The 65,594-nt window shown below is 42.2% G+C and overlaps 2 protein-coding genes across 3 annotated transcripts in view; both read left to right on the top strand.

The window, feature by feature from the left end:
- Positions 1 to 5,243: 5,243 nt before the first annotated feature.
- On the top strand, positions 5,244 to 26,059 carry ptbp1a (polypyrimidine tract binding protein 1a). 2 transcript variants are annotated; one of them, XM_061896275.1, is made up of 16 exons: positions 5,244 to 5,318; positions 9,447 to 9,500; positions 10,587 to 10,617; positions 14,892 to 14,952; positions 15,152 to 15,324; positions 15,458 to 15,604; positions 15,711 to 15,884; positions 15,999 to 16,109; positions 17,403 to 17,583; positions 17,654 to 17,728; positions 17,852 to 18,009; positions 19,211 to 19,244; positions 20,185 to 20,277; positions 23,423 to 23,639; positions 23,726 to 23,806; positions 23,887 to 26,059. In XM_061896275.1, the coding sequence occupies exons 1-16, from the start codon at positions 5,254 to 5,256 to the stop codon at positions 24,017 to 24,019; spliced, it is 1,788 nt and encodes a 595-aa protein (XP_061752259.1). In that variant the 5' UTR covers positions 5,244 to 5,253; the 3' UTR covers positions 24,020 to 26,059. The 2 variants fall into 2 exon arrangements, with proteins under 2 accessions (XP_061752259.1, XP_061752258.1); XM_061896274.1 differs by having other exon boundaries at positions 17,654 to 17,746.
- A 28,075-nt stretch (positions 26,060 to 54,134) lies between these two features.
- The window catches only part of efna2a (ephrin-A2a), a 219,202-nt gene continuing 207,742 nt past the window's right edge, over positions 54,135 to 65,594 (top strand). The window contains exon 1 of the mRNA XM_061896281.1: positions 54,135 to 54,688. Within this exon, the coding sequence (XP_061752265.1) occupies positions 54,564 to 54,688 (125 nt within the window). The 5' untranslated portion in view covers positions 54,135 to 54,563. The remainder of the gene's footprint in view (positions 54,689 to 65,594) is intronic.

Raw genomic sequence — 65,594 nt, 5'->3', positions numbered from 1 at the left:
TACAATGTGTTCAAGTCATTCAGGTAGACGGGAGTCTCCCTCTGCTGGACGTTTTTGGACATTACTGTTACATTTTCATATGTCACTGTAGACAAATATGTACAGAGGCAATAAGTGTGTTGTGTCTCTTTGTTCTTTTCAGTTTTTCACCATCTTGTCTATGAAGAATTGTCAAAAGTAAACGGTCAAGCATACAACGACGTTCTCTTCATCGACTCCGCTTCTGCTTGGTGTTGAGTTGGTGTTTTTACACATCTCACGAGAACACTCAAGTAATGTAAAAAGTCAACGTTTTCAAATAAAATGTCAACATTTGGAGTTAAAAAAGTCATCGTTCTGAGATAAAATGTCGAAACTATAAGGTTAGAAGCTATAATATTATTAGATTTAACAAAACATTTAAAGGCCTACTGAAAGGAGATGTTCTTATTCAAACGGGGATAGCAGGTCCCCGTGTCTGCAACATGTTTCAAAGAACCTGGTAGAAGTGGCCAAAAAGACTGAGAAAGTTGAGGAATGCTCATCTAACGCTTATTTGGAACGTCCCACATGTGAACAGGCTAATTGAGAACAGGTGGATGTGGCAAGGATCACCGCTTTGTCAACAAATGGTTTAATACTAACATTTTTCAACGAGCTATTGCAAGGAATTGAGGTAATTCACCATCTACGGCTCATAATATCATCAAACGGGTCCTTGAACCTGGAGAAATCACCGAAAACCCACATCAAAAACCAAAAAGTGACCTCAGTGTGTAAAGGATATCACCACTTGGGCTCAGGAACACTTCAGAAAACCACTGTCAGTAACTACAGTTGGTCGCTACATCTGTAAGTGCAATTTAAAACTCTACTACGCAAAGCCAAAGCCGTTTATCAACAACACCCAATAACACAGCCGGCTTCGCAGGGCCCGCGCACCTGGGGATAGGCCCCTCCCACCTCCAAAGACATGCACCTGGGGATACGAACCTCCCACCTCCAAAGACATGCACCTGGGGATAGGCCCCTCCCACCTCCAAAGATATGCACCTGGGGATAGGTTGATTGGCAACACTAAATTGGCCCTAGTGTGTGAATGTTGTCTGTCTATCTGTGTTGGCCCTGCGATGAGGTGGCGACTTGTCCAGGGTGTACCCCGTCTTCCGCCCGATTGTAGCTGAGATAGGCGCCAGCTCCTCCCGCGACCCCAAAAGGGAATAAGCGGTAGAAAATGGATGGATGGATGGATGGATGGATAAATAAACATTGATTAATTGATGATTGATAAATACAAAAATAAAAACAATTTTGTTTTATTGCATGATTTTGACCAAAGTCTGCGGCCTATAGAGTGTTTTCCGTTCGGGCTCCAGTACTCTGGAATGCCCTCCCGGTAACAGTTCGAGATGCTACCTCAGTAGAAGCATTTAAGTCTCACCTTAAAACTCATCTGTATACTCTAGCCTTTAAATACACATCCTTTTTAGAGCAGTTGATCTGCCGCTTCTTTTCTTTTTCCCCCATGTGCCCCCCTCCGATGACCATGGATGAAGTACTAGCTGTCCAGAGTCGGGACCCAGGATGGACCGCTCGCCTGTGTATCGGTTGGGGACATCTCTACGCTGCTGATCCGCCTCCGCTTGGGATGGTTTCCTGTGGACGGGACTCTCCCTGCTGTCTTGGATCCGCTTTGAACTGAACTCTCGCGGCTGTGTTGGAGCCACTATGGATTAAACTTTCACAGTATCATGTTAGACCCGCTCGACATCCATTGCTTTCGGTCCCCTAGAGGGGGGGGGGGGTGCCCACATCTGAGGTCCTCTCCAAGGTTTCTCATAGTCAGCATTGTCACTGGCGTCCCACTGGATGTGAATTCTCCCTGCCCACTGGGTGTGAGTTTTCCTTGCCCTTTTGTGGGTTCTTCCCAGGATGTTGTAGTCGTAATGATTTGTGCAGTCCTTTGAGACATTTGTGACTTGGGGCTATATAAATAAACATTGATTGATTGATTGATTGACTTATGATCAAATAACTCCACCTCATAATTATGACTCTTTATCGCATAATTATGACCTCATTGGGGTATTTATTTATTTTTGTGTACCCCGTCTTCCGCCCGATTGTAGCTGAGATAGGCGCCAGCGCCTCCGGTGACCCCAAAAGGGAATAAGCGGTAGAAAATGGATGGATGGATAAATAAACATTGATTAGGGACGGCGTGGCGCAGTGGGAGAGTGGCCGTGCGCAACCCGATTGTCCCTGGTTCAAATCCCACCTAGTACCAACCTCGTCACGTCCGTTGTGTCCTTGAGCAAGACACTTCACCCTTGCTCCTGATGGGTGCTGGTTGGCGCCTTGCATGGCAGCTCCCTCCATCAGTGTGTGAATGTGTGTGTGAATGTGTAAATGTGGAAGTAGTGTCAAAGCGCTTTGAGTACCTTGAAGGTAGAAAAGCGCTATACAAGTACAACACATTTATCATTAGGGACGGAGTGGCAACCCGAGGGTCCCTGGTTCAATCCCCACCTAAAACCAACCTCATCAATTCCGTTGTGTCCTGACCAAAACACTTCACCCTTGCTCCTGATGGGTGCTGGTTAGCACCTTGCATGGCAGCTCCCTCCATCAGTGTGTGAATGTGTGTGTGAATGTGGAAGTAGTGTCAAAGGGCTTTGAGTACCTTGAAGGTAGAAAAGTGCTACACAAGTACAACCCATTTATCATTAGGGACGGAGTGGCAACCCGAGGGTCCCTGGTTCAAATCCCACCTAGTACCAAGCTCGTCACATCCGTTGTGTCCTGAGCAAGACACTTCACCCTTGCTCCTGATGGGTGCTGGTTAGCGCCTTGCATGGCAGCTCCCTCCGTCAGTGTGTGAATGTGTGTGTGAATGTGGAAGTAGTGTCAAAGCGCTTTGAGTACCTTGAAGGTAGAAAAGCGCTACACAAGTACAACCCATCTATCATTAGGGACGGCGTGGCGCAGTGGAAGAGTGGCCATGCGCAACCCGAGGGTCCCTGGTTCAAATCCCACCTAAAACCAACCTCATCAATTCCGTTGTGTCCTGAGCAAGACACTTCACCCTTGCTCCTGATGGGTGCTGGTTGGCGCCTTGCATGGCAGCTCCCTCCATCAGTGTGTGAATGTGTGTGTGAATGGGTAAATGTGGAAGTAGTGTCAAAGCGCTTTGAGTACCTTGAAGGTAGAAAAGCACTATACAAGTACAACCCATTTATCATTAGGGACGGCGTGGCGCAGTGGTAGAGTGGGGTTCAATCCCCACCTAAAACCAACCTCATCAAGTCTGTTTTGTCCTGACCAAGACACTTCACCCTTGCTCCTGATTGGTGCTAGTTAGCGCCTTGCATGGCAGCTCCCTCCATCAGTGTGTGAATGTGTGTGTGAATGGGTGAATGTGGAAGTAGTGTCAAAGCGCTTTGAGTACCTTGAAGGTAGAAAAGCGCTATACAAGTACAACCCATTTATCATTAGGGACGGAGTGGCAACCCGAGGGTCCCTGGTTCAATCCCCACCTAAAACCAACCTCATCAATTCCGTTGTGTCCTGACCAAAACACTTCACCCTTGCTCCTGATGGGTGCTGGTTAGCGCCTTGCATGGCAGCTCCCTCCATCAGTGTGTGAATATGTGTGAATGGGTAAATGTGGAAGTAGTGTCAAAGCGCTTTGAGTACCTTGAAGGTAGAAAAGTGCTATACAAGTACAACCCATTTATCATTCGTGGCGCAGTGGTAGAGTGGCCGTGCGCAACCCGAGGGTCCCTGGTTCAAATCCCACCTAAAACCAACCTCATCAATTCCGTTGTGTCCTGACCAAAACACTTCACCCTTGCTCCTGATGGGTGCTGGTTAGCACCTTGCATGGCAGCTCCCTCCATCAGTGTGTGAATGGGTAAATGTGGAAGTAGTGTCAACGCGCTTTGAGTACCTTGAAGGTAGAAAAGTGCTACACAAGTACAACCCATTTATCATTAGGGACGGAGTGGCAACCCGAGGGTCCCTGGTTCAATCCCCACCTAAAACCAACCTCATCAATTCCGTTGTGTCCTGAGCAAGACACTTCACCCTTGCTCCTGATGGGTGCTGGTTGGCGCCTTGCATGGCAGCTCCCTCCATCAATGTGTGAATGTGTGTGTGAATGGGTAAATGTGGAAGTATTGTCAAAGCGCTCTGAGTACCTTGAAGGTAGAAAAGCGCTATACAAGTACAACCCATTTATCATTCGTGGCGCAGTGGTAGAGTGGCCGTGCGCAACCCGAGGGTCCCTGGTTCAAATCCCACCTAAAACCAACCTCATCAATTCCGTTGTGTCCTGACCAAAACACTTCACCCTTGCTCCTGATGGGTGCTGGTTAGCACCTTGCATGGCAGCTCCCTCCATCAGTGTGTGAATGGGTAAATGTGGAAGTAGTGTCAACGCGCTTTGAGTACCTTGAAGGTAGAAAAGTGCTACACAAGTACAACCCATTTATCATTAGGGACGGAGTGGCAACCCGAGGGTCCCTGGTTCAATCCCCACCTAGTACCAACCTCGTCACATCCGTTGTGTCCTGAGCAAGACACTTCACCCTTGCTCCTGATGGGTGCTGGTTGGCGCCTTGCATGGCAGCTCCCTCCATCAGTGTGTGAATGTGTGTGTGAATGGGTAAATGTGGATGAAGTGTCAACGCGCTTTGAGTACCTTGAAGGTAGAAAAGCGCTATACAAGTTCAACCCATCCATCCATCCATTTCCTACCGCTTATTCCCTTTCGGGGTCACGGGGGGTGCTGGCGCCTATCTCAGCTACAATCGGGCGGAAGGCGGGGTACACCCTGGACAAGTCGCCACCTCATCGCAGGGCCAACACAGATAGACAGACAACATTCACACACTAGGGACCATTTAGTGTTGCCAATCAACCTATCCCCATTTATCATTAATTAATTGATGATTGATAAATACAAAAATAAAAACATTTTTGTTTTATTGCATGATTTTGACTTATGATCTAATAATTGTGACTCTTTATCGCATTTTCATGACCTCATTGGGGTATTTATTTATTTTTGTGTGGCTTCCATAACATTGTGCAGGTGTGCCTAATGTTTTGACCGGTGAGTGGCCTTGTTATTTTTTTATTAACCTCCCGCCTCCACTGCAAATTGACGGCCAGCTCGACCAATGGCGTACCGCTGAGCCCTCAAGCCCCGCCGACGCCAGTGAGCGGACCAATCAGCGGTCGCCTCCGCGCGTTCAGCCATTTTGTAAGAAAATGAAGCAAGTGTGCCGCCCCACCTCCGCCTCAGACCTGCAGTTGTTGTCTTGTGCAATGGACGGGTGAGTTCACTACCAGACTGCCTACACACTCCATTTACACCGCAAACTCACTTTTATGGCGGCCACTCGTTGCCATTTGTATGTCCGTCGCGCGTTTGACCGCAAAAGTTGGACTTGAATTACTTTTTTTTTTTTTTTTTGGCGCGTATGTGTTGGACATGCAACAGTTAGCACGGCGGGGCTAGCCTGTTAGCATCCGTCAAGTTTACGCCGAGGGACGCTTTTTTCTTTTTTGTTGGAAAGTACATTTATTTAAAAGACGCCGTTCAAAAGTCGGCGAATGCGGGTGAGAGGAGTTAAAGGAGGTTGTGGGGGAGTAAGAAGTGTTAGGTAGTAAGCGGAGCTAAAGCAACGTGTCTCATTTCCGCCTTGATGTTTGTCACCGAGGGCCATGTTGCACCAACCTGTCTTTAATCAGCGCGTTTTGAACTCCTTGCAATATCAAAGCAGACTTAAGATGACTTTATGACGAAGACGCGTTTTTTTAAAGGGGAACTGCACTTTTGGGGGAATTTTGCCTATCATTCGCAATCCTTTAGAGAGACCGGAAGACAAAAGGTTTTTTTTTTGTTGCTATTTTAACATGGTGGTACAGGGGTTAGTGCAGGGGTCAGCAACCTTTTTGAAACCAACGTCCCACTGGGTTTGAATTTTTCCTTGCCCTTATGTGGGCCTACCGAGGATGTCGTAGTGGTTTGTGGAGCCCTTTGAGACACAAGTGATTTAGGGCTATATAAGTAAACATTGATTGATTCTTGTGTACTAATTAATGCCAAGGGCTACCAGTTTGATACACACTTAAATTGGCTAGTAATAGCCAATTTGCTCAATTTACTAGGGCTGCGAATCTTTGGGTGTCCCACGATTCGATTCAATATCACTCTTGGATCGATTTTTTTCTATTCTCGATTCAATAACGATATTTTTCCGATTCAAAAGGATTCTGTATTCATTCAATACATAGATTTCAGCAGGATCTACCCCAGTCTGCTGACATGCTAGCAGAGTAGTTTTAAAATAAAAAAAAGCTTTGATAATTGTAAAGGACAATGTTTTATCAACTGATTGCAATAATGTAAATTAGTTTTAACTGTTAAACGAACCAAAATACGTCTTATTTTATCTTTGTGCCGCTAGGTGACATCATACGCAAATACGGTGTTAGCTTTCACTGTTATGCTGATGACACCCAACTCTACATGCCCCTAAAGCTGACCAACACGCCGGATTGTAGTCAGCTGGAGACGTGTCTTAATGAAATTAAAACAATGGATGTCCGCTAACGTTTTGCAACTCAACGCCAAAAAAACGGAAATGCTGATTATCGGTCCTGCTAGACACCGACCTCTATTTAATAATACAACTCTAACATTTGACAACCAAACAATTAAACAAGGCGACTCGGTAAAGAATCTGGGTGTTATCTTTGACCCAACTCTCTCCTTTGAGTCACACATTAAAAGCGTTACTAAAACGGCCTTCTTTCATCTCCGTAATATCGCTAAAATTCGCTCCATTCTGTCCACTAAAGACGCTGAGATCATTATCCATGCGTTTGTTACGTCTCGTCTCGATTACTGTAACGTATTATTTTCGGGTCTCCCCATGTCTAGCATTAAAAGATTACAGTTGGTACAAAATTATGGATTGAACTTTCACAGTATCATGTTAGACCCGCTCGACATCCATTGCTTTCCTCCTCTCCAAGGTTCTCATAGTCATCATTGTCACCGACGTCGCACTGGGTGTGAGTTTTCCTTGCCCTTATGTGGGCCTACCGAGGATGTCGTAGTGGTTTGTGCAGCCCTTTGAGACACTAGTGATTTAGGGCTATATAAGTAAACATTGATTGATTGATTTGTGAAAACATTAGGGCAGGGGTAAATAAATACAATTTAAAAAATAGAGGCAGCTCACTGGTAAGTGCTGCTATTTGAGTTATTTTTAGAACAGGCCAGCGGGCGACTCATCTGGTCCTTACGGGCTACCTGGTGCCCGCGGGCAACGCATTGGTGACCCCTGGGTTAGTGTGTCTGCCTCACAATACGAAGGTCCTGAGTAGTCAGGGTTCAATCCCAGGCTCGGGATCTTTCTGTGTTGAGTTTGCATGTTCTCCCCGTGATTGCTATATTATCTACTTTATTGGGTCCACTTTGGTCTGGATTCTCACGGTTATGTTAGATCCACTATGGATTGGACTTTCACAATATCATGTTAGATCCGCTCAACATCCATTGCGTTCGGTACCCTGGTGGGGGGGGGGCACATATGCGGTCTTCTCCAAGGTTTCTCATAGTCATCATTGTCGAGGTCCCACTGGGGTGAGTTTATCCTTGCCCTTATGTGGGCTCTACCAAGGATGTCGTTGTGATTTGTGCAGCCCCTTGGGACACTTGTGATTTATGGCTATATAAATAAACATTGATTGATTGATTGATTGAATGCGTGGGTTCCCACCGGGTACTCCGGCTTCCCCCACCTCCAGAGACATGCACCAGGGGATAGGTTGATTGGCAACACTAAATTGGCCCTAGTGTGTGAATGCTGTCTATCTGTGTTGGCCCTGCGATGAGGTAGCAACTTGTCCAGGGTGTACACCGCCTTCCGCCCGATTGTAGCTGAGATAGGCACCAGCGCCCCCCGCGACTCCGAAGGGAATAAGCGGTAAAAAATGAATGAATGAATTTTAAAATGTACAAATCGTCTCGTTGGTGGCTTACAATGCAGCGAATAGGCAACAATCAATTCTAAAAATGCCTTCCAAAACCGTCAACAATACTTTAATAACCAAACTGCAGCGACATTATTGTAAGAGCGAACCCTCTTTTTCTAGCCTTGTTACACATCGACGGTATTGGCCGTAAAACTACCTACGGAAAGCAATAAGCTAGCTTCTACCTCAACACAAAACGCGTTTGAGCGTTGTAAATCACAAACACCGCGATAGGACCCTGATCTGTACTGACTGAAATACATAAACAATCGTTACGGTATCTGTAAAGTCATGAGTGTTGCATGAATCATGATCAATATAAATTGTAACTCACTCGATGGACAGTCGTCTGTTTGGTCCAGCTAGCCGGGGACATGTTTTTTTTTGTATCTTGGTAAGCACTCCATTTATGTCGAAATATAAGGTAGCTTCTACGTCAACACAAAATGCGTTTGAATTTGTACTAACTGTAGTACATGAACAATATATATATCTGTAAAATCATGGAGTGTTGCATGAATCATAATCAATATAAATTGTAACTTACTCGATGGAATCTGTACTGACAGTAATACTTGAACAATCGTTACGGTATCTGTAAAGTCATGATGTGTTGCATGAATCATGATCAATATAAATTGTAACTCACTCGACCGGTGTTTGTTTGGTCCAGCAAGCCCGGTATGTTTTTTTTTCTCCTATCTGGGTAAGCACTCCATTTATGTGGAAATACCATGGCTTCAATTCCACATTTTGCAGTTTCGAGTCACTGTCTCAGCTTCTGTCTGCTCCAACGTCTCACTCTTCCTTCGTGCTGGCTTCCATAAACAGCAGTTCATCGTCCATATGGAATTCCAGAAGGTTTTGAAATATTTGTGTGTTGGCGAATCTGTCATGATTACAACACACACATGCCTTTGTACCCGGAAGTAGGAGACATATTTGTTGCCAGAGAAGTCAGAAGTGTGCTGCTTTGGAAATGGAAATAAATGTAAAGAGGAATTAGTTCCGGCAATGATTCAAATTAACAAAATATTGTAAACATTGCACATGTTACATATTGTTTTTCCCATGCCTTACTTCAAAATATATATATATACTTGCCGTGTGTGTACGAAGTGTTGGAGGCCTTTGAAGGCTACATCAAAGAATCTTTGACACCCCCCGCCCCCGTCTCCTCGAAAAATACATGTTTTTGTTTCTCATAATGATTGTGAACGATAGGCAAATTTCCCAAAGAATGCTCCTTGTTTTCACCTCATCTCCCCCTCTGTTTGGTCGACAGTGAATGATTTCTGTAGTTTGAAACGTTTTAATTTCCTCGCTGACCAATTTCTTTTTCGATGTGGATTTGATGTCAAAGTTTGCCCAAAGCCTCTCTCTAATCATTTTCTCTTAATTTTCCAACCTTACAGCCGCCTAGACGCTGACTTGTACCCTCTGGGATCCGGCTACGTCCCTGAAATTGAGTAAGGATTTGTTTTATTATCAAATATCATGTGAAAATGACTCAAGTTTCCCCCCAGTTGTAGGGCTGCACGATTTTGAGAAAAATACTTAATTGCAATTTTTCCAAAAATGCGATTTTTGTATTTAATACATTTAAAGGTATAAAACTGAAATTAACAAGTGAAGGAAGACTAGTCACTTTTAGACTGTCAACACATTCTTGTCCCAATGTGCCACACAGGATAATGTGGAATAATTTACTTTAAAATATTTGGCTTTACGCAGACAGACTCTGAGCTTTTGTCTGCTCTTAAACTGAATAAATAAATGATAAAAACTGTACAGTTATTTCTATTGTAATTATGATACACTACAAGTAACCATTTAAAAGGATTTGCACTTTTCCCTTATGACTGTAGAATTGTTTACCATTGTACTGGAATTGGAAGGTAAATACATATAGCTTGAACAAAAAAATGAAATGGGCTCTAATTACTGTTAGCAAAAAAAGTGACTTAAATATTAAAATGGATGGATCTTAAAGTGCAACTATTTTCCCAGTGGAAAATTCAGGTCGGCTGTTGTCTTTTGTTTGTTGCCATCACAGCATTCTTGCTTGTTCATTATTTTTTTTATGATCGTATATTACCCACTCGAGTTAAAGCTGACATATTCCCACAATGGGTAATGCTTGGTAATAATATATACTTTCGCCCAATATTTTATTACCGTACTTCGCAGCACCTCTCACTGGGGAGTAGGGGAGTTGTCCGTACGTGCTTCCTGTGTGTGTATAAAGTAGGCGGTCTCGTTCTCTGCCCACCAACAAAGTTTGTGAATGACTGACTGAAAAGCGGGCCCACTGCATTCAGTTGATTATGCTGTTAAATAAACATGCCTCAGCCTCTTACGGTTATTTATCGAAAAAATTAAAAACCCAGTCTCTTAGGGCTATTTATCACACTAATTAAAACCTCAATGTCGATTAATCGTGCAGCCCCCACACAGTTGTTTGTAAATACTTAAGCAGTCTGGAAAAAGGATGTACCTTTATACACTTTGATAGAATTGCCATTTTAACTGACACCATTGTGCTTCTTTCCCAGGAGTGTCCATGACATATCAGTTGGCACAAAGGTAAGCTTACAATTTTGAGTGTTTTTTGTCTTTGTACCTCTTCTCACACAACAGGGTGCGATTTCATTAAAATGCAGCCATGTGAAATTTCCATAAATGCGGAAATCTTCATTTTTAGACATTAATTTCCCGTTAAAATAGCACTTCCGCATCGAAATGTTCCTCTTTTTTCGTCATAGTCTTTGTATACTAGGGCTGGACAACACGGCCAAAAACTGTTATCACGATATCCGTGTCGGATTTCGGTGTCTTTTGATAATTATTGATGTATTATGTTGATGGAAAATAAGGATCTGGAGAAAAATACATTATTGTAAACATTTTTTATTTCCAATGTAACCTTTCTCTGGATATAAACTGTAAGAAAATGGTGCAAAGTGTGAAAATGTAAACAGAGAATCCGTGTTTAGTGCCAGGAAGTTACATTTGTGGTCTAAGGTGAGCACGCCAAGGTGGTGTGGGATTACCGGTCTTTGTGGGATGAGCGCTTTGCATAATTTACAGACCCCATTGATCTAACTACGATTGGTTGGAAAAAAATCCAAAATAGGGGACTTTTCCGGTTTCATTGATAATTTCTTAGCTCTCTGCAGCACTCGTTTTCAGTTTCTCTTCTCTCTCCATGCAAAGAATCAACCACAAGGCTAGAAAATGACACAACCAAACTCTTCGTTGCTCGGTTACCAGAGAGCGACTGCCTTTGTTCATGCAACCAACCTTGCGTTGACACTTTGTTTCTTCCGCCGAAAAAATGTATTTATAGATTCATATTGATATAGATTTATTATCAAATGTTTTGTGTGATATATTGTTTTATCGCCCAGACCTATCATATGTATCAAAAAAATATATTTTAGTCAGAATTTGTCTTAAAGATTTAAAAAAAAAAATTTGCTATCCTGACATTGTTGAAGATCTGCAAGCATGGAACAATTCACAACCCAAAGTGTCATTTTCAAACATTGACTTGTACAAGTGTAAACTTAGAATGTAGCTTTATTAGAAGCATGTTAGAAGTAACTATACTAACACCACGCTATATGCTGCCTTATGCTCCTCAAGATCTTCATAATTACTGACCTAAACCAAAGTTAAAACATGTCTTTAATGGGATAGTTTGGTTTGAAGAAAAAATGTTTGCCCTGGCATGTTGTAAATCCTGCTACCATAAATTAGAACATAATTATTATTGCTCTGACCCTTCAAAATAACTTTCTTAATTATATCCTAAAGGAAATGGTGCCTCGGGTTACAAGTTCTCCAGTTTGACTTTTTCATGATACAAGCTATCTCTTGGACAATTTTTTAGGCTTTAGGTTGCGAGCAAAACTTATGAGTTACGAGCCTTTCCACCACTAGTTGGCGTAGCGAATGCTACAGTGAACCCCGTAAGAGCCAACTAAAAAAAGCATCCAGTCTTACTTGCTAGTATTAGCTTATAGCTAGAGATTGACATAACTTTTTTTTTTCCAACCATGGGAATGATAGTGGATGATATTCATTGAATTGATCATAGAAGCACAGTAGAAGATACAGTAGAAGTTCACTCTAGTCACTAATACAACTGTAGTCGTATGTTACATGTTGAAATTGTTTAGGGTACTTGTCGTTTGTAGCTAAAGGGTAAGGTTTGCTTGATCTTTAACTAAGTACACCATTTTTGTAAAATTGATTATTAGGAAAACATGTTTTTAATTTGACTTGACCTGTTTAAAATCTGCATACATGATTTATGATGCTCAAATAAGTGTCTCATAAATATCTATTTAACCCTCATTGTCCAATATCCACTCATTACTGTGAACCATTTAGTCAGTGAAATATTTATATCATGGAATGTGCATTAACTCCAAAAATGCACTTATTTATCTATTTGCACTATTTTTTCGATCTATTTCCTTATTTTTTTCTGTTTTCCTTTGCATGTCTTTGCCAGAGAATGAGCTTTTTTAAATCTTTGTCTTTCTGTTTAGTGACCGTATATAAAGCATTCTATTCTATTGTATTCCATCCATACCAAAGTAAAGTTTCCCATTTGCAGCTCAACATTTAAACTTCGGAAATGTAAACAAAAAGGTGATTCATAATTCATGGCCTTGGTGGTCAGTACATGGCGGCTTCTTCTCCCAAGAAAGCAAGTAGTTGGTCTCGTGTCCATGAAGTGTGAGGTGTGGCTCGTCGGCCTTGTGGCTGTTTGGAAACATAGTTTGTAGTTAATTTTGGGTGCTCCTGTGCAGTGGAAAGTCCCACATGTAAGTGTTGTCAATTGTATCATTAAAAACTGACTTGTAGTATCCATTGTTGCTTGGAAGATCACTCGGGGTAGAAATGTGAGCGATTTCAGACAATTTCAGGTCCGACTATGGTTCCACAGCCATTCCTTGACTAAAGGTCTTTGTCTGTTTAAACAAGCTCCCAGGTACACACCCTTGCAGACACAAGCCGCACCCCCTTTCCTTTCAGCCTAACCTGTTTTTCAACAGGAATTGGTGCTCCAGGTTCAAACCATACTGTTTTTTTTAAAGCTACCTTTTTAAAGAGGTTTTAGTGTGCTTTAAATCTCACTACTGCAGCTCTCTGCTTTGCTGGAATCTTATAATTATTCGTCTGGGCAGAGCGTCTGGCATTCCGCGGTCACATTCCAGCACCCCCCCTATCTCCTCCCACCCCCAGTGAGACACCCTGCCCCCTATCCCATTCCCCTCAATGGCAGTTCATGGAAAAAAACATGCCTGTACCTGCGTGCTACTTCTAGATTATTATTTTAATTTTTTTTACTAACTGCCGCCAAATGCTAACCATTGTTTGCTAATCAGATGCAGATGGGTTTTTTTTTTGTATTTAAACATAAGCCAGGTGTCGTGTTTATGAAACAGTAAAAAAAAAAAAAACCTCGTGTACATTCCATTTTGAGTTACTTTTTGCTGCGAGAGGAAGCTGCACATGTTGGGGAAGTGATCATGCATCATGATTACTGAAGGTGGTCATTATTCTGTCAGCGCTCTGAGCTTTAAGAACGATCAAAAAAGTACATACAAATTTAGTACATGCAGTATATCTGTGTCTGAAAACCTACCCTCCATAATGCATTTACTCAAAGCGCCATTTTAAGTTTTTGTTTTATTTTTTAAACACGCCCTGTGGCTATTATTAGAATGAGGAAGTAGAAGAAGAAGAAAAAGAAGAGGAGGAGGAGGGGAAACTAACCATAAAGCAGTAATCATCAAGTCCCATGGAGGGAGTTAACAGAGCCCAGGAAGCAGGCTTGGTCTTGCTCTCTTCCTGTCTTCTGTTCCTGTTGAGCGATTGACTGCCAGGTCCTCAATTTCTCATGACCAGTTTTCAGTGTTTTGACCAACGCCTTTGTTGATATCGCCTTCAATGTACAATGTTCCAATGAGTCCCTGAGTGGTGGCCTCACAGCCTTTGGTTTGTTTGCAATTGTTTACACTGTAAGGGTGGACTGTTGTTTCTCTTGTTGTAGAGATAATGAATAATACAAGAGTTGCGTGGATCCAAAACTCCCAGTCAGCTTCACAAGTTTGGGGAGGAATGCTCATAAACCTGCATGACAGGTTCTTTTTAAAACTCTTGCATGGCTCTTCAAATCCCAGAGAGTCCTAAGGGGTTCCATATGCTTGCGCTCTGTCGTGCAACAATGACCCTAGTTTTATCCGGAACAGGACCTTCATTGTGGGCCCTCCCCCCCCCGCCCGTTGTAGAGCTTATAGTCCACTGAGCCACTTCTTGTGACTGCTGTACTTCATTAAAGCCCAGCCATGTGGACGCCATTGTATGGCGGGGGGGAATCTCCACTATCCTTCCAGTCCAGATGGTCCCACTGTTTATGTTATCTACCTGAGTGGGTGCTTTTGAGTGACTGATGGTGCTCCTTAAGCTAAGGCGTAACTGTTGACTTAAATGCTGTAGTTTATGTAAATATGCTCTGGACAAACCGCATTGGTGGTGGTTTTCAAAATTGTCATCTGTGGTATTCACCGGCATTCTTGTCTCCTGTCGCGGGTGTAGCTTCCTGTTAGAACACACAAACTGTAGTAACCTAGTATCTGATGACAAGCAGAAGTCTTCTCATTGTTACCGGTTTTTGGGGGGGGTCGTGTTTCTTTCTAAAGCATGTTTTCAAGACTTGTGTTACGCCCTGCTTCGCCACACAATGCTGGCCGTAACATGAGCACTGTGCTCCCCACCTGCCCTTCGCTGCATTCATTGGCTGATCCATTTAAAGTGAGCCTTTTTGTTTTCTTTCTCTGCAGAGGGGATCTGACGAACTCTTTTCTTCCTGCATGACCAACGGGCCCTATATCATGAACTCAGGTAGGGAGGTGCCATGGAAGGATGTTTTTTTTTCTTTTCTTTCCCCTCCCCTCTCTCTCTCTCTCTTCCCCCACTGCCTCATTTGAGCGCTCGTCTTGCCTGTGTTATGTGTTGCCATGGCGATCAATCCATTATTCAGGAACGGGTAAGCAATGCCTTTCACTCCCCTGATTGTATCTTCCTCTGTTTTCCCTCGCAGCCAATGGCAACGACAGCAAAAAATTCAAGGGTGAGATTCGCAGCCCCAGTGTTCCGTCACGCGTGGTGCACGTACGCAAGCTGCCCAGCGACATAAACGAGGCTGAGGTCATTGGGCTGGGGTTACCCTTTGGTAAAGTCACCAATCTGCTGATGCTGAAAGGGAAAAACCAGGTAGGGACCAGGTTCTTGCTTGCAGGAGAATCTTAATCTTTTTTTCTTTCCGTTAAATTTAATGTTACAGGCTTATATTAAAGTAGATTTTAGTGTAAGATAAGAACGTGTTTTTTTTTGTTCTGCCTCACAGGCTTTCTTGGAGCTGAACAGTGAGGAGTGTGCTCAAACCATGGTGAGCTACTACTCATCTGTCACCCCTATCATCAGAAACCACCCCATTTATATGCAGTACTCCACCCACAAAGAGCTCAAGACTGACAACTCCCCCAACCAAGTGGTGAGGCCTCCGAATGCTCCTTGCTCTTCATGTTTAATTTAGAACTTGTTTGTGCCTGAAAGTACGCTAAGAAGTTTTTGTCTGTCGGCCTTGTCTCCCTCCCCAGCGTGCCCAGGCAGCTCTGCAGGCGGTCAACGCACTACACGGAGGCGCCATTGGAGGCGGCATGGCCATATCTTCAGATGCAGGCGGCCTCGCAGGCGCTACAGCTCAAAGCCCTGTTCTCAGAGTTATTGTAGAGAACCTCTTCTACCCAGTCACCCTGGAGGTTCTGCACCAGGTACAGTCAGAGTTTTACATTACAGATCAAGTCTGCTTTTGATGGAAGTTTCAACACAAACCATAAATGCACGTCGGTCTTTAACCCGCTGTTCCTACTTTTGCATTGCCTCAGATATTTTCCAAGTTTGGTACGGTGCTGAAGATCATCACTTTCACAAAGAACAACCAGTTTCAGGCTCTCATCCAGTATGCTGACGCCATGACGGCCTATCACTCTAAACTGGTAAGAGTGATGCGACCAAAGCTTGGTTTATGCTTGTGCAATCACTACGACGTCGCTTCTGATGTTGGTATGATTATTTCTGAGTCCTGTGTCCAGGCTCTGCGCGTAGCTTGCATCGAGTCAACTCCGTGAGCTACAATGACACACTTAAGCTTTTTTACGAACAATGGCAATTGCAAAGATACAGTGTTATTAGCGCTAATCCGTGTGTAACTGTCATTACAAATGCTGAGCTGAAATTCACAGAGAAGGCAAGGCGTTCATTATGGCGGGCTGTATACACACAGGAAATGTGCTTTAAAGCCCACCAATCATAACATTGACAGATGTTAAATCGTTTAGATCGCAATAGGGGTTAATGGGCCAGGGGCTATCCTATGTAACATAAACAAGCGCCTCAATACAGAAGCATAAACCAAGTAGTAGTCGAGAAAAAAAATGTCCAGCACAACATACCGTATTTTCCGCAATATATAGAGCGCACCGAAAAACCTCAAATTTTCTCAAAAGCTGACAGTGCGTCTTGAATATGGACCAACATTGAGCCAAAACAGGTCTCGCAACTACGGGAAGCAGCCGCCGACTTCATTTTCCCCCGTAGAAGAACCGCGGGGTGCATGGTGGGATATATGACTGCACGAGGCGTGCCGTTTCATTTCCATTTGTGTGTTTATGTAAAGACCCCGAAATGGCTCCTATTAAGAGACACGCTTACGACACCGAGTTTAAACTCAAGGCGATCAGTCACGCAGTAGAACACGGGAATAGAGAAGAAGCCAGAGAAATTAACATTAAGGAATCAATGGTGCGGAAGTGGAGGAAGCAACAAGATGACCTGCGCCAAGTAAAGGAGACTAAACAAACTCAGAGGGTTGTTGAACAGAGAGCAGCAAGTAGAAGTACAATCACTGTTCGAATGAAGGCAACAGCGCTACCAAGCAAACTTAACATCAATTAATTTAAAGGCGGTGCTTCTTGGTGCTAAAACAGCTGTTTATTCATTTTGGGAGTGAACAGAGTTGTCAGAACGCTCGTTTGTAATCTATTCATAAAGTTTGACTGACCTATCTGACTGTTTTGTTGACATTCCCTTTAGCGCTGCTCCATCTAATGGATGCATAACGTAACCCCGGCCTCTACTGTAGCGTCTATTCTATGCCCCTTATAATGCGGTGCACCTTATAAATATGAACAAAGTTTTAAAATAGGCCATTCATTGACGGTGCGCCTTATAATCCGGAATATACAGTACTTGTTTATAGTTTTCACGCAAAACCCTCTGCTTTTTGTCAGTCTTTGGACGGTCAGAACATCTACAACGCTTGTTGCACCCTGAGAATCAGCTATTCCAAGCTCACCAGCCTGAATGTGAAGTACAACAACGACAAAAGCAGGGACTACACACGCCCCGACCTCCCCACTGCAGATTCTCAGCCCACCCTTGACCACCAAACCATGGCAGCTGCTGCATTTGGTAAGATTGTGTATGTTTTTCAGTGTGTTACTCAAGTCACGTAAACACTGATTTCCTTTCACGACCACAGCACCAGGTTTAATCTCTGCATCTCCATATGGTGGCGCTCATGCATTCCCCCCAGCCTTTGCCATCCAGCAGGCAGGTCTGTGCCCTTCATTCCGTAAGGAGAATCTGTTCAAATGTGTATCGCAACATTGTTGGCTCTGTATTAAGTGACACTTGCAGTGATAATTTTATGTGAAAAAATCTCTAATTGTTCTTTTAGGTCTTGCAATGCCTGGTATTCCCGGCGCCCTGGCATCTCTGGGTGTTGGGCACGGAGGCATGGCAGCAGCAGCGGCCGCCGCCAGTCGCCTCAGCCTGGCCGGCCTCGCTGCTGCAGGGGGGCACAGCGTTCTGTTGGTCAGCAATCTGAACCCTGAGGTCAGTAACACTGGCTAGACTTTTTAAAAGCAGTACAGCCCCACTCTGTTTGCACAGGTTAGAAAGTAGTATTAGACAGGTCCAGTGTCGCCCCCACGTGGCCGTGATGAGACTGCCTGAAGAACGCCATAACTGTTTCGGATTTTTTCTAATTTGTATTTGTGTGCCATCTAGTCCAAAGCACTTCTTTCAGGACTTCTGTTTGACCAAACCTGCTGCATCTTCTGACCTGCCACTTTGCTCACTGTGAATTTTTAAGTTTATTCAATACACTAACTTCTTTTTTTTTTTTTTTTTTTTTTTTTGTAATACACTTGCCATTCCATGTCTTCATTTTTTGTCCATAAGTATGAAATCATTCTTGAGTTGTTTGGAGAGACAATATGACTTTTTTCTTATTCTAATTTGCAGCAATGTTATCAGTCACTCGTGTTTAGTCTTGTCATTACCTTACGGGGGTTGGGACATGAATAATTGAAGGGTAACTTCATAGCATAGTTCAAAACATGTAAATTTAACCTTTAACGTAGTTTGTAACTCCAAAGTACATATTGTCTCTGCCTTTTTCTGTATTTCATTGTTAATCTTTTTTTTTTCTCTTCTGTTTCTTCTAGTGTTCCCATAGTGACAGTGCATTTTAATTTAGCCAGTTCTACTGTCTGAAGCACTACATTCTTTGTGTATACTGACCTTGTTTTTTTTTTACTTCCTTTTTCTCTCTCTCTCTCTCTCCCCCCCCCCCCTCCTTTTTTTGTTTTAAACCCCCACCCCACCCCGCCCCACCTGTACTCTTGCCAACTGACCGCACGCCCCACGACCAATTGTTCCCCTCTGTCCTCCCCTGTTTTTTCTGCTACAACCACCCACCCACCCACCCTTTATCTCCCATGGCCATTGTCCCCCAATTTGGAAACCACCCACAAAAATGACTAATTGACACCTCCCTATTTTTTTTTTGCCCCAACGTCCACAATCACTGCTCATCACCACCACATCAACTCCCTCCTCCTTGTCCTCCATTATTCTCTCCGTGCCTCATGCCTCTCCTTCCACCATGGTACTGTGGCCTTCCTGCGGACCTCGCTGCCTGTGGCCTGCGGACATGTCCCGACTCCACTCCACTGTCCTCCACTCCGCCTATTTTCCCCTGTTACCTCTACCTCCCCCTTTTGGCCCGCTGCTCCCCCTGCTGTCTCTAAAGAGCGTTACGCCACACTGCCTCTTTATTCTTTTCGGTACGTTATCATCCTTTCATCTCCTTTTTTTTATTACTACTGTTACCTGGAAAGGTGGGCATGTCTTGTCTCATGTTGTTGGCTTTGTTTATTTAAACCACTGATGGCTTAGCATCAGGCTAGGTGGGCATAAAAGGGGTTGCTAGCTTTATTTTGGAGATTTGTGTGTGTGTTTGCGTGTGTGCGCGTGTTATCTGTTTTGGTTTATGGAGGCTAAGAGCGCTGCACAGAACAGCAGCATTTATCAGATTTTTCAGTATTTGAGAAATATGTTCTTGTTTATCCTCAAAAGAACAGCTCTCCATAGTGGTAAAACTCCTACTTAAGAAATGTGGCAGGTTCCAAAGCACCACGCACTGTCAAGACAAGTTGGTGTTTTTAGTTAAATGGTTTACGGATTGTTTAGATTTTTTTGAAAATGGGCGATGTGTAGAACTTCCCAAGGTGGCAATGAAACAACGCAGACAAAATCATATGCTGCAGCTTTCGATTTTTGTGCAGTGACTTACCCCCTTCCTTTTGTGTTGGTTTATGCATGTGGAGTTTATTCCTGCATGATTTTACTCGATTCCCCAATTGTACACAAATCAACTTTACGCTAGCAAACAATTAAACTACCGCTTTTTTCATTATCCTTTTTCCCTTTTGATCTGAACTTTTCAAAGCATAACTATTTGTGTTTTTGCAACTATCCTTTCTTAACAAAAGTAGATGACTTAACTACTTGCGTACTGTTTCGGGTTAGTCTTTGAGATTCAACACCAGCACCAATTTAGAATCGCCTCAATCAAGCTCGGGTTTATTCGCTAGCGGATTTGATAGAAAGGCTCTGAGATCTCAATCGTTTTCTGCTGTGATTGGTTGTGTGAGAGACAATTAGTTAACAAAACAACTAAACCCTGCACTCCTCCGCATCTGACACCATGCTCTTTTCCTCCAGGTGTGTATGGCGACGTGATGAGAGTCAAGATCCTGTTCAATAAAAAGGAAAATGCGCTGATCCAGATGTCTGATGGCACCCAGGCTCAGCTAGGTAGCTAACACTTTTTCATCGTGTGCTAACGCTTGGTGCCAGAATGATTTCATCGGGATTGTTTAAATCGCAGAACAAGGTGGTTTTACTATGGCCCCAGAAAACCCCCTTAAAAACTGGATTACTTGTAAGGCATTTCATACGAAAAAGCTGTGAGAGTTAATAACTAATAATGAAAATATATATGAATTAGGGCTGGGCAACGATTAAAAATTTTGATTGAAGTTAATCGCACTATTTCTCCGATTAATCACGATTAACTGCATTGTATACGCAAAGCCCAATAATGAATTCAAAAGTAGTGTGTAGTGCACCTTTATTGGAATATTCTCCCACATGAACAAAAGCGCCAAAACATTTGTTGTGCAAACACAATTTAAATCAGTCCTTGTTAAACAGTAGCAGTTAAACAGCATATTTTATGAAAATCAACTCAAAAAATGTCAATTCAAACATTTAGGCTTATTGCCACTGCCAGGGTATTTAAGTTATCCTGTTTGTTATGGAAAATAAATATAATCTACATACAAATCTCTGAGCCGCAATCATAAGATCCGAAGAGGCAATTTCTGAGGTAACAGCAGAAACATTTTTTTTAATCAGGGATTTTATGTTTAAAAAACTTTTATTATAGGTAGTGGGCTGTTTTAGGGAATTTCTTGATCAAATTATCCGTAGTAGCAATATTAATAATGTTGTGTTTATTCTGCGTAGTGCACTTAAAATAATTATGACCATATCTAGGAATTGATATGATGGGAATTTTCCGATTGTTTGCTTGGTGCTTTGATAAACTGAACACATCATATACATGGTACTATATTGTGATGTTATGAGCCTGGGAATAAAAGAACTACCCTACCCAGCATGCAACAGGAGTGACGCGGTAGCCCGGTATAGGTTGTGTCGCCATGACGGCATCTTGTATGTTGTGATATGCACGCTCTGAAAGTAAACGTTAAGAACTCAGCCAACACTCCTGGTCTGCATTATTCATAAATAGACAGACAACACATATACTCCGCTGCTTCACAGGCCGCTGGATGTAGCCGGCAAAGTATTCCCATGCTAGCTAGCCGGTCTAGCAAGCACGCCTCATTCAGTCCAAAACGGCCCGATCTATCCACATCCAGAATTGTCTGGCGGTCGTAAGTGATCCCGGAGTGACCACGCTGTAAGCCAGCCATGAAATTTGCAGAATTGTCCGGTATTTTTGCCAAATGTTCCATCTTTACCAAGAGCCCCTCCACGCCATCTTGTCAAGAAAAGACGTTAACAAAATAAAAGCATGTAAACAACATACGCAAATGTGCGATAAAATAATTGTCGGCGTTAATAAATTGATGAGTTAACTCATAATTAACGCATTAACTTGCCCACCCCTAATATGAATATATTTTTTTCCCCTAGCCTTTTAATTAGAGTATTTTATCCCGTCTTTCTGAGGTTGGGCATTCACTCCTTGCATAGCCGCAGATTCCTGTTCAAATTACAGATCGACCGATTATCGGCCGGGTCGATTACTGCCGCTGATATTTGGCATTGTGACATACATCATATTGGCCCTTTTTTATTTATTTATTTTTAATAGAACTAAATCAGCAGATAAAATGTATACACATGATGCCAGTATTAAGCGTTTAAAAATATTGTTAGTGAAATAGATAGTAATTACTACTGCAAAAGCTCCAGTCCTTTTGCTTTACATGATAAGTTACCTTTTTGCTGTTAATCTTGTTAATTTAACAATAAAATAACTCATTGTCAATAATTCTCCCAAAGTATGTTTTGATATCAGACATGGCATTTTATTTTAGTTATTGTGAGAATTGTTCTCCGGTCTGCTTTCACTGCGACGCTCAGGCGGCCACACCCCCTTTTCTCTTCTTCTAGTGCAGCGCTGGTCGCCTACGGTACGTGTCCACGCTTAGTTTAATCCGTCAAAAGTACATTTTTGCCAGGAAATCAACTTTTTGTCCTTTGCTAGCGCCTTCCCGGTCGCGATTTGTTTTACGTCTTTGTGAAAAGAACTGACGAGAAGGAGTGAGAAACGCCAGTAGTGTAATGCCCGCAGCTAAAAGCAACTGCGTAAGAACATATAATCGAATATTACGATATAGTCATTTTCTATATTTCACAGAGACAAACCTGCGATATGTTGTTTATATCGATATATCGCCCAGCCCTACCGCCAACAATGAAATGATCCATTTTTATTATCCATTATTTATTTATCATTTTAATAGCTGTAGCAGTTAGCATTCCATGACCCACAATACACTTCTGCCATGACCCTCCTCCGCCGAATTCTTATTGGTTGACTGACGTGTGTGTGACGATTGCTGACATTTTCTTCGTCTCTTCCGCGAATGAGATAAATAATATTATTTTATATTTTACGGTAATGTGTTAATAATTTGACACATAAGTCGCTCCATAATATATGTCGCACCCCCGGCCAAACTGTGGAAAAAAAACTGCGACTTATAGTCCGAAAAATACGGTATTTACCCCACTTGAATTAATTTTCATCCACATAAGTGTGGCGTTGAAAAATGTTATTACGAAAACAAAATTTACTGCCTATTGTGTGCATTTTGGGCAATCAGTAGCCTGAAAAAGCCTCTGTTAATCAATATTGTGCTATTACATGTACAGTAACTTGTAACATTATCTTTGTTATATCACGCATGTGCGATTAAAACAAATATTGTTTCCTGGGCTTTTGGTCAGTGATTGCTACTTTTTAAGCTATCAAATTAACACCCGCACGTCAATGTTTTTGTTGCTAAATAGGTTACTTTTCCCCACCTAAACACTGAAGCAGCAGTTCTCCAAAAGTTCTGTTTGCGTGTGGATGAGAAAAAGAGTGCTGCAGCTTAAAATCCAGCAGAGGGTGCTGTCTCAAAGTTGCGAATGCTTTGACAAGACAAGTCCTAATGTCAGCATTAGGCATTTGCATTTGGGGTTTAAAAAAATAGTCACTTTGTCCATTGTGTTTTCGCTGGGGTTCTTGGACTGAAACACAACTGGATTGTTGATTATAAAACTGCAATTCCACAACTTTCCCACTAGGTAACGCCGTCTGGCTCGCAACCTGCAAAGCTCCAAACACTCATCTAACATGCTCGTGTCGTTTCCTTAGCCATAAGTCACCTCAACGGCCAGCGGCTTCACGGCAGGGCCATCCGTGTGACGGTGTCCAAACACACCACGGTCCAGCTGCCGCGAGAGGGCCAGGAGGACCAGGGCCTGACCAAGGACTTTAGCAACTCCCCACTGCATCGCTTCAAGAAGCCCGGCTCCAAAAATTACTCCAATATCTTCCCGCCCTCCGCGACGCTCCACCTCTCCAACATACCGTGAGTTTTCTTGTTTTTATTCTACAAATGCGAATGTTTCATGTATTGTGCAGATGACGACAAATGCCACATAACTCGTCATGTAGGCCGTCTGTGGTGGAGGAAGAAGACCTCAAGAGGCTTTTTACCAGCTCAGGAGCCACAGTCAAAGCCTTCAAGTTCTTTCAGTAAGTTTTCTTTCTTAGGATTTATTTTTATCTTCCAAGGTTAAGTATTAAGCATCAGCCCTTTTCTCCCCCTCACACAGAAACGATCGCAAGATGGCCTTGATCCAGATGGCCTCGGTGGAGGAGGCCATCGAGTGCCTGATCGAGTTCCACAACCACGATCTGGGGGAGAACCACCACCTTCGCGTGTCCTTCTCCAAGTCCACCATCTGAGTGCCTTTTTTGTCTCCCTCTCGAGGTTTACTGTTTGATTGCGACCTTTCCCCCGCTCTCATTCGGTGAAAATGACACGCTCGTGACTGTTTCCTTGCAGAAAGTTGCTCATACTTCTACAATGTTTAATTCTCCATTACGCTCAGTTTTTTTTGTTTTTTTTTTAATCACTTTTATATGGTATAACAAAAACTATCCCAATTTCTTTAGGTGTCAGTCAGGTAGAATGGTGCTTGGGTGTTAAGGTAATGGACAAACTATTTTGTATACCAGTCAGAAAACCTGCTAAGTTATTTAGGGACACGCTTCTTTACAAGAAAACTGTTTTTAAGGCTTTTATGTTTAGAATATATGTCCAACAAACACACGGGCGCTGATGTAAGCACAAATATGAACGAGGACCCAAGGGCGGTTAAACCAGCTCTTTGGCACCCAAACGAGCTGTTGTGAAGGCGGAGCAACAGTCTGCAATAAAACAGGACACATTTGCGCTAATGAGCTGTCACTTAGAAGACCAAAATGGCCTGAAGACACCATCTATACATACCAGACACACTTCTGCATTCCGTGTGCCTTCGGAGGCTAATTATTATTTGTATTTTTTTTCACTACCCGGACCACGAAAGAAATTCCTCTTTTACTTTTAAAATAGATACTGCTCACCGATTTGCTTCAAGGGATATGTACCACTATGCTGTAGTACTCTTGAGTTGAAGAAGCATAACTATTATCTACTACAGTCTCGTGCCTTACGCCTCCTTTCCCAGCCACACGCCTTAAGCAATCTGGCTTCTGTCAAAAAATTCATTTCTCCCCCCCTTTAGTGAAAGTGGTAAAAGATCTAGTCTAAATACGAATAATGTGTATGCAGAAAGTTCTGAATGTAAGTCATGATAGAGGCCTAACATGCTCTTAGGCGTAAGAGCCACTCACATTCACAGCGCCCTTTGACCTACCTGCAGGTCTCATTTAACCATCCTTATATTCATTTATATGTGGACACATATATTCATTTATCTTTTTTATGTTAGCATTTATCTCTTCTGAACGTATCTGTTAGTAGTGGCCTGTTTGGTTAAACCACAGTGCCTTGACCCCACCCAGTTTGTTTACCTATTTCGTCGGGTGTTGTTCCCCCACACACACCTAAGATTTAGTTTTACCACCAAGCTCAGGTAAATCCTACCTGTGAGAGGGCAGCTGGGAGGCATTTGTCAGTTCGAATCATTTATTTAGTTTAATTTCTCGTGCACTTTGTCCCCTCCCTTTGCGAACCCCTCAAGTGTCACGCGAGTCTTAAGAAAAACGTCACATTCCTCTCAGTGCCTCCCGCACGCTTCTCCACAGCCTTGGACCACTGTATAGTCCCGGAGCGGGCGGGTGTCCGCTCTCTATTTTTCTAAAAAAGACGATTATTATGCATGGTTTAAGAAAAAGCTTCATGTAGCTACAGACGGTTATTGATGTTGTTGTTGTTGTTGTTGAGGACCAAAGGACCTTCTGCGGTTTTGTAGTGTTGGGATTTCTTAAGTTTGTTTCCTCCCCCGCTTACACACATTCCACGACCTGAACGCGTCCTTGATTGCCTCAAAGACACGTACACTGTGGTGCGAGGAAAAAACCCGACGCTAGATTCGGAACCCGCTCACCATTCCCACAAAGTGTAGTCGCTTACATTGTTTAGTTTGTTTAGAGCTTTTAGGTTTGTCCTTTTTATACGGGGCTTGTTGTACAACTCGGGGGCTGCTGGTTGTATATATTCATGTTTTTGTACCACACAATCATTTGGATTATAAAGACTTTACGTTCAAACATGTATATTTTGATAAAACAATACAATATTAAAAAAAGATAAAAAGCTCCACCGGAGCTATCCAAACAAGTCTTTTTTTTCTTTTATTTTTTTTTCTCCTAACAGCGACATTGAAAGTGGTATGAACACAAATGTGTCTCCTTATGTTGCCCGTACCCCTGCCATCCTGTTCTTGTCTCTGCATCTTCTGCTGCCTTCAATAAATCTTTAGTTTGTTCTTTCTTTTATCTGGCCTTATTTGGTTCCTCTGTCTCTCCTTTTTCCTGTGGACCTGACACTGGTTAACATCTTGTAACATTTCCCATCCCGTTTACTACCTTTTTATTTTTTGTTAAGTCTTGCTACATTTCTGGCTCTACTCATCTTTTAAACGGGGACTGCAGGTATTCTGCACTTCATGACAAATTCACCTTATGGATTTTGCAAAAATTAAGTCCTTAAGTCAAGGGGTGTCCAAAATTTTTCCACTGAGGGCCATTTTTTTTTTCCAACTGCACAATATTTGGATGTTTTTTAAACCCTTAAAAGTGTTAAGGTTTGGTAAACGTTGAAAGGGTCTCAATTATAAAAGTCTTATGTTCATATATATATATATTTTTTTCTTAAATCATCAGATCAACTTCAGATGTTTGTACAAACGTACATTTTGTTGTATGCCATAGAAAACATTTTTACCGAATAAGCAGAAAATCTGATTTAAAGTGATCTGAACTTTGAATAGGTCAATAATTCATAGCTTTTTGATAAAAAAAAAAAAAAATTGAGTGGGTTTCAAACAAAAAAAAATCACCATGTTTTGGGGGCCCCACTCGTGTGTAATTTTTTTCACTTTTAATGCTTTAATTCCAACAACTTCAGATGAATCTGGCAATTATATTAACTTTTTTAATGAGTTTTTTTTTTTTTGAATGCACTTTTGTCAAGTAAGACTTTAATTTTGATCAAGTAAACACTAAAATGTGCAATATTTTGAAGTAATTGGAGCCTAGAATAGGTTAAAAAAAATTAAAAACATTGATTCTGATTCCATTAGTTTTTTAACAATGACCTTTAAAAATCCAACAACCTGCTTGGCGTCTTTGTGTTACTGTAAACAATTTCTTGTTACAGTACAACTGTTGGTGCTTTTATTATGTTTGTTTAGTGATGTATTAGTTTAATCTTTATTTGAAGGGACAACACACAGAAACATTAAGCTCAAAGACAGATATGTTCTGTGCCAGATTATAGCTAAATCGCTAATTTCCATCTGCAATCCCTGGCTACCTAAATTAAAGAGATACAAAAATCATGCAATAAAATTGTGACAAAATCATAGCATAATATGCAATCAAATTAAGACAAGTCATTAAATGCCCTTTCATGAACACATACTTAATATACAATACAAGCACACCTCATTTACATCATCACACAAAGACAATACATGCTCTTGTTCACATCTGTCATTTGTAAAAAAACATGATTTTAACAGACACACCTCAAAATTTACAAAAATGCTGTCATGGATAAATATAATACACATTAAGTTGATCCGCCAAACATTGTGGCCACCTTAGTGACCGTGTGAGCATCTTTGATTGCTCCAAAGCCACTTTTTAACTTCAATTTTAAATGAAGAGTAATCTTACTAGAAGGTGTCGCGAGTTGTTAAAAAATTGGCTGCTGGGGCCACACTTTGGACACCCTTGCCTTATAGGACATAAAAGCATTACATTTTATGTCCATAGGTATTAACAATTATATATTTATTGTTCGGGGCCGATAGTAAATAAGTACATTAAACGATAAATGGAAATTAACTTGGTAATGACAACCGGTAGGAAAATGGATGGATAAAAATTTGGGGGAAAAAACAGTCGCATTTTTGGGGGAAATTTATTTGATAAAACCCAACACCAAGAATAGACATTTGAAAGGCAATTTAAAATAAAGAATAGTGAACAACATGCTGAATAAGTGTACGTTATATGGCACATAAATAACCAACGGGGAACGTGCCTGGTATGTTAACGTAACATTATGGTATTACCATGAATTGATTAACATGGACCCCAACTTAAATAAGTTAAACTTATTACGGTGTTAGCATTTAGTGGTCAATTGTACGGAATATGTACTGAAATGTGCAATCTACTAAGTTTCAATCAATGGTAAGAGTCATTCAAATAAGTATAACATATAGAACATGCTATACCTTTACCAAACTGTCACTCCTAATCGCTAAATCCCATGAAATCTTACACGTCTAGTCTCTTACGTGAATGAGCTAAATATTTGATATTTTACGGTAATGTGTTAACAATTTCACAGAAGTCGCTCCTGAGTATAAGTCGCGCCCCCGAATGCGATTTATAGTCCGAAAAATACGGTATTCAAGATTATAATTGTCAAAGGCCTACAGTTTTGTGTATGCAATAGTATGCTTCTGGCCAAGGGTCTCAAACACGCGGCTCGAGAGACGTTATTTTGCGGCCAGCCCCTTAATATGAAAATTTAATGATGGTGCGGCCCGCAACTTTTATATGAATGGCGGTTTGCATAGTCATACTTGTGTACCCTCAATTTTTCTGGGAGACTCCCAATTATCAGTGACCCTCAAGGCGTAATCATTCTCCCGAATTTCACCCGAACAACAATATTTAGGGGACACTGTGGAGGCACTGCCTTTAGCGTCCTCTACAACCTGAACCAACAGAGTGTCAGCCCAGCCATATGTTGTATTTGGCAAGACATACTTGATCAACAGCCATACAGGTCACACTAAGGGTGGCCGTATTAACAACTTTAACACTGTTACAAATACGTGCCACACTGTGAACCCCCAACAAACAAGAATGACAAACACATGTTGGGAGAACATCTGCACCGTAACACAAAAACACAACAGAACAAATACCCAGATTCCCATGCAGCCCTAACTTTCGGGCTACAATATACACCCCAGCCTACCCCAACCCCGCCCCCTATTGTAGCTTGAAAAAGTTAGGGTTGCATTGGTTTCTGGGTATATGTTCTGTTGTGTTACGGTGCGGCTGTTCTCCCAAAATGTGTTTGTCAATCTTGTTTGGTGTGGGTTCACAATGTGGCACATATTTATACCCAGAATCCCTAGCAGCCCTAACTCTTTCAGGCTACAATATACACCCCCGCCTCCCCCAACCCCGCCTCCCCCAACCCCGCCCCCCATTGTAGCTCGAAAACGTTAGGGCTGCATTGGTTTCTGGGTATTTGTTCTGTTGTGTTACGGTGCGGCTTTTCTCCCAAAATGTGTTTGTCAATATTGTTTGGTGTGGGTTCACAGTGTGGCACATATTTGTACCCAGAATCCCTAGCAGCCCTAACTCTTTCGGGCTACAATATACACCCCCCCTTCCCCCAACTCCGCCCCCTATTGTAGCTCGTAAAAGTTAGGGCTGAATTGGTTTCTGGGTATTTGTTCTGTTGTGTTACGGTGCGGCTGTTTTCCCAAAATGTGTTTGTCAATCTTGTTTGGTGTGGGTTCACAGTGTGGCACATATTTGTACCCAGAATCCCATGCAGCCCTAACTCTTTCAGGCTATAATATACACCCCGCCACCCCCAACCCCGCCCCCTATTGTAGCTCAAAAAAGTTAGGGCTGCATTGGTTTCTGGGTATTTGTTCTCTTGTGTTACGGTGCGGCTGTTCTTCCAAAATGTGTTTGTCAATCTTGTTTGGTGTGGGTTCACAGTGTGGCACATATTTGTACCCAGAATCCCATGCAGCCCTAACTCTTTCGGGCTATAATATACACCCCCGCCTCCCCCAACCCCGCCCTCTATTGTAGCTCGAAAAAGTTAGGGCTGCATTGGTTTCTGGGTATTTGTTCTGTTGTGTTCCGGTGCGGCTGTTCTCCCAAAATGTGTTTGTCAATCTTGTTTGGTGTGGGTTCACAGTGTGGCACATATTTGTAACAGTGATAATGTTGTTTATACGGTCACCCTCAGTGTGACCTGTATGGCTGTTGACCAAGTATGTCTTGCAGTCACTTCCGTGGGTTTGCAGAAACTTCGTACAATATGTGACTGGGCCGGCACACTGTTTGTATGCTGGAAAAGTGGACTTCTTGGCAGGTTGTAGAGGACTCGAAAGGCAGTGCCATCACGGCACACCCTTGATATTGTCCGGGTGAAAACCGGGAGAATGATTTCCTCAGGAGATTGTTGGAAGGGGCACTGATATTCGGGTGTTTCCCGGAAAGATCGCAAGAGCTGGCAAGTAAGTTGCTAGGGCGGGAAAGACATTCAAAGAAGGTGAATCATCAAAAAGTGTATGTTAGATTTTTTTTACGAAATCTTTTCTTGCGGCCCAGCCTTACCCGGTTTCTGCATCCAGTGGCCCTCAGGTAAATGGAGTTTGAGACCCCTGCTTTAGACTCTTTAATAACCAATGTTAAATCTGCAGAAGCCCTGGATAGACCCGTGTCATTCCCCACATCGTCCACTAGGGGGAGACCTTGCTCTCTGCTGGCACAGGCAGAGGTGACTTTACCTGCCAACTCAACACAAAGTCAATAGTCCTGACACTTTAATCTCTAGTGGCTCCTCGGGCTTTCTGCCATTAGGCCTTTACCTTTCCCTTTTTGTCCCGACTTTCTTACAGAGCGGCAGAAAGGATTAACCTCGGATCTTCGCCCGTCTTTGTGGAGACGAGGACAAACGTGAAACGGGAGAATGAGAACGCGCTGATGTGAGTGTCAAGCTTTTGAAATTGACGGACTCGTTTTTCCTGGAGCTTTGCATGAGAATACTCTGCTTTGAAGGTTAGAAAAGCGTCCACAGATTGTAGTTTTGTCTGTTAAAAGGACTTGAGGTGACCCATCACACCCTGATGTGCATCAACAAGTGAGCCGAGACACACTTTTTGGCCCGTTTGCAAACATTGGCTCCCACTTTTTGTGTTGACGAGTGAAACGTGTTTTTCCACATTGACTTAAGGCAGGGGTCGGCAAGCTGAAATGTTGAAAGAGCCAAATTGGACCACAAATACTAACAAGTAATCGGTCTGGAGCAGCAAAAAATCCAAATGAAGACAACGCACGATGTAAGTGTCTATATTAGTTATATTAGCCTACTATCAAAATGACTACAGTTGGGATCAAAATTATTCAACCCCCACACAATTTTGGTGTATTAGCCAGTTGGACATTTATTCCGTATTTTGTTTATAGTCATATCAAATAAAGATGCATTAAATAGACAAATGCAACTTGAATTACATGATATTTTGTAACATACCAAACAGTGTCATTTCTCTTAATATCTCATTGACAAAATTATTCAAACCCTTGAAGATCATAACTCTTCAGAACAGAATTTGAATAAGGTCTTTTCAATCAGGTGTTGAAAGCACCTGTAGATGTGATTAGAACCATAACGAGCAACAATTAAACTGATTGAAAAAGACTGACGCTCAGCTTCTTGTAGATAATGGGTGTCAAACTCTGGCCCGCGGGCCAAATTTGGCCCGCCATGTAATTTAATTTGGCCCTTGAAACAATATCAAATTAACATTAGAACTGGCCCGCCGGTATTATACAGAGGCAGTGCCGCTGTGACACCGCATTCAGCGCTAATACTTCCCAGGAGACTCCTAAAGTTCATTGCCTCTCCCGGGGCAACCATTCTCCCAAATTTCTCCCGATTTCCACTTGGACAACAATATTGGGGGCGTGCCTTAAAGGCACTGCCTTTAGCGTCTTCTACCACCTGTCGTCACGTCCGCTTTTCTTCCATACAAACTGCGTGCCGGCACAGCCACGTAATATATGCAGCTTTTACACACACTTAATTGAATGCAATGCATACTTGGTCGACAGCCATACAGGTCACACAGAGGGTGGCCGTATAAACAACTTTAACACTGTTACAAATATGCGCCACACTGTGAACCCACACCAAACAAGAATGACAGACACATCCGCACCGAACACAACATACAGAACAAATACCCAGTACCCTTTGCAGCACTAACTCTTCTGGGACGCTACAATATACACACCCCGCCCACCTCATTATTTTATTTTCAAATTCATTAGCCTGATATAACGTTAATGTTGATATTTACCTCAGAGGGCTGCAAATGGAAAAGAAGCATTTCTTTTTTTAATTATTATATTTAATGTACCAATGATGTTTTTTCGTTTGTTTTTTTATGGTTGCTTTTGCATGATTAAGTTATGTAAGCGTTGCTTGTTCCATATTCAGTGTTAAAGCAAATCAGTGTTGCAAATTGAGCAATAATTAAGGTTTTATTCATGCATTCTCTCTTGCTCCTTTAAGGCTTCAATGTTTGATTAATTGTTGTTGTTTTATTTTCAAATGTATTATTAGCCTGTGGAAATAGTTTATTTTTGATATGTACCTCAGAAGGCTGCAAATAGAAAAGAGGCATACGATTTTTATTTAAATTTTGTTTGATATGCCATTGATATTTTTAAATTTTTATTATTATTATTATTATTATTATTTTAAACTAGATGTTCCATGTCACTATAAAGTTATATAAGCCTTGCTTGTTCAATATTCAACGCAAAACTTGTTTGGGTCCCTATTAATAATTTGTTGGACCTCGGCCCGCGGCTTTGTTAAGTTTTACATTTTGGCCCACTCTGTATTTGAGTTTGACACCCCTGTTGTAGATGGTCAATGGTGTATTTGCAACATGGTGAAGTCCAGGGAGTGGTCAAAGAAGTCAAGAGAGGAGGTAACTTCTCTTCATAAGAAAGGATATGGATATAAGAAAATAGCGAAGACATTACACATTCCAAGAGACACAGTTGGGAGCATAATTCACAAGTTTAAAGCTAAAAGCACAGTGGAAACACGACCTGGGCGTGGTAGAAAGAGGATGCTGTGTGCGTACAGTGGTGGAAAAACCCCCGGGTGACAGCTGAGGAACTACAACAGGACTTTACAGACGGGGGGAACGCAGGTTTCGTCCCAGACAATAAGGCGCACACTACACCAGGCGCACCCCACTTCTGACTACCAGGCACAAGAAAAATAGACTACAGTATGACAAAAATCATCTGGACAAACCCCAAAGGTTTTGGGAAACTGTTCTATGGAGTGATGAGACAAAACTGGAACTCTTTGGGTTTATGAATCAACGTCATGTCTGGAGGAGAAAAAATGCTTACAAAGAGAACACCTTTCCTACTGTTAAGCATGGTGGGGGGTCAATCATACTCTGGGGCTGTTTCTCTGCCTCAGGTACCGGGAATCTCCAGCGCCTTCAAGGCATTATGAATTCTATTTCCTAGCAGGATATATTAGCTGCAAAGGCTTGGGAGACGTTGGACCTTCCAACAGGACAACGATCCCAAGCATACCTCCAAATCAACATCAGAGTGGTTGCAGAAGAAGGGCTGGAAGACTCTGGAGTGGCCTTCACAGTCGCCAGACCTAAATCCTCTAGAAAAGCTGTGGTGGGACTTGAAGAAGGCAGTTGCAGCACACAAGCCCAAGAATATGAATGAACTGGAGGCCTTTGTCCAAGAGGAATGGACTAAAATACTGTAGATGCTTGCAAGAAGCTTGTGTCTCACCTTTGAAGGATGTCATTACTGTTCTACTAAGTACTAAAGATGCATGGAACTAGGGGCTTGAAGCATTTTGTCAATGAGATATTAAGAAAAATGTCCTTGTTTGCTATTTTGTAAACTAGAGTGTTACAATTTAAGTTGCATTTATCTATTTGACACATTTTTATTTGATATGACTATAAACCAAACACGGAATACATGTCCAACTTGCTAAAACACAAACATTTTGTGGGGGTTGAATCATTTTGATCACAACTGTATAAGAGCATAATTTAAGTGTTATAATGAAAACAACACATAATGTTAGTGTATATATTAGTTATATTAGCCTGCTATCAAAATAACTCTGAAAGTCGTATATAAGTGTTATAATGAAGACAACACATAATGTTAGTGTCTATATTAGGTCTATTGGCCTACTATCAAAATGACTTTAAAAGTCGTATGTAAGTTTTATAATGAAGACAACACATGGTGTAAGTGTTTATATTAGCTATATTAGCCTACTATAAAAATGACTTTAAAAGTCTTACATAAGTGTTATGAGGACAACACATGATGTGTCTATATTAGCCTACTATCAAAATTACTAAGTTTTATAGAAGTGTTATAATGAAGACAACACATGATGTAAGTGTCTATATTAGCCTACTTTCAAAATGACTTTAAAAGTCTTACATAAGTGTTATAATGAAGACAACACATGATGTGTCTATTAGCCTACTATCAAAATGACTTTAAAAGTCGTATACAAGTGTTATAATGAAGACAACACATGGTGTAAGTGTTTATATTAGCTATATTAGCCTACTATCAAAATGACTTTAAAAGTCTTACATACGTGTTATAATGAAGACAACACATGATGTGTCTATTAGCCTACTATCAAAATGACTTTAAAAGTCGTATACAAGTGTTATAATGAAGACAACACATGGTGTAAGTGTTTATATTAGCTATAATAGCCTACTATCAAAATGACTTTAAAAGTCTTACATAAGTGTTATAATGAGGACAACACATGATGTGTCTATATTAGCCTACTATCAAAATTACTAAGTTTTATAGAAGTGTTATAATGAAGACAACACATGATGTAAGTGTCTATGTTAGCCAACTATTAAAATGACTTTAAAAGTCTTACATAAGTTTTATGATGAAGACAACACATGATGTAAGTGTCTATGTTAGCTATAATAGCCTACTATTAAAATTACTTTAAAAGTCTTACATAAAAGTGTTATAATGAAGACAACAGGTGTCTATATTAGCTTACTATCAAATTGACTTTAAAAGTCTGTTATAATGAAGACAACACATGATGTGTCTATATTAGTTATATCAGCCTACTATCAAAATGTCTAAAAGTCTTATACAAGTGCTATCATGAAGACACATGATGTAAGGAGCTAATTAGTCAATTATATTAATTACTATCTAAGTCTCGCAGGCTGACGCGAATCTTTGTTGACGGAAATGTTGAAATATATTCTACACATTTTGGGAAACATTAATAAAAGTCCTCAGAGGGAGAGATAACTCCTGGAAATGAGTGTGTTAGAACGGCCAAAGGTATTGATGTGTGTGTCCGAGTTAAAGGAAACATCAGGCTGTCATCTTCTCAGGGATTTATTACAATCTTTGCAAGCTGGGTAACATTTGCTGTGGTCTGGAACAACATGGCACACAAACGACTATCTGAAATGCAGCCATTATTACACACATATAATGTGTCATGAGAAATGCAAATATACATTAAATACACAAGGGACTTAAAGGGAATGAAATATAATACAACGAGGCATAATGATGCAATATGTACACACAGCTAGCCTACATAGCATGTTAGCATCGATTAGCTTGCAGTCGTGCAGTAAACAAGTGTGCCTGATAAACACTCCACACAAGTCAAAAACACCATCAAAGCTCACCGTTGTGCATTCAAGCACAATATATAACATTTAGTGGACAAAATGAGACAATGGAGTGGCGTAAAACAAGTCTTTAGAAATTTGTGCGTGTAAACAAACTGTTGAGTCACAGTTCCAGACAAAGGTGTGTTCAAGGGCCGCTGAAATTAGTAGGACAAATCGGCGCTCGTCAAATACTGTCATCAGTGAAGCATACACACATACAAACCCCGTTTCCATAAGAGTTGGGAAATTGTGTTAGATGTAAATATAAACAGAATACAATGATTTGCAAATCCTTTTCAAGCCATATTCAGTTGAATGCACAACAAAGACAACATATTTGATGTTCAAACTCCATCCATCCATCCATCCATTTTCTACCGCTTATTCCCTTTCGGGGTCGCGGGGGGCGCTGGCGCCTATCTCAGCTACAATCGGGCGGAAGGTGGGGTACACCCTGGACAAGTCGCCACCTCATCGCAGGGCATGTTCAAACTCATAAACATTATTTTTTTTGGGTTGCAAATAATCATTAACTTTAGAATTAGATGCCAGCAACACGTGACAAAGAAGTTGGAAAAGGTGGCAATAAATACTGATAAAGTTGAGGAATGCTCATCAAACACTTATTTGGAACATCCCACAGGTGTGCAGGCTAATTGGGAACAGGTGGGTGCCATGATTGGATATAAAAACAGCTTCCCAAAAAAATGCTCAGTCTTTCACAAGAAAGGATGGGGCGAGGTACACCCCTTTGTCCACAACTGTGTGAGCAAATAGTCAAACAGTTTAAGAACAACCTTTCTCAAAGTGAAATTGCAAGAAATTTAGGGATTTCAACATCTACGCTCCATAATATCATCAAAAGGTTCAGAGAATCTGGAGAAATCACTCCACGTAAGCGGCATGGCCGGAAACCAACATTGAATGACCGTGACCTTCCATCCCTGTATCAAAAATCGACATTAATCTCTAAAGGATATCACCACATGGGCTCAGGAACACTTCAGAAAACCACTGTCATTAAATACAGTTTGTCACTACATCTGTAAGTGCAAGTTAAAGCAATACTATGCAAAGCGACAGTCATTTATCAACAACATCCGGAAACGCCGCCGGCGTCTCTGGGCCCGAGATCATCTAAGATGGACTGATGCAAAGTAGAAAAGTGTTCTGTGGTCTGACGAGTCCTCATTTCTAATTGTTTTTGTTAAATATTTGACTTTGTGTCACCCGGACCAAAGGGGAAGGGAATTATCCAGACTGTTATCGACGCAAAGTGTAAAAGCCAGCATGTGTGATGGTATGGGGGTGCATTAGTGCCCAAGGCATGGGTAACTTACACATCTGTGAAGGCACCATTAATGCTGAAAGGTACATGCAGCTTTTGGATTGATTGATTGAAACTTTTATTAGTAGATTTCACAGTACAGTACATATTCCGTACAATTGACCACTAAATGGTAACACCCGAATAAGTTTTTCAACTTGTTTAAGTCGGGGTCCACGTTAATCAATTCATGGTAAAGCATGGAGCAACATATGTTGACATCCCAGCAACATTATCATGGACGCCCCTGCTTATTTCAGCAGGAAAATGCCAAGCCACGTGTTACAACAGCGTGAGTGCGGGTACTTTCCTGGCCCGCCTGCAGTCCAGACCTGTCTCCCATGGAAAATGTGTGGCGCATTATGAAGCGTAAAATAGGACAGCGGAGACCCCGGACTGTTGAAGGACTGAAGCTCTACATAAAACAAGAATGGGAAAGAATTCCACTTTCAAAGCTTCAACAATTAGTTTCCTCAGTTCCCAAACGTTTATTGAGTGTTGTTAAAAGAAAAGGTGATGTAAAACAGTGGTGAACATGCCCTTTCCCAACTACTTTGTCACGTGTTGCAGCCATGAAATTGTAAGTTAATTATTATTTGCAAAAAAATAAAAAGTTTATGAGTTTGAACATCAAATATGTTGTCTTTGTAGCATATTCAACTGAATATGGCTTGAAAAGGATTTGCAAATCATTGTATTCTGTTTATATTTACATCTAACACAATTTCCCAACTCATGGAAACAGGGTTTGTAGAAACTGTGGGCTTTCTAACAATTAGGAAGGTTTGTGTCATGTTGGTCCTGCAGAAAACACATTACAACAAAAAACTTTTTTCCTTCCATTTCCTTTCATTTATAAACAAGCCAGTGTTTAGTTGTTTACTCGCGGCATCTTTGCAGCGCTGCACTTTTCTCGCAATCTCTCTGGAATAAGTCGAAATGCAAAAAGAGACTGCGTGATTTGGCGAGAGAGTCGGGGGGCCTGGAATTCAAAGAGGACGATCCAAACATCTTCCAGAAGTCCCCCCCGCTGCTTTTACACCATTTTTTTTTTTTAATCTTCTGAAAAGTAGACCTGACTCGTACGAGAGGACGCTTGTGCAAACATTTACTTTCAAAGAAACCTTTCATCCGCGCAGCGCCAACATTTTTTTGGGGGGGAAATAAAGGCGGGGACTGGACTTAAAACTGCAAAAGCATGTGCGGGCCACATCTGGCAGGACTTATTTACATCAGCGCCGCCGTCTCTAATCAAGCAAATACCGGCGAAAAACACTCGGCCGCACATGCTCGAGTGTTTCTGTTTCAGAGACTGCCCGCGTTCCTCATTTGTAACTTGATGAAACCCAGGAAGTAGCGTTTTGAAGTGAAGGGGGGATGTTGCAAGCTAGCACTGAATGAAGGCTTTGTCAATTTGTGCCGAGCTTGGCTGACTTCTCATCGCTAATATTCACTACTGATCCTTTTTTAGTACACTAACTTTGCTCTTCTTAGACCAAGGCCATCCAAACGGCACAATAGGCCATCATTTCCGGGATATATGAGCAGCACCCAATACATTTTAGGCCAAAACAATATTTTCCTTATATCAGTCACAGATATAAACGTTGTGAAATGAGTTATTTCCACAGAAATATTCTATAAATGTTTATATACATACATACATGGTTTCCAAACGGTGTCTGTAACACGGCAGTAAAACGGCTGATGAAACAAAACATAAGCCAACATTTTTGCAATGCAATTGAACATACCGTTTTTCCTTGAATTGCCGCCGGGTGTATAGTATGCGCCTGCCTAGAATTACAGCCGGGTCAAACTCGTTTTGCAAAATAATTAGCGCATGCTTAGCATTAGCGCCGGCTCAGGAATAACGCCATTCGCAAAATATTATTTTTATGAGCACATGTCTAGAATATCCGCCAGGTCAAAATCCATCCATGCATCCATTTTCTACCGCTTATTCCCTTTTGGGGTCGCGGGGGGTGCTGGCGCCTATCTCAGCTACAATCGGGCGGAAGGCGGGGTACACCCTGGACAAGTCGCCGACTTATCACAGGGCCCAGGTTAAAATCGTTTCGCCAAATAATTAGCACATGCCTAGAATTTGAGGCGCTTTTTCAAGGGTGAACCTGGACGAGGACCGACGGGATTTGACCCAGTACAGTTGGCCGCCATGCCGCTTGGATCGTTAAATCGTTGATATCCTCACATACCGTATTTCCTTGAATTGCCGCCAGGTATATAGTATGCACCTGCCTCGAATTACTGCTGGGTCCATCTTGTTTCGTAAAATAATTAGCGCATGCTTAGCATTACCGCCGGCTCCGGATTAACGCCGGGTCAAACTCGTTTCGCAAAATATTATTTTTATTAGCACATGTATAGAATTTCCACCGGGTCAAACTCGTCACGTCACGAGTGACACTTCACCTGTCATCATTTTCAAAATGGAGGATTTCAATCATTTGAAATGGCATAAAGGGAAGAAGATTAAGAGCTATTCAGTAGGATTTAAGGTCCAATCTATTGAATATGCTAAAAAGAACAGTAAGCAGCTATGTTTTATTAATATACCGTAGCTGCGTGTGTCAATTATGAGTCTTTAAATGACTCCCGCCTCCTGGTGGTAGAGGGCGCTAGTGATCCTTCTTGCGACTACTCGGCTGCAGAAGAAGTGACAACAAGCAGCAAGAGTGAGATTGTTTATTTTTTCCTCTCGCTTGCACTTTTAACATGGAGGATTACATATCTAAAATAAAACAGTTTTCTAAACTGGACTTTCAGTCAATGCAGGAGGTAATAAAGGAAGATCTCCATCGAGACAGAGAGACTTTTAAAACTGAAGAAAGATAAGGAAGACTTCTATAAACAAGTTATCGATGCTTTTGATCAGAAGGAGCTGTCATGGACTTCATTTATAAGTAAAGGTAAGACCATAATAACCTTTTTTTTTATTAAATGTGCTTTTCATGATGGTATCCTTACATCACACTCAAATTTTTAAGCGCAGGCCTAAATTTACCGCATGCCTTTGGTAAACGCCGGAGTGAGAAGAGGTTTTAAATTAATTAGCGCTCCGGTGGCAATTCAAGGAAATACGGTAGGTTGAAAAGGATTTCCAAATCACATAAGCCCATAACACTCAAAATTTTTTAGGGCAAAACATTATTTTCCTTATATTAGCCACAGATATATACTTTGTGAAGTGAGTTTTTTCCACAAAAATATTCTATAAATGTTTATTTACATACATGTTTATATTCATACATACATTGTTTCCAAACAGTGTCTGTAACACGGCAGTAAAACGGCTGATGAAACAAAACATAAGCCAATATTTTTGCAATGCAATTGAACATACCGTTTTTCCTTGAATTGCCGCCGGGTATATAGTATGCGCCTGCCTAGAATTACTGCCGGGTCAAACTCGTTTCGCAAAATAATTAGCGCATGCTTAGCATTAGCGCCGGCTCAGGAATAACGCCATTCGCAAAATATTATTTTTATGAGCACATGTCTAGAATATCCGCCAGGTCAAAATCCATCCATGCATCCATTTTCTACCGCTTATTCCCTTTTGGGGTCGCGGGGGGTGCTGGCGCCTATCTCAGCTACAATCGGGCGGAAGGCGGGGTACGCCCTGGACAAGTTGCCGACTTATCACAGGGCCCAGGTTAAAATCGTTTCGCCAAATAATTAGCATATGCCTAGAATTTGAGGCGCTTTTTCAAGGGTGAACCTGGACGAGGACCGACGGGATTTGACCCGGTACAGTTGGCCGCCATGCCGCTTGGATCGTTAAATCGTTGATATCCTCACATACCGTATTTCCTTGAATTGCCGCCAGGTATAAAGTATGCACCTGCCTAGAAATACTGCTGGGTCCATCTTGTTTCGTAAAATAATTAGCGCATGCTTAGCATTACCGCCGGCTCAGGATTAACGCCGGGTCAAACTCGTTTCGCAAAATATTATTTTTATTAGCACATGTATAGAATTTCCACCGGGTCAAACTCGTCACGTCACGAGTGACACTCCACCTGTCATTATTTTCAAAATGGAGGAGGCTGATTTCAATCATTTAAAATCCCATAAAGGGAAGAAGATTAAGAGCTATTCAGTAGGATTTAAGGTCCAATCTATTGAATATGCTAAAAAGAACAGTAAGCAGCTATGTTTTATTAATATACCGTAGCTGCGTGTGTCAAATATGAGTCATTAAATGACTCCCGCCTCCTGGTGGTAGAGGGCGCTAGTGATCCCTCTTGCGACTACTCGGCTGCAGAAGAAGTGACAACAAGCAGCAAGAGTGAGCAGCGATCGTTTATTTTTTCCTCTCGCTTGCACTTTTAACATGGAGGATTACATATCTAAAATAAAACTGTTTTCTAAACTGGACTTTCAATGGAAGCAGGAGGTAATAAAGGAAGATCTCCATGGAGACAGAGAGACTTTTAAAACTGAAGAAAGATAAGGAAGACTTCTATAAACAAGTTATCGATGCTTTTGATCAGAAGGAGCTGCGCATGGACTTCATTTATAAGTAAAGGTAAGACCATAATAAAGTTTTTTTTTATTAAATGTGCTTTTCATGATGGTATCCTTACATCACACTCAAATTTTTAAGCGCAGGCCTAAATTTACCGCATGCCTTTGGTAAACGTCCCGGCGGCGATTCAAGGAAATACGGTAATAAAGAAGGAAAAAAAGCATATATAAGTCGCACTGGAGTATAAGTCGGATTTTTGGGGTACATTTATTTGATAAAATCTAACAGCGGGCTTCACGGTGGCAGAGGGGTTAGTGCGTCTGCCTCACAATACGAAGGTCCTGCAGTCCTGGGTTCAAATCCAGGCTCGGGATCTTTCTGTGTGGAGTTTGCATGTTCTCCCCGTGAATGCGTGGGTTCCCTCCGGGTACTCCGGCTTCCTCCCACCTCCAAAGACATGCACCTGGGGATAGGCTCCTCCCACCTCCAAAGACATGCACCTGGGGATAGGCCCCTCCCACCTCCAAAGACATGCACCTGGGTATAGGCCCCTCCCACCTCCAAAGACATGCACCTGGGGATAGGCTCCTCCCACCTCCAAAGACATGCACCTGGGGATAGGCCCCTCCCACCTCCAAAGACATGCACCTGGGTATAGGCCCCTCCCACCTCCAAAGACATGCACCTGGGGATAGGCTCCTCCCACCTCCAAAGACATGCACCTGGGGATAGGCCCCTCCCACCTCCAAAGACATGCACCTGGGTATAGGCCCCTCCCACCTCCAAAGACATGCACCTGGGAATAGGCCCCACCCACTTCCAAAGACATGCACCTGGGAATCGCCCCACCCACCTCCAAAGACATGCACCTGGGAATAGGCCCCTCCCACCTCCAAAGACATGCACCTGGAAATAGGCCCCACCCACCTCCAAAGACATGCACCTGGGAATAGGCCCCTCCCACCTCCAAAGACATGCACCTGGAAATAGGCCCCACCCACCTCCAAAGACATGCACCTGGGTATAGGCCCCTCCCACCTCCAAAGACATGCACCTGGGGATAGGCCCCTCCCACTTCCAAAGACATGCACCTGGGGATAGGCCCCTCCCACCTCCAAAGACATGCACCTGGGAATCGCCCCACCCACCTCCAAAGACATGCACCTGGGAATAGGCCCCTCCCACCTCAAAAGACATGCACCTGGAAATAGGCCCCACCCACCTCCAAAGACATGCACCTGGGTATAGGCCCCTCCCACCTCCAAAGACATGCACCTGGGGATAGGCCCCTCCCACTTCCAAAGACATGCACCTGGGGATAGGCCCCTCCCACCTCCAAAGACATGCACCTGGGGATAGGCCCCTCCCACTTCCAAAGACATGCACCTGGGGATAGGCCCCTCCCACCTCCAAAGACATGCACCTGGGGATAGGCCCCTCCCACCTCCAAAGACATGCACCTGGGGACAGGCCCCTCCCACCTCCAAAGACATGCACCTGGGGATAGGCCCCTCCCACCTCCAAAGACATGCACCTGGGGATAGGCCCCTCCCACTTCCAAAGACATGCACCTGGGGATAGGTTGATTGGCAACACTAAATGGTCCCTAGTGTGTGAATGTTGTCTGTCTATCTGTGTTGGCCCTGCGATGAGGTGGCGACTTGTCCAGGGTGTACCCCGCCTTCCGCCCGATTGTAGCTGAGATAGGCACCAGCGCCCCCCGCGACCCCGAAAGGGAACAAGCGGTAGAAAATGGATGGATGTTTGAATGTGAGTGTGAATGTTGTCTGTCTATCTGTGTTGGCCCTGCGGTGAGGTGGCGACTTGTCCAGGGTGTACCCCGCCTTCCGCCCGATTGTAGCTGAGATAGGCACCAGCGCCCCCCGCGACCCCAAAAGGGAACAAGCGGTAGAAAATGGATGGATGTTTGAATGTGAGTGTGAATGTTGTCTGTCTATCTGTGTTGGCCCTGCGATGAGGTGGCGACTTGTCCAGGGTGTACCCCGCCTTCCGCCCGATTGTAGCTGAGATAGGCGCCAGCACCCCCCGCGACCTCTAAAGGGAACAAGCGGTAGAAAATGGATGGATGTTTGAATGTGAGTGTGAATGTTGTCTGTCTATCTGTGTTGGCCCTGCGATGAGGTGGCGACTTGTCCAGGGTGTACCCCGCCTTCCGCCCGATTGTAGCTGAGATAGGCGCCAGCGCCCCCCGCGACCTCTAAAGGGAACAAGCGGTAGAAAATGGATGGATGTTTGAATGTGAGTGTGAATGTTGTCTGTCTATCTGTGTTGGCCCTGCGATGAGGTGGCGACTTGTCCAGGGTGTACCTCGCCTTCCGCCTGATTGTAACTGAGATAGGCGCCAGCGCCCCCCGCGACCCCAAAAGGGAACAAGCGGTAGAAAATGGATGGATTTTTGAATGTGAGTGTGAATGTTGTCTGTCTATCTGTGTTGGCCCTGCGATGACGTGGCGACTTGTCCAGGGTGTACCCCGCCTTCCGCCCGATTGTAGCTGAGATAGGTGCCAGCGCCCCCCGCGACCTCTAAAGGGAACAAGCGGTAGAAAACGGATGGATGTTTGAATGTGAGTGTGAATGTTGTCTGTCTATCTGTGTTGGCCCTGCGATGAGGTGGCGACTTGTCCAGGGTGTACCCCGCCTTCCGCCCGATTGTAGCTGAGATAGGCGCCAGCGCCCCCCGCAACCCCAAATGGGAACAAGCGGTAGAAAATGGATGGATGGATGGATGGATGTTTGAATGTGAGTGTGAATGTTGTCTGTCTATCTGTGTTGGCCCTGCGATGAGGTGGCGACTTGTCCAGGGTGTACCCCGCCTTCCGCCCGATTGTAGCTGAGATAGGCGCCAGCGCCCCCCGCGACCTCTAAAGGGAACAAGCGGTAGAAAATGGATGGATGTTTGAATGTGAGTGTGAATGTTGTCTGTCTATCTGTGTTTGCCCTGCGATGAGGTGGCGACTTGTCCAGGGTGTACCCCGCCTTCCGCCCGATTGTAGCTGAGATAGGCACCAGCACCCCCCGCGACCACAAAAGGGAACAAGCGGTAGAAAATGGATGGATGTTTGAATGTGAGTGTGAATGTTGTCTGTCTATCTCTGTTGGCCCTGCGATGAGGTGGTGACTTGTCCAGGGTGTACCCCGCCTTCCGCCCGATTGTAGCTGAGATAGGCGCCAGCGCCCCCCGCGACCTCTAAAGGGAACAAGCGGTAGAAAATGGATGGATGTTTGAATGTGAGTGTGAATGTTGTCTATCTATCTGTGTTTGCCCTGCGATGAGGTGGCGACTTGTCCAGGGTGTACCCCGCCTTCCGCCCGATTGTAGCTGAGATAGGCACCAGCGCCCCCCGCGACCACAAAAGGGAACAAGCGGTAGAAAATGGATGGATGGATGGATGGGAGTGTGAATGTTGTCTGTATATCTGTGTTGGCCCTGCGATGAGGTTGCGACTTGTCCAGGGTGTACCCTGCCTTCCGCCCGATTGTAGCTGAGATAGGCGCCAGCGCCCCCCGCGACCTCTAAAGGGAACAAGCGGTAGAAAATGGATGGATGTTTGAATGTGAGTGTGAATGTTGTCTGTCTATCTGTGTTGGCCCAGCGATGAGGTTGCGACTTGTCCAGGGTGTACCCCGCCTTCCGCCCGATTGTAGCTGAGATAGGCGCCAGCGCCCCCCGCGACCCCAAAAGGGAACAAGCGGTAGAAAATGGATGGATGGATGTTTGAATGTGAGTGTGAATGTTGTCTGTCTATCTGTGTTGGCCCTGCGGTGAGGTGGCGACTTGTCCAGGGTGTACCCCGCCTTCCGCCCGATTGTAGCTGAGATAGGCGCCAGCGCCCCCCGCGACCCCAAAAGGGAACAAGCGGTAGAAAATGGATGGATGTTTGAATGTGAGTGTGAATGTTGTCTGTCTATCTGTGTTGGCCCTGCGATGAGGTGGCGACTTGTCCAGGGTGTACCCCGCCTTCCGCCCGATTGTAGCTGAGATAGGCGCCAGCGCCCCCCGCGACCTCTAAAGGGAACAAGCGGTAGAAAATGGATGGATGTTTGAATGTGAGTGTGAATGTTGTCTGTCTATCTGTGTTGGCCCTGTGATGAGGTGGCGACTTGTCCAGGGTGTACCCCGCCTTCCACCCGATTGTAGCTGAGATAGGCACCAGCGACCCCAAAAGGGAACAAGCGGTAGAAAATGGATGGATGTTTGAATGTGAGTGTGAATGTTGTCTGTCTATCTGTGTTGGCCCTGCGATGAGGTTGCGATTTGTCCAGGGTGTACCCCACCTTCCGCCCGATTGTAGCTGAGATAGGCTCCAGCGACCCCAAAAGGGAACAAGCGGTTGGAAATGGATGGATGGATGTTTGAATGTGAGTGTGAATGTTGTCTGTCTATCTGTGTTGGCCCTGCGATGAGGTTGCGATTTGTCCAGGGTGTACCCCACCTTCCGCCCGATTGTAGCTGAGATAGGCTCCAGCGACCCCAAAAGGGAACAAGCGGTTGGAAATGGATGGATGGATGTTTGAATGTGAGTGTGAATGTTGTCTGTCTATCTGTGTTGGCCCTGCGATGAGGTTGCGATTTGTCCAGGGTGTACCCCACCTTCCGCCCGATTGTAGCTGAGATAGGCTCCAGCGACCCCAAAAGGGAACAAGCGGTTGGAAATGGATGGATGGATGTTTGAATGTGAGTGTGAATGTTGTCTGTCTATCCGTGTTGGCCCTGCGATGACGTGGCGACTTGTCCAGGGTGTACCCCGCCTTCCGCCCGATTGTAGCTGAGATAGGCGCCAGCGCCCCCCGCGACCTCTAAAGGGAACAAGCGGTAGAAAATGGATGGATGTTTGAATGTGAGTGTGAATGTTGTCTGTCTATCTGTGTTGGCCCTGCGATGAGGTGGCGACTTGTCCAGGGTGTACCTCGCCTTCCGCCTGATTGTAACTGAGATAGGCGCCAGCGCCCCCCGCGACCCCAAAAGGGAACAAGCGGTAGAAAATGGATGGATTTTTGAATGTGAGTGTGAATGTTGTCTGTCTATCTGTGTTGGCCCTGCGATGACGTGGCGACTTGTCCAGGGTGTACCCCGCCTTCCGCCCGATTGTAGCTGAGATAGGCGCCAGCGCCCCCCGCGACCCCAAAAGGGAACAAGCGGTAGAAAATGGATGGATGTTTGAATGTGAGTGTGAATGTTGTCTGTCTATCTGTGTTGGCCCTGCGATGAGGTGGCGACTTGTCCAGGGTGTACCCCGCCTTCCGCCCGATTGTAGCTGAGATAGGCGCCAGCACCCCCCGCGACCCGAAAAGGGAATAAGCGGTATAAAACGGATGGATGGATGGCTTTCATGGCTCTCTCGGCCAAAAAGGTTCCCGACCCCTGCCTTAGACTACATATGTGACCCACATTTTTGACCTGTGAGCTTTTCTTCCTGTCATTCTGCCATTAAAATGTTTTTTTTTTTTTTTTAAAAACGCTCACATTCAGGCTTGACTGATTCGGGTCAATCCGTCGTGGAGAATATCGTGACGTTTTGGCGGCGATAATCGCATTTTGATCCCGAGCACTTTGGTATTCCTGGGAGGCCTTTTTTAAGGAGGCAGTTTCTCTTCCTGCTCCTCACTTTCAGCCTCCCAAACACCATTTAGGCTGCACGGCTTATTTGATTTAAGACTCCAAAGTCAGAGCGACAGCGGGGAAGGGAATAAAAACTCTTGAAGGAGGTTTGACTGCCCTTTTTTTTTCCTTCCAAATAACATCCTAAAAGGTGTCCACCTCTCTCCATATGCAGGCCTCAGACAGATGCTGAATAATTCAGGGTGCAGGGAGACTTTATTTGGGTTACGCTGCTGCAGCAGAAGAAAAAAAATGTCAAAGTAGGGCACTTATTTGGGGGTTTTTTTTGAACACGGCCTCGGAGCACATTCTCCATATCGCTAAGATATAAAAGTGACGGAGAGCTTTTGAGGGGAGGCAGTATTTCACCCCGCATGGCGACGGCGTTTAATGCCAAAAGACGCTCGCAGGACAAGACTTTTGTCACATCGCTTTATGGGCGCCCACGTTTTACACTCGGCTGATCCAGGGGGGCGGGGGGGGCGGTCCATCCATGCGTCAGGCGCCACCTCGCCCCTCTGGGGTGCCATCCGTCTTAAGTCCAGCTTTCAAACAGGCGGGACTTTATGGGCGCCTTTAAGTGCGTCTTCGGTGACGGGGAGTGGCGCCGCAACTTAAATGTCAGCCTCGCTTGTGGACACAGCATTAGGTACACCTGCACTCACCAAAACAATCAAAAAACCCAAAACTAGTGAAGTTGGAAAATTGTGTTAGATGTAAATATAAACAGAATACAATGATTTGCAAATCCTTTTCAAGCCATATTCAGTTGAATATGCTACAAAGACAACATATTTGATGTTCAAACTCAGAAAAAAATGTTCTTTTGCAAGTAATAATTAACTTAAAATTTAATGGCTGCAACACTTGCCAAAGTAGTTGGGAAAGGGCATGTTCACCACTGTGTTACATCACCTTTTCTTTTAACAACACTCAATAAACGTTTGGGAACTCTCACTATTATGTTAGATCCACTATGGACTGGACTCTCACTATTATGTTAGATCCACTATGGACTGGACTCTCACTATTATGTTAGATCCACTATGGACTGGACTCTCACTGTTATGTTAGATCCACTATGGACTGGACTCTCACTATTATGTTAGATCCACTATGGACTGGACTCTCACTATTATGTTAGATCCACTATGGACTGGACTCTCACACTATTATGTTAGATCCACTATGGACTGGACTCTCACTATTATGTAAGATCCACTATGGACTTGACTTTCACTATTATGTTAGATCCACTATGGACCGGACTCTCACTATTATGTTAGATCCACTATGGACTGGACTCCCACTATTATGTTAGATCCACTATGGACTGGAATCTCACTATTATGTTAGATCCACTATGGACTGGATTCTCACTATTATGTTAGATCCACTATGGACTGGACTCTCACTATTATGTTAAATCCACTATGGACTGGACTCTCACTATTATGTTAGATCCACTATGGACTGGACTCTCACTATTATGTTAGATCCACTATGGACTGGACTCTCACTATTATGTTAGATCCACTATGGACTGGACTCTCACTATTATGTTAGATCCACTATGGACTGGACTCCCACTGTTATGTTAAATCCACTATGGACTGGACTCTCACTATTATGTTAGATCCACTATGGACTGGACTCTCACTATTATGTTAGATCCACTATGGACTTGACTCTCACTATTATGTTAGATCCACTATGGACTGGACTCTCACTATTATGTTGGATCCACTATGGACTGGACTCTCACTATTATGTTAGATCCACTATGGACTGGACTCTCACTACTATGTTAGATCCACTATGGACTGGACTCTCACTATTATGTTAGATCCACTATGGACTGGAATCTCACTATTATGTTAGATCCACTATGGACTGGACTCTCACTATTATGTAAGATCCACTATGGACTTGACTCTCACTATTATGTTAGATCCACTATGGACTTGACTTTCACTATTATGTTAGATCCACTATGGACCGGACTCTCACTATTATGTTAGATCCACTATGGACTGGACTCCCACTATTATGTTAGATCCACTATGGACTGGAATCTCACTATTATGTTAGATCCACTATGGACTGGATTCTCACTATTATGTTAGATCCACTATGGACTGGACTCTCACTATTATGTTAAATCCACTATGGACTGGACTCTCACTATTATGTTAGATCCACTATGGACTGGACTCTCACTATTATGTTAGATCCACTATGGACTGGACTCTCACTATTATGTTAGATCCACTATGGACTGGACTCTCACTATTATGTTAGATCCACTATGGACTGGACTCCCACTGTTATGTTAAATCCACTATGGACTGGACTCTCACTATTATGTTAGATCCACTATGGACTGGACTCTCACTATTATGTTAGATCCACTATGGACTTGACTCTCACTATTATGTTAGATCCACTATGGACTGGACTCTCACTATTATGTTGGATCCACTATGGACTGGACTCTCACTATTATGTTAGATCCACTATGGACTGGACTCTCACTACTATGTTAGATCCACTATGGACTGGACTCTCACTATTATGTTAGATCCACTATGGACTGGAATCTCACTATTATGTTAGATCCACTATGGACTGGATTCTCACTATTATGTTAGATCCACTATGGACTGGACTCTCACTATTATGTTAAATCCACTATGGACTGGACTCTCACTATTATGTTAGATCCACTATGGACTGGACTCTCACTATTATGTTAGATCCACTATGGACTGGACTCTCACTATTATGTTAGATCCACTATGGACTGGACTCTCACTATTATGTTAGATCCACTATGGACTGGACTCTCACTATTATGTTAGATCCACTATGGACTGGACTCTCACTATTATGTTAGATCCACTATGGACTGGACTCTCACTATTATGTTAGATCCACTATGGACTGGACTCCCACTGTTATGTTAAATCCACTATGGACTGGACTCTCACTATTATGTTAGATCCACTATGGACTGGACTCTCACTATTATGTTAGATCCACTATTGACTGGACTCTCACTATTATGTTAGATCCACTATGGACTGGACTCTCACACTATTATGTTAGATCCACTATGGACTGGACTCTCACTATTATGTTAGATCCACTATGGACTGGACTCTCACACTATTATGTTAGATCCACTATGGACTGGACTCTCACTATTATGTTGGATCCACTATGGACTGGACTCTCACTATTATGTTAGATCCACTATGGCTGCAACACGTGCCAAAGTAGTTGGGAAAGGGCATGTTCACCACTGTGTTACATCAACTTTTCTTTTAACAACACTCAATAAACGTTTGGGAACTGAGGAAACTAATTGTTGAAGCTTTGAAAGTGGAATTCTTTCCCATTCTTGTTTTATGTAGAGCTTCAGTCCTTCAACAGTCCGGGGTCTCCGCTGTCCTATTTTACGCTTCATAATGCGCCACGCATTTTCCATGGGAGACAGGTCTGGACTGCAGGCGGGCCAGGAAAGTACCCGCACTCTTTTACTACGAAGCCACGCTGTTGTAACACGTGGCTTGGCATTGTCTTGCTGAAATAAGCAGGGGCGTCCATGATAACGTTGCTTGGATGACAACATATGTTGTTCCAAAACCTGTATGTACCTTTCAGCATTAATGGTGCCTTCACAGATGTGTAAGTTACCCATGCCTTGGGCACTAATGCACCCCCATACCATCACACATGCTGGCTTTTACACTTTGCACCTACAATAGTCCTGATGGTTTGCTTCCCCTTTGGTCCGGATGACACCATGTCGAATATTTCCCAAAACAATTTGAAATGTGGACTTTTCAGACCACAGAACACTTTTCCACTTTGCATCAGTCCATCTTAGATGATCTCGGGCCCAGAGAAGCCGGCGGCGTTTCTGGATGTTGTTGATAAATGACTTTCGCTTTGCATAATAGAGCTTTAACTTGCACTTACAGATGTAGCGACAAACTGTATTTACTGACAGTGGTTTTCTGAAGTGTTCCTGAGCCCATGTGGTGATATCCTTGAGAGATTGACATCAGTTTTTGATACAGTGCCGTCTGAGGGATGGAAGGTCACGGTCATTTAATGTTGGTTTCCGGCCATGCCGCTTACGTGGAGTGATTTCTCCAGATTCTCTGAACCTTTTGATGATATTATGGAGCGTAGATGTTGAAATCCCTAAATTTCTTGCAATGTCACTTTGAGAAAGGTTGTTCTTAAACTGTTTGACTATTTGCTCACGCAGTTGTGGACAAAGGGGTGTACCTCGCCCCATCCTTTCTTGTGAAAGACTGAGCAGTTTTTGGGAAGCTGCTTTTATAGCCAATCATGGCACCCACCTGTTCCCAATTAGCCTGCACACCTGTGGGATGTTCCAAATAAGTGTTTGATGAGCATTCCTCAACGTTATCAGTATTTATTGCCACTTTTCCCAACTTCTTTGTCACGTGTTGCTGGCATCAAATTCTAAAGTTAATGATTATTTGCAAAAATAAAAGTTTATGAGTTTGAACATGAAATATGTTGTCTTTGTAGCATATTCAACTGAATATGGCTTGAAAAGGATTTGCAAATCATTGTATTCTGTTTATATTTACATCGAACACAATTTCCCAACTCATATGGAAACGGGGTTTGTAAATGGTCAATAAAAAGAGAATACAATGATTTGCAATTCCTTTCAACTTATATTCAATGGAATGGCCTGCAAAGACAACATATTTAATGTTCAAACTGAGCCCCCCCCCCCTCTACCTCAAAGAACTGCTCACCCTCAAATCCTCCACACGACACCTCCGCTCCGGACAGGCTAACCTCCTCCAACCTCCGAGGACAAAGCTACGAACAGTCTGTGGAAAGCGCTTCCTGACCACTTGAGGGTACCACAGACTGTAAAAAAAAAGCATTTTTATTTAGCTGTATGCATACTAGTTTAGCTTATGTAGCCAAGGATCGGACCGCCAAGTGCCCAGCGTTCAGCTGCCGCCCAGCTCACATAGTAGGGCGGTATACCTCAGTTGGTAGAGCAGCCGTGCCAGCAACTAGAGGGTTCCAGGTTTGATCCCCGCTTCCGCCATCCTAGTCCCTGCCGTCGTGTCCTTGGGCAAGACACTTTACCCACCTGCTCCCAGTGCCACCCACACAGCTTTAAATGTAACTTAGATATTGGGTTTCACTATGTAAAGCCCTTTGAGTCACGAGAGAAAAAGTGCTATATAAATATAGCCGACCTTTATGGCCCCTGCTCTGGGTGGTGAGCCCATTGGAGGGGGGACCCACGCTGCCATGGTTGTGCCATCCTGCCCCACCTTTGGGCGTGGCTCCAGAGGGGGGGGGGGCCCTATTTGGTTAGCAAATGTTTGCTGGTATACACCTCAGTCGTATATTTTTAACTTGATGCATGTTCGCTGTTAGCATATTAGCATGCTAACATTAACATGCTAGCAGCATTCACACCTATGTATTTTTCACTTCAGAGTCAAATATTGTGCTGCTTGAGACATGTTAACTGTTACCAAGCTGGTATTTCAGCTATTTTTTTCTAGATATTCACCTCAATAGTCCTTAAAAAAAAATTTTTTTGCAACTGGTAGCAATTAGCATGCTAGATTTTCAAACTCATTTTGCAGGTAAACACCGTCCAGCCATATATATTTTTTATTATGGAAGTGTTATTGCAGCAAAACTATTTGCGGTTTAGCTCGGTTGGTAGAGTGGTCGTGCCAGCAACTTTAGGGTTGCAGGTTCGATTCCCGCTTCCGCCATCCTAGTCACTGCCGTTGTGTCCTTGGGCAAGACACTTTACCCACCTGCTCCCAGTGCCACCCACACTGGTTTGAATGTAACTTAGATATTGGGTTTCACTATGTAAAGCACTTTGAGTCACTAGAGAAAAAGCACTATATAAATATAATTCACTTCACTTCACATGTCTGTGTACTAATTTGTGTGTAATAATGCCATGTTCCTATTTCAATCTTTGAGTGTGTAAAAACTGAACAATAATAATAACAATGGTATATATTCTTCATAATTAAAAATTAATTAAAATCCTAGGGTTAATGAAAATACAGCTTTTTCCACTTTAGTCATAATTTTGGCGCTTGAGAAAAAAAAAACCTAATCCAACTCAAATTCACACACTCGAGGGCCCGTTTTAGTACCCGGTGGGAACCCGCACGGAATCGAACCCGGCACCTTCTCGCTGTGAGGTGTGTAAAAATGTGAAATGAATAAATAAACATAAATAAAAATGCACATTTTCAAAATGAGTTTGAAACATACATAAATATATGAAATAAACTATAAAAAAATTTATTTTTTTGTTTTATTTTATAAACTTTTATTTATAAATTGCAACATTTACCAACAATCGATAAATAATAATAAGTACAAAACAGCGCCAGGGGGTTGTAAACTCAATAAAGTAACTAAAATAAAATGCAATGTGTATGTATGTGTATATATTTAGGTATGTGTAGATATATATATATATATATATATATATATATGTATGTATTCATGTATATACATATATATATATATGTGTGTATATGTATGTGTGTGTGTATATATGTATATATATATGTATGTATGTGTGTGTATATATGTATGTATGTATGTATGTGTATATATATTTATATATGTATGCATATGTATGCATGTATATGTATTAATAAATATATATATATATATATGCATGTATGTATATATATATATGTATGTATATATGGATATGTATGTATACATACAGTTATGTGTATACATATATGTATGTATATATTCATCCATCCATCCATTTTCTACCGCTTATTGCCTTTGGAGTCGCGGGGGGCGCTGGGGCCTATCTCAGCTAAAATTGGGCGGAAGGCGGCGTACACCTTGGACAACTCACCAACTCATTGCAGTGTATGTATATATATGTCATTCATCTCTATCCATCCATTTTCTACCGCTTATTCCCTTTCGGGGGCGCTGGCGCCTATTTCAGCTACAATCGGGCGGAAGGCGGCGTACACCTTGGACAAGTCACCAACTCATTGCAGTGTATGTACATATATGTCATTCATCTCTAATAAAAGATAAAAGCTGTCAAACCACAAAAAAAGAATGTATAAATATATATATATACATATATATATATATATATATATATATAGAGGTAGAGAGTGTTTTAACGTTGAGTTCTAATTCTTAAACTATAAAAAAAATATACATGGGGACTGCACTTTACTGACGTCATCACGCTGATTGAGCGGATGAGCGATACGGACCTGCCTGGTATCGGTAACATCAATATATGTGTGGGCCGCCATGGAGCGTCCCACAGGCCCCGCCCTCGCAGACGAATAAAAGAGCGCGGACGTGGAGTGGAGCGAGTGGGTGTGGCGTGGACGCGCTGTGGCGGGGATCCTCGTACCGCTGCACACATTCACCAGGACGCGCGGCGTGGATTTGTTTTTAAAGAGCGGACTTTGGAATTGTTTATCCTTTTATTGAGTCAAGCGCACATACAAAAAACAAAAACCGTGCACCTGAACGCATCACCGTGGAAGTGGACCACCTGTGCCAGCTCGATGGGACAAAAGTTGGGAACCTTCCCGAGGAGCCGCAGAACCCCGCGTGTTCCCGCGTGAGTGCCGGCGACACCCCGCTCAACTTTCCCACCAGGATCAGGATGACTTGAACGCCACGCAGCGTGCTGCCTTTGAGGACCTCTCGAGCGTCGGACCATCCCCACCAGAGCCCAGAAGCAGAGAGACGTGGAAGTTAGGATGGGGGGCCGGAAGTGTGCCGCGGAGGTGCTGCTGCTGACGGTGCTGTCGTGGGTGTGCGTGGGGGCCGAGGAGAAGATCGTGTTTGACCGACACTCCGTCTACTGGAACAGCTCCAACCCCAAGTGAGTCGCCGGCAGGCCGTGCGCATGCGCCAATCTGTCATTGATTGTTTTGATTGGCTCATTAGCATTCAGCATCCACCCCCCCGCCCCCTTTTTAAGTGAAGCTGGCGTGAGCACGCATGCGCACTCACCATTAAACACACACACAATGCCTAATTAATCATCGAAACATAAATAGGTGCGTGCGCACTCATGCATAATGAGGAATACAAATAGTAAGAGAGCAGCGCCGCCACCAGAGGGCGCTGTTTCCTCCCCTCGCCTCCCTTATTAATGCAAAGCAGGTGCATCGCAATAATGACAATATATTTTTCTTTTTGAACTATATTCAATCTTTTTGGACTATTTTTTTTTTTTAAATAGAATGCGAGATTTGATTTTGTTTTGGTCAGTTTTCGTGCGCTTTAATTAACGTTATGGCAACACTAAATGGGCCCAAGTGTGTGAATGTTGTCTATGTGTGATGAGGCGGCGACTTGTCCAGGGTGTACCCCGCCTTCCCCGCCCGAGTGCAGCTGAGATAGGCTCCAGCGCCCCAAATGACTGGATGAAGTAGTAAATATATACATACTATATGTATTTAATTGTATTGTATAGCATGGATTTTTAAAGTAGTGTTGTGTATGTTTTCAAATTATTACAAATTGTAACGAAATAGCCCTGCGATGAGGTGGCGACTTGTCCAGGGTGTACCCCGCCTTCCGCCCGATTGTAGCTGAGATAGGCGCCAGCAACCCCAAAAGGGAATAAGCGGTAGGAAATGGATGGATGTATCGAAATATGTCATTTATTGCCATGATTTTGACACAAATCAAAATCATTTACCACCACAAACTAGAAAATAATAGCTTGTATCACATTTGCATCATCCCTATTATCAAATAAAATATTTTGCTGAAATAAGTATTTTTGGTATATATATGTGTGTATATATATATATATAAAAAGTAATAATTAAAAAATACAGTCAATTATATTAACTACATCGATCAATACCAAAAAAAATACTAGTATTGTATCGCATTTGCATCGTCCCTATTATCAAATAAAATATTTTGCTAAAATAATTATTTTTGGTATATATATATGTGTAAATATAAAAATAAAGTAATAATAAAAAAATATATTCAATTATATTAACTACATCGATCAATACAAAAAAAATACTAATACTGTATCGCATTTGCATCGTCCCCATTAAATAAAGTAATTTGCTAAATTATAATTTTGGTATGTATATATTTAAAAAAAAAAAGTAATAGTAATTAAAGAATACAGTAAATTAGATTAACTACATCGATCAATACCAAGTAATTTTAAGAACTTTAATTTCTCAATATGTTACTTTTATTTCCCCCATAATTTCCGTTGCTTTTGTTGAAGTATTCTGGTCGTTCTGTAAGTTATTTTAACCACACTACTGTTTGTCTCCGTGTATTCTGCCTAGCAACAGGTGGCAAACGGATCACATGACCTAGAAAAGGATGCCATTGTCATGCATTTGACGTTTTGTTGCATTTGTCGAATTTGATCTGAAATTGCAAATGTGTTGTGCTTGCAACATCACTTTTGTTGTTGTTATTAGTATTGCAATGGTTTTCAAAACTGCTGCACTGCATGCTGGGAGGCTACTTTTTGGTTTCGCTGTTCCTGTTCCAGGCAAAATTATTTCGATGGACGAACGCTGCGCCTTTTTAAAAACTGGAAAATGATTTTATCTGCCATTCATACCAATATGTGTACAGTTTGGATACATCATGCATTTATTAATATTTGATGGTTCCTGTTGCTCTGTGAATTCTGCCTAGCAACAAAGACTTCCAATCGGCTCGTTCGTGCGTCTGCTGGATTTATATCAGAATCTGGGTTTTCATAGCAAAGTGTCGTCGTGCAGTTTTATCGGCACGTTTCGCACGGCTGTTTGATGGCAAATTGAAGTAGGAGTGCTGCACTGTTCCTGGCGGCTCTGCCGACGTCTGTCGTCACCCCGAAATATATTTTTAATACCGTTGGAAGCCCTTGTATTCTGCCTAGCAACAGGTGACAAACAAGTCACATGACCCAGAAAAGGATGTCTCTGGACTGTTTGTCCTGTGCCTGCTTGACGTTTTTGTCGCATTTGTGAAATTTGATCTTAAATTGCGAATACTTTGAGCTTGGAATATTGCTATTTGAAGATGAATGATTATTATTATGGGCCTGCTGAATTGCTCATACTTCAGCTTTTATTATCTGCATGTTTCTCTTGTGATTTAATAGGTGATGAACCGACCAACGAACCCCCACATATGTTACGCCGTCAGAAAGGTCTCGCTCGCGCCGACAGCGGTGCTTTAAGTTGGGAACATTTCGTGTTACCATGGCAACGCTATTCACAAATAACACAAAAAATGGGCCGATTTAATGGGTACATACCCTTTTTAATGGACGATTGATTTTCAGACAAACACGAAAAAGACAAGATTACTTCCTCTTGTAGCCCAGCCATTCTTTCACGTAGCTCGGAGCTTAACGTCTTATTTTGTTCGCACACTTGTGTGCTTTAACACTGGCTAAAAAATAACAACGTCCTATTTTTAGTTTTGGCTGGATGGCCATCAGAAGGAAGGCTTATGTCCAGTCACACCTAAAACTCACAGATTCGGCACACCATCTTCAAAGTACGGCGGCTTCCGGCGAGCGCCATCCGGAGGTCCAGGGCACAGATAGCAGGCCCATCAAAAATGGGATTTTTTTTATTTTTCTTTAATATTATGACATTTTGTTTTTCAAAAAAACCCACTAAGAGACTGTACTTTTGGTTTCACTGTTCCTTTTCCAGACAATTATTTTGATGTACTTTCCCATGTCTTCTTTTTGAATTACTGGCCAACAATTTGTATCAAGTTCATACCATTAACATCATAGCAGACTTTATTAATATCTTTTGGTTATTTGTATCTGGTTCATACCATTAACATCATAGCAGACTTTATTAATATCTTATGGTTCCGTATTTACGCTCAAACAGCTATGTGGCTTTTTTGTTATTGTTTGCTCTATGAATTCTGCCTAGCAACAAGTAGCAAAACCAAGAATAAGATACATTATGTTTGTTCTTGCATCTGCTGGATTTATATCCCAATTACTATTTTAATAGTAAAGCGTTGTCATGCAGTTTTATCGGAATATTGGTGCTGGTTACTTGCATGGCTGTTTGATAGTCAGTTGAAGTAGGAGTTCTGTAGTGTTCCTGTTCTCGGTGCTCCACTTTTCCTTTAGATAAACACCACTAGTCCAAAGTGACAGCACTGACGCTTTCTCTCCACACACACACACACACACACACACACACACACACACACACACTCACACACTCTTGTATTTCTTACCTTCTTGAGACCTCCGAAAAAGAAACTGCGACGAGGTGGCGACCCTTTCTAGATATATACAGATTTGTATTTAAAACATTAATAATATATACATACTATGCAAATATAAATAAGGTAAGCTTTTATTTTTTTTGTTTGTTTTTTAATCTTCATTATGTACTTCAAGTTATTTCATCAAGTCTCTATATACATTTGTATTTATTTTTTATTATTTTGACCAAAGGGGGCGCATTTTAACTTCTTACACACACTTGTTGTTTCATACGTTGACCAGATGGGGAGCACTTTTAAAAACCGACAGTTTTGAGCACAGTCCCACTCGAGTGGACAACTATCACAGGGAAGCAGAAACAGGATCAGCCTTAAGAGGGTGGAAAACAGGTAAACATTGGTTGGTTGTGTGTGTGGGGGGAGGGGAGGAGTGAGTAAAAAAATATTCAGTCTCAGGCTGGACTCCCGGGGAGAGGGTGCAGACTGAGACCAGGAAAAAAAACCTCAATAGCCATAACACACACAAAAAAGTTACAAAGAATACACAAGACTTGCAACAGAGTCAGTTTGAAAAATCCCTCCTTTTTGGGACCACCCTCATTTTGATAGATGTCACCAGCAGGGGTGCAAATGAGACATTCTCTATTAGATGCAATGTTATTGGAACCATGATTTATGTCATCCCTTGTTCACACCTCCTCATATGGAAGCTACTTTTCATTGTTGGTGTCTCAAGAAGGGTCGAAATACAAGAACACACACACACACACTGTCACACACATTTTTGTATTTCTTACCTTCTTGGGACCAGGGAAAAAACCCTCCATAGCACTTACAAACAAGTTACAAAGAATACACAAGACTTGCAACAGAGTCAGTTTGAAAAATCCCTCCTTTTTGGGACCACCCTCATTTTGATAGATGTCACCAGCAGGGGTGCAAATGAGACATTCTCTATTAGATGCAATGTTATTGGGACCATGATTTATGTCATCACTTGTTCACACCTCCTCATATGCAAGCTACTTTTCATTGTTGGTGTCTCAAGAAGGGTCGAAATACAAGAACACACACTGTCACACACATTTTTGTATTTCTTACCTTCTTGGGACCAGGAAAAAAACCTCCATAGCACTTACAAACAAGTTACAAAGAACACACAAGACTTGCAACAGAGTCAATTAGAAAAATCCTTCCTTTTTGGGACCACTCTCATTTTGATGGATGTCACCAGCAGGGGTGCAAATGAGACATTCTCTATTAGATGCAATGTTATTGGGACCATGATTTATGTCATCACTTGTTCACACCTCCTCATATGGAAGATACTTTTCATTGTTGGTGTCTCAAGAAGGGTTGAAATACAAGAACACACACTGTCACACACATTTTTGTATTTCTTACCTTCTTGGGACCAGGAAAAAAACCTCCATAGCACTTACAAACAAGTTACAGAGAATACACAAGACTTGCAACAGAGTCATTTAGAAAAATCCCTCCTTTTTGGCACCACCCTCATTTTGATAGATGTCACCAGCAGGGGTGCAAATGAGACATTCTCTATTAGATGCAATGTTATTGGAACCATGATTTATGTCATCGCTTGTTCACACCTCCTCATATGGAAGATACTTTTCCTTGTTGGTGTCTGAAGAAGGGTTGAAATAAAGGCACATGCACACACACTGTCACACACATTTTTGTATTTTTTTTTTACCTTCTTGGGACCAGGAAAAAAAACTCCATATCACTTACAAACAAGTTACAAAGAATACACAAGACTTGCAACAGAGTCAATTAGAAAAATCCCTCCTTTTTGGGACCACCCTCATTTTGATAGATGTCACCAGCAGGGGTGCAAATGAGACATTCTCTATTAGATGCAATGTTATTGGAACCATGATTTATGTCATCACTTGTTCACACCTCCTCATATGGAAGATACTTTTCCTTGATGTCTGAAGAAGGGTCGAAATACAAGAACACACACACACACTGTCACACACATTTTTGTATTTCTTACCTTCTTGGGACCAGGAAAAAAACCTCCATAGCACTTACAAACAAGTTACAAAGAATACACAAGACTTGCAACAGAGTCAGTTTGAAAAATCCCTCCTTTTTGGGACCACCCTCATTTTGATAGGTTTCACCAGCACGGGTGCAAATGAGACATTCTCTATTAGATGCAATGTTATTGGAACCATGATTTATGTCATCACTTGTTCACACCTCCTCATATGGAAGATACTTTTCATTGTTGGTGTCTGAAGAAGGGTCGAAATACAAGAACACACACACACACTGTCACACACATTTTTGTATTTCTTACCTTCTTGGGACCAGGAAAAAAAAACCTCCATAGCACTTACAAACAAGTTACAGAGAATACACAAGACTTGCAACAGAGTCAATTAGAAAAATCCCACCTTTTTGGGACCACCCTCATTTTGATAAATGTCACCAGCAGGGGTGCAAATGAGACATTCTCTATTAGATGCAATGTTATTGGAACCATGATTTATGTCATCGCTTGTTCACACCTTCTCATATGGAAGCTGCTTTTCATTGTTGGTGTCTGAAGAAGGGTCGAAATACAAGAACACACACTGTCACACACATTTTTGTATTTCTTACCTTCTTGGGACCAGGAAAAAAAACCCTCCATAGCACTTACAAACAAGTTACAAAGAATACACAAGACTTGCAACAGAGTCAATTAGAAAAATCCCTCCTTTTTGGGACCACCCTCATTTTGATAGATGTCACCAGCAGGGGTGCAAATGAGACATTCTCTATTAGATGCAATGTTATTGGAACCATGATTTATGTCATCACTTGTTCACACCTCCTCATATGGAAGATACTTCTCATTGTTGGTGTCTCAAGAAGGGTCGAAATACAAGAACACGCACACACACTGTCACACACATTTTTGTATTTTTCTTACCGTCTTGGGACCAGGAAAAAACCTCCATAGCACTTACAAACAAGTTACAAAGAATACACAAGACTTGCAACAGAGTCAATTTGAAAAATCCCTCCTTTTTGGGACCACCCTCATTTTGATAGATTTCACCAGCAGGGGTGCAAATGAGACATTCTCTATTAGATGCAATGTTATTGGAACCATGATTTATGTCATCACTTGTTCACACCTCCTTATATGGAAGCTACTTTTCATTGTTGGTGTCTGAAGAAGGGTCGAAAAGAGGGACACGCACACACACTGACACACACATTTTTGTATTTCTTACCTTCTTGGGACCAGGGAAAAAAACCTCCATAGCACTTACAAACAAGTTACAAAGAATACACAAGACTTGAAACAGAGTCAATTAGAAAAATCCCTCCTTTTTGGGACCACCCTAATTTTGATAGGTTTCACCAGCAGGGGTGCAAATGAGACATTCTCTATTAGATGCGATGTTATTGGAACCATGATTTATGTCATCGCTTGTTCACACCTCCTCATATGGAAGCTACTTTTCATTGTTGGTGTCTGAAGAAGGGTCGAAAAGAGGGACACGCACACACACTGTCACACACATTTTTGTATTTCTTACCTTCTTGGGACCGGGAAAAAAAAAACCTCCATAGCACTTACAAACAAGTTACAAAGAATACACAAGACTTGCAACAGAGTCAATTAGAAAAAAACCCACCTTTTTGGGACCACCCTCATTTTGATAGATGTCACCAGCAGGGGTGCAAATGAGACATTCTCTATTAGATGCAATGTTATTGGAACCATGATTTATGTCATTACTTGTTCACACCTCCTCATATGGAAGCTACTTTTCTTTGTTGGTGTCTCAAGAAGGGTCGAAATACAAGAACACGCACACACACTATCACACACATTTTTGTATTTCTTACCTTCTTGGGACCAGGAAAAAACCTCCATATCACTTACAAACAAGTTACAGAGAATACACAAGACTTGCAACAGTCAGTTTGAAAAATCCCTCCTTTTTGGGACCACCCTCATATTGATAGATGTCACCAGCAGGGGTGCAAATGAGACATTCTCTATTAGATGCAATGTTATTGGAACCATGATTTATGTCATCACTTGTTCACACCTCCTCATATGGAAGCTACTTTTCATTGTTGTTGTCTGAAGAAGGGTCGAAATACAAGAACACACACACACACTGTCACACACATTTTTGTATTTCTTACCTTCTTGGGACCAGGAAAAAAACTCCATAGCACTTACAAAAAGTTAAAAAGAATACACAAGACTTGCAACAGAGTCAATTGGAAAAATCCTCCTTTTTTGGGACCACCCTCATTTTGATAGATGTCACCAGCAGGGGTGCAAATGAGACATTCTCTATTAGATGCAATGTTATTGGAACCATGATTTATGTCATCACTTGTTCACACCTCATATGGAAGATACTTTTCATTGTTGGTGTCTCAAGAAGGGTCGAAAAGAGGGACACGTAAACACACAGACACACACATTTTTGTATTTCTTACCTTCTTGGGACCAGGAAAAAAAAACCTCCATATCACTTACAAACAAGTTACAGAGAATACACAAGACTTGCAACAGAGTCAATTTGAAAAATCCCTCCTTTTTGGGACCACCCTCATTTTGATGCATGTCACCAGCAGGGGTGCAAATGAGACATTCTCTATTAGATGCAATGGTTTTCTGTATTGGGACCATGATCTATGTCATCACTTGTTCACCGGTCCTCATATGGACGGAACTTTTCCTTGTTGATGTCTGAAGAAGGGTCGAAATACAAGAACACACACACACACACACACACACACACACACACACTAGCAGTAGCATCTCTGACTACATCACTTCTCCACTGAAGCCATCTCAAATATTTAACAGGCAAGGGGGAACATTTTCTCCCTTTCTCGCTCTCCGTCTATTTCTTTTCCTCTCTGCACTTGCTATCCTCACACACACACACACACACACACACACACACACACACACACACACACACACACACACACATTGCAAACATCAGCGTCTATGTTTAAGCTATACGGATGGTTGCCGGGGGCGATGTGATTCCGTCAGGGAATGGCACTTGGGGCGGGGGGGGGGGCATACTTGGGGGGGGGGCAATATGAAAAATGCATGGCAATGAAGCAGAAGTGTGACGCCGGTGAACTTGGTTCCCCTTCTTTGGACCCGTCTTGGGTTCTGAATGGCTGGTGCACGTTCATACAGTGGGGCCAAGAAGTATTTAGTCAGCCAGCGATTGTGCAAGTTCTCCCACTTCAAAGGATGACAGAGGTCTGTCATTCCCACTTCAAAGGATGACAGAGGTCTGTAATGTTCAGCATAGGTACACTTCAACTGTGAAAGACAGAATGGGAACAAAATAATCCAGGAATTCACATTGTAGGAATTTTAAAGAATTTCTTTGTAAATGATGGTGGAAAATAAGTATTTGGCTCCAAATCTCAGGATACATGGCCCCATTCATTCTTTCCTTAACACGGATCAATCGTCCTGTCCCCTTAGCAGAAAAACAGCCCCAAAGCATGATGTTTCCACCCCCATGCTTCACAGTAGGTATGGTGTTCTTGGGATGCAACTCAGTATTCTTCTTCCTCCAAACACCACCAGTTGAGTTTATACCAAAAAAGTTCTATTTTGGTTTCATCTGACCACATGACATCCTCCCAATTCTCTGTTGTATCATCCATGTATCCATTTTGGATACATGGATTGGTTTTTTTTACATATTCTTCTGGTTCTTATTTTTATTATTTTTCTTCATTTTGTTATTTTTCTTGTTGTGCATAATCATCTTGTTCTTGTTTTTGTTGTTTTTGTGTTTTTGTTGTTCATCTTGCTCTCCATTCTGTTTTTTTCTTGTTGTTCTTCATATTTTTCTTAATTGTTTTGTTCTTTTTTTAAATCGTTTTTGTTCTTCATCTTGTTCTTTGTGTTCTTTTTCTTGTTCTTCATCTTGTTCTTGTTCTTCTTATTTTTATTTTTCCTGTTCTTCATCTCGTTTTTTATTCTTGTTCTTCATATTTGTCTTATTTGTTTTTTTTTTAAATCTTTTTCTTTTTCACCTTTATGTTCTTTTTGTTGTTCTATGTTCTTTTTCTTGTTCTTCATTTTGTTATTTTTGTTGTTGTGCATAATCATCTTGTTCTTGTTTTTCTTTTTGTTGTTCATCTTGTTCTCCATTCTGTTTTTTTCTTGTTGTTCTTCATATTTTTCTTAATTGTTTTGTTCTTTTTTTAAATCTTTTTTTTGTTCTTCATCTTGTTCTTTGTGTTCGTTTTCTTGTTCTTCATCATGTTCTTGTTCTTATTTTTATTTTTCCTGTTGTTCTTCATCTCGTTTTTTGTTCTTGTTCTTCATATTTGTCTTATTTGTTTTTTTTTTTAAATCTTTTTCTTTTTCACCTTTATGTTCTTTTTGTTGTTCTATGTTCTTTTTCTTGTTCTTCATTTTGTTGTTCTTTTTCTTGTCCATCTTGTTTTTGTTCTTTTTCTTGTTCTTCATCTTGTTGTTCATCTTGTTCTTGTTGTTCTTTTTCTTGTTCATCTTGTTGTTTTGTTCTTTTTCTTGTTCTTCATATTTTTGTTCTTCATCTTGTTCTTTGTGTTATTTTTCTGGTTTCTTCTTTTTCTTTTTGTTCTTTTTCTTGTTTTTTCACCTTGTTGTTCTTCATATCGTTCTTTTTCTCTTTCTTCATTTTGTTTTTGTTTTTGTGCTTTTTCTTGTTCTTCATCTTGTTATTTTTGTTCTTGTTCTTCATCTTGTTGTTGTTTTTTCTTTTTCTTGTTGTTCATCTTGTTCTGTTTGTTCTTTTTCCTGCTCTTCATCTTCTTCTTCTTTTTGTTGTTGTTGTTCTTCTTTTTTTGTGTTCTTTTTCTTGTTCTTCTTCTTCATTTTGTTCTTTTTTGATTGATTGATTGATTGAAACTTTTATTAGTAGATTGTACAGTACATATTCCGTACAATTGACCACTAAATGGTAATTAAATTGAGTTTTTCAACTTGTTTAAGTCGGGGTCCACGTTCATCAATTCATGGTACAAATATATACTATCAACATAACACAGTCATCACACAAGTTAATCATTTTTCTTGTTCTTCATCTTGTTGTTCCTTTAGTCGTTCATCACCTTTTATTTAGTTGGCATCGGGTCGATACTAGAACGCCGAAGACGCTACCAAACGAGGCGGCGAGATGGCTCAACCCCCAAAATTTTCGGTCGGCGCTGCTGTGTGAGAACTTTCAAGTCAACCCGACACATTTTCACCCTGTAGAGTTAGCTTAAAAGCACAAACAAACATCCATATTTTAGAATGATATTCAGACTGATGATGACTGTCCCAGTGCATTATGGGAAGGGGGGGTGTTGTGGAGGGGGAGGTGCTCTGACAATAGAAAATGTTCCAGCTAATCCAATTCCGAGCACTCTACCAAAGCTTTTGGCGAAAGCGAAGCGCAACGTTCACACAGTTTGTTCACTTCCACGTTGTTGCCATGCCATACGTGAAAGTGTGTGTGTGTGTGTGTATAATTGCATTATAA

Source organism: Nerophis ophidion, linkage group LG03, assembly GCF_033978795.1.
Source record: "Nerophis ophidion isolate RoL-2023_Sa linkage group LG03, RoL_Noph_v1.0, whole genome shotgun sequence".
Classification (NCBI taxonomy): domain Eukaryota; kingdom Metazoa; phylum Chordata; class Actinopteri; order Syngnathiformes; family Syngnathidae; genus Nerophis; species Nerophis ophidion.
This window is presented reverse-complemented; position numbering and strand designations above follow the sequence as displayed.

What these genes read in the sequence shown, in the direction of transcription:
- ptbp1a (XM_061896274.1), top strand. Translation starts at nt 5,254, where the DNA reads ATGAAGCAAGTGTGCCGCCCCACCTCCGCCTCAGACCTGCAGTTGTTG. An exon ending in CGGCCTATCACTCTAAACTG is followed by an intron (nt 16,110 to 17,402) that starts GTAAGAGTGATG and finishes GCTTTTTGTCAG; the next exon opens with TCTTTGGACGGTCAGAACAT. An exon ending in AGGTCTGTGCCCTTCATTCC is followed by an intron (nt 17,747 to 17,851) that starts GTAAGGAGAATC and finishes TTGTTCTTTTAG; the next exon opens with GTCTTGCAATGCCTGGTATT.